General features: G+C 42.8%; 7 protein-coding genes across 9 annotated transcripts in view; 6 read left to right on the forward strand and 1 right to left on the reverse strand.

Moving 5' to 3' along the window:
* Positions 1–617: 617 nt before the first annotated feature.
* Positions 618–23,352, reverse strand: LOC134454713 (guanylate-binding protein 1-like). 3 transcript variants are annotated; one of them, XM_063205872.1, is made up of 13 exons: positions 23,143–23,347; positions 22,367–22,588; positions 21,477–21,554; positions 20,750–20,799; positions 18,252–18,361; positions 15,853–16,064; positions 14,490–14,732; positions 13,629–13,909; positions 12,295–12,507; positions 11,801–11,903; positions 4,121–4,245; positions 2,038–2,262; positions 618–941 (listed from the first exon to the last, which is right to left on the reverse strand). In XM_063205872.1, the coding sequence occupies exons 2-13, from the start codon at positions 22,557–22,559 to the stop codon at positions 774–776; spliced, it is 2,001 nt and encodes a 666-aa protein (XP_063061942.1). In that variant the 5' UTR covers positions 22,560–22,588; positions 23,143–23,347; the 3' UTR covers positions 618–773. The 3 variants fall into 3 exon arrangements, with proteins under 3 accessions (XP_063061942.1, XP_063061944.1, XP_063061949.1); XM_063205874.1 differs by lacking the exon at positions 23,143–23,347 and adding an exon at positions 23,014–23,123; XM_063205879.1 differs by lacking the exons at positions 618–941; positions 2,038–2,262; positions 4,121–4,245 and adding an exon at positions 6,802–8,008 and having other exon boundaries at positions 23,143–23,352.
* Positions 23,353–28,987: 5,635 nt separating this feature from the next.
* LOC134454896 (histone H1-like) lies at positions 28,988–29,761 on the forward strand. Its single transcript, XM_063206007.1, has one exon. The coding sequence runs from the start codon at positions 29,043–29,045 to the stop codon at positions 29,634–29,636; it is 594 nt and encodes a 197-aa protein (XP_063062077.1). The 5' UTR covers positions 28,988–29,042; the 3' UTR covers positions 29,637–29,761.
* Positions 29,762–31,268: 1,507 nt separating this feature from the next.
* Positions 31,269–31,725, forward strand: LOC134454977 (histone H2A-like). The gene has a single exon (XM_063206056.1). It carries the CDS (start codon positions 31,299–31,301, stop codon positions 31,674–31,676), a length of 378 nt encoding a protein of 125 aa, XP_063062126.1. The 5' UTR covers positions 31,269–31,298; the 3' UTR covers positions 31,677–31,725.
* Positions 31,726–34,293: 2,568 nt separating this feature from the next.
* Positions 34,294–35,206, forward strand: LOC134454935 (histone H3). The gene has a single exon (XM_063206024.1). It carries the CDS (start codon positions 34,673–34,675, stop codon positions 35,081–35,083), a length of 411 nt encoding a protein of 136 aa, XP_063062094.1. The 5' UTR covers positions 34,294–34,672; the 3' UTR covers positions 35,084–35,206.
* A 2,103-nt stretch (positions 35,207–37,309) lies between these two features.
* Positions 37,310–45,467, forward strand: LOC134454763 (zinc finger protein 883-like). Its single transcript, XM_063205925.1, has 7 exons — positions 37,310–37,772; positions 38,591–38,642; positions 39,391–39,560; positions 39,857–39,992; positions 40,377–40,586; positions 42,655–42,765; positions 43,280–45,467. The coding sequence occupies exons 2-7, from the start codon at positions 38,591–38,593 to the stop codon at positions 44,296–44,298; spliced, it is 1,698 nt and encodes a 565-aa protein (XP_063061995.1). The 5' UTR covers positions 37,310–37,772; the 3' UTR covers positions 44,299–45,467.
* A 1,945-nt stretch (positions 45,468–47,412) lies between these two features.
* LOC134454848 (zinc finger and SCAN domain-containing protein 2-like) lies at positions 47,413–57,999 on the forward strand. The gene is made up of 3 exons (XM_063206004.1): positions 47,413–47,932; positions 54,683–54,753; positions 56,210–57,999. The coding sequence occupies exons 1-3, from the start codon at positions 47,668–47,670 to the stop codon at positions 57,101–57,103; spliced, it is 1,230 nt and encodes a 409-aa protein (XP_063062074.1). The 5' UTR covers positions 47,413–47,667; the 3' UTR covers positions 57,104–57,999.
* A 9,865-nt stretch (positions 58,000–67,864) lies between these two features.
* Positions 67,865–71,271, forward strand: part of LOC134454814 (zinc finger protein 184-like) — a 13,196-nt gene continuing 9,789 nt past the window's right edge. Inside the window, exon 1 of the mRNA XM_063205975.1 lies at positions 67,865–68,393. Coding sequence (XP_063062045.1) covers positions 68,072–68,393 — 322 coding nt within the window. The 5' untranslated portion in view covers positions 67,865–68,071. The remainder of the gene's footprint in view (positions 68,394–71,271) is intronic.

A 71,271-nucleotide genomic window follows, 5' to 3' on the forward strand; every position in this document is an offset into this window, starting at 1 on the left:
ACGAGTATGAGTATAAAAAGTAAGTATCGGGGGCCGATACTGATACCAGTAACGATATCGGAGCATCCCTATCTTTTGCTGGTGTTGCTGGTGCTAAATAATTCAACAGGAACCGGGATTAGCAGACCGGACATTCTGTGAGTATGACAACACTGACTTTGACAATCAGATGTATTTGCGTGCATTTATTCATAGCCAGGCCGCACCCTCCTAGTGATGCAGCACCTTCAGTGTTGCTTCTAGTCAGGCCAGGAACTATACAAATGTTGTGTCTGAGCTCCCGAAAAATCGGGAACTCCTCCCACTTTGTCGGGAAGCAAAGCACCAGTAGCAAACCAAAAGAGGCGGGTCAACCATGCTGTTTGGGAAATGTTAATTGTTATGCTTTTGGTCAGATGATGTCAATGATAATCAGGCTAATTTATTCATGGAATGTACAGTGATGTACATTGATATGCAGTGTTCAGTGAATGTACAGTGCACCTGCAGTACAATCATTGGGTAAGTTTGACCCCAGTAAATGTACATCTGTAACATCCCCCACCCTCAACACACACACACGCACGCACGCACGCACGCACGCACGCACGCACGCACGCACGCACGCACGCACGCACACACACACACACACACACACACACACACACACACTGGAATGGAACAATGCATTGTTGGGTGTCTGGGCCTTCTAGACCACCGGGCTATCAGAAGCCAACACAAACTGCAAACTGTGGTTGTTGTGCCCTCTGCCCCCCGCCTCTCTATACAGAAAACTACACAGAGGAGCCTGTTGCAGCATTGGGTGGCCGTTGTGCTTGTTGAGCCTTCATCTTCTTGTTGTAGTAGGCGTACTTCTGCTTGCGGGCGTTGTGCTGCTCGGTGAGTCTGACCTCCTTCTGCTGCTTGTAGTCGTAATAGTGGCCCACCATGCTGTTCATCATCTGGGGAAAACACACACATATGCATACGGTACACACACGCCCACACACACACACACACACACACATGCATGCACGTACACACACATGTACGCACAATACACACACACACACACACACACACACACACACACACACACACACACACACACACACACACACACACACACACACACACACACACACATAGACATTGTTTGGTTACAACCAGGTCACAACGTCACAAAATGTCTCTGCAACATTTCTGAGACACATTAAACTTTTGCAACGTAAAGTAAACATAAAAGCTCTCTGTTCAATAGAAACGGGGGTGCTCAACATCCTGTTGTGTTCCCAAGCCGGGAGCGGACGATACTTTGTGCTTTTCTGTCAGAAAAAATGTTCTTGTATAATTGGTTGAACACATCTACCAAACGGTACAAACATACCTGGAAGTCTGATGCACTATTTGCTTTGTTGTGGCCAGAGCAATTTGTTAAAACTGGAAATCGAAGCAAAATGATGCAGCGATGGCAGAGAGAGTAGAGAGAGAGAGGTTCCATTGGCCCATTGTTTCCGGGTTCTATTATTGCAAGGGGGAGGGGGGGAATCCCCCTTTAGGCAGACCTAGGCAGACCTAAGGACTGTTCTATTCAATGCTAGGAGTATTATGACACGCCCCTTTAGGCAGACCGGAACCTGGTCATGTTAGGTGCCCATAGCAACCTATTACATTGGCATATCTCTATATACTTAAAGAATCTCTGGCAATGGTGTACCTGCCATGACAACCCTATTTCTCCACCAACAGCCTACCTGCATGGTCTCTATGACAGCAACACTTCTCTACCAATTGTGTTCTTGCATGGTCTCCATGACAACCCTATTTCTCCACCAATGACATACCAGCATGGTCTCCATGACAACAGCATTTCTTCTCCACCAGTGGCCAACCCACACGGTCTCTATGACAACGGCATTTCTCCAACAATGGCCAACCTGCATGGTACCTTCCCCACCAATGGCGTACCTGCAAGGTCTCCATGACAACAACACTTCTCCACCAATGGTGTACTTGCGTGGTCTCCATGACATCAACTCTTCCCTACGAATGGCGTACCTGCATGGTCTCCATGTTGCTCCTCCTCTGTTCCTCCTGCTGCATGCGCTGCGCCTCCCTGACGCGCTCCTCCTGCTCCCTCTTGAGCTGGTGTATCTCGGCCCGCATCACCTCCTCCTGGTCCTTGAAGCCCCGCTTCAGCAGCTGCTCCTGCTCTGCCAGCTTGCTCTCCAGCGCCCTCTGCTGCTCCGCCGCCAGCAGATCCATCTCCTCCTCACGCTTCTCCTAATGGGAGATAGGGGTATATTAACAATACACACACACAGCCCCGCCGACAGGGGGGGACAAAAGGGCTTTTTGTCCCGGGCCCTGGACTAGGGGGGCCCATAACTGGGCCCCCATGACGTTGGGATTAATTATTATATGGTCACTTCAAAAATGTGTTGATTTATGGGAAGAAAGGTGCTTTATTTGCATTCAAACAATGACGTGTAGATATTTGCCTTCATTGCCCTTGAAAAAAACGGCCAATAACCCCCTATCACCCCTATTCCAAAATGGTTTGGTCTTTCTAGAAAAAAAGACGACATCATTCGATAAGTGGTCAGTGCGCGAGCCAATTAGTCAACAACATGCACAACTCAACAGCACTGAAAAGGAAAGAAAGGCGAAAAAGAGATGAAGAAGCCAAAAGCCTGAGGGGTTCTCTACATAAATATTTCAGAAAAGACTCGGGTGATGCAGCAGGTACCAGTAAAAGCAGCTGTGCAGCAGATCCAGGTAAGACACGGGGCAACTTTTTCCAGTCCCGTCGTCAAGTAACTGACACAGGAGGCCGTGAGCAAGACACACGGAGATCAATCAGACAGAGAGGGGGCACTGAATAATTTGATTACAACGGCTTAAAATACTGTGTTGCTTACGCCTATATGTAATAGAATCTAATGAATATGCGCATTAGCCTACTCCACAAATATGTTTCCCAATCAAATGTTTCAGGCAGGGACGCGCACACGGATGAACACAATAGAAAACGGACATTGTATTAGGCCTATTTCCTAACCAGAACAGCAGCTTAATAACATTGTGCTTCAAATCTGACTGTCAGTTAAGAATAAAATGCATATGAGCCCACACAATCATACCAGAGATTCTAAGAGTATAGGCCTAGCCTATTATAATCTCTGGTTGTGTGGGATAATGCCTCGGGCGCACGTTTGCCAGGAGAAGGACAACCAACTTTTTAAACAGCGCTATGCAACGCTATTGCTAAATCTCCGCTTAGCACAGATGCTATCAAATTATCAACCTGTTAACTTTGTGAGGAGAAATACAGTGTAGATTCGTTGTGCATAGTTTTCTGTAAATTGACATATTCCTGTGTTAGGCTACTCCTGCTGTGGGAGGCTTTGATGAGAGAGGGAGCACAGCAGCACACTCTGTGTGTTCCTGTTCACTTGCTCTCTGTCACGTCACTTGAGGTCAGTTTAGCAAACGGTGACTCCTTCTCAGTCATAGTTTTGATGTGCAAGCCTTCAAATTGCCAAATTACACTCAGGCTACACTTCTGTTATTAATAGGAATGAGAATCCTATCTATGTTGTTTCTTTAAAAAAATGTAGGCTGGACTGCATGGATAGAACAATGTTATGTTTTCAGAATGGTAAAATTGTTTAGTTTTTTTTTTTTGCGCGGGGGGGGGGGGGGGGGGGGGGGGGGGGAAATGAAGGGTTGTCGCCGGTGTCGGTGGAAGGGGGGCCCAATCAGAGATTTTTGTCCCCGGCCCAGCCAAAGCTGTCAGCGGCCCTGCACACACACACACACAAAGTAAATACATAACATAAATACAACTACACACACCTTGTGACTCCTCCTCTTCTCTTTGGTTGCATTTGAGACAGCGCATTTCTGCGCCTTCTGCACAGCGCCCATTCGAACTCCGGCATTTCAATGCATACTGGTTAGATTCTAACCGTTAGAATCTTCTAACCAGAATGCATCGTAATTTTGCATTGCACATGCTCGCTGCGCAGAAGGCACAGTCATGTAACGCGACCTTTATCTCTTTAACTCTCCCTCGGTCTCTCTCTCTCGCCCTCGGTCTCACACTCACACTCACACTTATGCTTACGCGCGCGCACACCTGTAGTCGTCGGAGGTTGTCCTCGTGGCTTTTCCTCTCCTCCTCCATGAGTTTCTCCATCTGAAGACATGACTCCTCCGCTGCTTTGGTCTGCTGCTGCAATAGCTCCAACTGCTGGGCCTGCTCTGTGGAGAAAAACAACACCCTTGACCAATCACAGCTCTTCATTCAGGCCATTGCACAGCACACCTGACCAATTGCACCTCTTCACTAGGTCATCACATCATACCTGACCAATCATAGCTCATAACAACACGCTTGTCCACTTCTCAACACCTGATATTCTATGGCAGCAGTCAGGTACCTTGGATAATGGATATGTAACAGCAGAGATGTGGACTTGTGACTTGGACTTGACTCAGAATTGAGTCACAAGTTACTTGATTTGAGACTTGACTTGGCAATATTGGGAATGACTTGCGACTTGACCCAGACTCTTGGACTGCTCTTTAGTCCCACACTGTATTACTTTGACATTAAGAAGGTAGAAATCAACATTGTATCCAAGTATGATGTCGCTGAAACTATGTACAGCCTACTTGGATAGATGACATACAGTATCTGTCAGCCTTACGTCAAGTCAATAAGCCTACATAAAGTAATGCTAAGTGACAATGTCGAAAACTTAACTCCAACCATGCTCTGGGTAACACGGTTTGTAATGGAAACACAAACTGGGCTGGTTTAACAGTACCGTTCAGTTCGACATGGCATGACACATCCGGGTTGTATGTGGAAAAAAGCCAATAGAGACCTGTAATAATTTGGGCTGGGACTCGATTACAATTTTTAATCAAATTAACTATGGGCTTTGAAATTAATTAATCGTATCATATGAATGAATGCTAACATGAACGTCATTATAGCTATCGGACACTTGCATGTAGTCATGCACAAAGCTTCCAGAATAAAGTATTCAACAACACAACGTTCAGTATAGTATATGATACATTGGGTAAATTTCTGACAATATTTTTGGGCAACGATACGATAAGATTTTATTTGAACTGTTCATCATCACTTGACTTGAACATGGATGAGAAGTAGCCTAGACAATTTTTGCGAATCACTCTATAGTAGGAATGACAAACTGTCATCCACTCAAATGTGCATTACAGTTGGCCCACATAGTCTCTACACCATAAATGTATATAGTAACATGACTTAAACATAAAATGTGGTGCGTCATAGGAATATAAGAGGACTAAGGCCAATGTAACAAGCAACAGAATATGTTCAGGCACACTTAAGCTAACCATGTATGAATGTTTGTGAAATTTGTCTTTGAGTATTAACACATTCAATACCAGGCGTTTTTGGGATTTTAGCTGTAGACTCCCAGCCAATTTCATCAATTTTTGTCATTTTTCGAACAGCCACCGAATATTTTGTCTTAAACCTTCAGACACATGTCAGGCTTGTTCGAAAGCCCAAAATCCCAGGTTTCTGTATGTTTTTACGGTTTGTTCCTAGCCTATTCCATTCCGAAGTTATTCAACTCTAGGCGAGCATTGGTTTTAGGTAGAAATAGCGTTTTTCTCCATTCGAACTGAGAAAAAGGCTTTTTTGTCACGGATGTGCTCTTTGACTCTCTGAGTTTAAATTGAGGGTCTAAATGCATTTTCACGCCCGAAGAACAACTCCAGTAGCTTCAAAGTAAACTATTTCGATGCAAAAATCACCTGGTCAGTTTTGGGAGCCAACGCATGGGAGGCAAACACGTATTTTCATGTGACTTGGGAGTTAATGTGTTAAGTGTGTGCATGCACAATTTTAGTGTTTGCCCCCACGACTTCATCCCAGATTTGAATTTTGGCCCCCTGTGAATTTGAGTACGACACCCTTGGTCAGAAAATAAGAATCATGTTGTTGCCTAACAACACTGCTGAGAGAAATTGCCCAGGACCTCCACAGATTGACAGACAGATATGAGGGTTACGTTCATTTTATTGTCAAACCCCCTCATGCAGTATATTCAACACACAATAATAATTATCGCTTCATTGCTTGTCACAAGGCATGAATCCTGAGCTGGCAGAACACTAAAGGTAGAGCATGTTTTTTCAGTTGCTTATATTCAGCCAATTAATTCCGCCCTTTCACAAAATTGTGCAAGAGCGTGTGTGTGTGTTTGTCTTGTTGTAAGTACATTGTTTCCTTTGACCATGAGCCCACTTCCAACAGAAATTACAGCAATATACAAAATATATAAAATATGTATCTAATACCAATTCAAACACCTGGCCGAAAGAACATCATCATTTTATAGCACCTCACCTCAGGCCAAGGACTGAAGTACCTATGTAGACTTGATTAAAACATTGAATCTCATGAACTAGGCCCTTGGAATTAAAATAGAAATATATCACATTTAAATCGCATATAAATATCAGACCAGAGAGCAGTGAGAAGTCACTTATTGTGATCTCAAAGTGCTACATTTCTCATCGACTCCTACAGTAAGTGCACTGTTAGCCAAATGCTATCTGCTAACCTGTGTGTGCATGTGCACTCTCACGTGAACACCAGAGAATTGGCGCCCTCTTGGCAGCCTCCAGACATGTTCAAGATTCAAGATTCAAGATTCAAGATTCAAGATTAGTTTATTACGTCTAATTATAGGTTTGAAGCCTATAAAGAGTAAAAGTGCAAAGAAAATGCCTTGTTGTCTTCAGCATGAATTCAGTAATCTAACAACTTGGTGGAAGAAACTACTTTGGAATCTGGTAGTGTGAGACTTCAGGCTTCTGTACCGTTTCCCAGATGGTAATATAGTAAACAGTTCATGGTTGGGGTGACTAGGATCAGCCAAGATCTTTTTTGCCTTCCTGATGCTCCTTCCCTCGAATAGCTGTTGTGCGAATGTCATCATGCATATGTGTATTTGAAAGCACTTTGAGTCAACTGAATAGTTGTGATATTGAGCTATACAAATACATATTGCTGTACATGAAACTGATATGCAGGCCTCACGCTGTTGATCTTCTGGTCTTGTAACACCAAAACACTAAACTGCCCTTCTCGAAGAGGTGTTGATAAGTGCTCTATATTTTGCCGGGACCACAATGGTACAGCCCGGGCACCCCTATCGAGCATTATCTGTAAAGTTGTATAGACTTGGAGATTTCTTGTGTATGTGTGTTTGCATCTCTGTTTTGTGCCTCTTATTTCCAGGCGTGTTTTATCATTTTGTACTGCATGAAGGTAGAGAAGAGTTCTTTACCAATTTCCAGTAGCCTATGGGCTTGACGTAGGTTTGGAAGCCTTTGTGTGTGTGTGTGTGTATGTCTGCATCTCTGTTGTATGAGTTTCTATCGGTTTTGTGTCTCTGTTCAGGCGAATTTCATCCATTTCCTTCATCCATCCACATTTCATTACTTCCAGGCATATTTCATCATCCTGTATTGCATGAAGGTGGAGAAGATGTCTTTTCCGATCTCCAATGCCGGCTTGACGTAGGTCTCAAAGGCTCCGGGGTCATTGGCACTCTTTGCCACTTGCTCCTTCTCCCTTTTCAACTCCTTGATCTCCTCGTTCAACACCTCCTCGCGATCCTTGACGAGGAGTAAAAAGAAGAGAACAGATTTACAATCCCGAAACCAGAGGAGGTAAACTTGGAGGCAGAATTTGACAGGGGCAAATTCAACATGCCATGCTCTACCTTGAACCCTTTCTCGATCATCTGCCGCTGCTCCTCCAGCTTGCTGTCGAGCGCCCGCTGCAGTTCCTCCTGCTGCTGCCTCTTCTCCTTGGCGAACTTCTCCTCCATGCATCTCACACGCTCCTCCTGGGCGCGCTTCTCCTCCTCCAGGGCCTGCTGTAGCTCCTGCCGACGTTGCTCCTCCGCACGGATTCGCTGCTCCTGCACCGCAGCCTGCTCTCGCGCCTCTGCACGGGGTAGGGAGGGAGGAGGGAGAAACCATATAAGTGTTCAGGATAAACCAACAAGTGTTTATGACTGGGACAAAAATCGTCAAGGGGTGTTGATGAGGTAATCCAAGATGGTGCAATGGGGTACAGGGAGGTATTGTATGTAGGGGGAGTAAATTGGAAGGTGGGCAGACAGGTTTTTTCCGAGGCTCAGGAGAAACCATATGTTTGAGCAGGACTTTATGGATAAGTGGTAGAGTTATGGACAAAAAGGGGTGTTGAGGTCCCATGGTCGCTAGGTCGTTGCATGTTCCACATTATCCATCAGCCGATTTCATTTCACTTCTGACCGCGTGGCACCATTGCTGTTGTACAACAAATACGCAAGTACACAATCCGGTATGAACGAATCATTCACAGCTACGCTCTTTAGGCACTTTTCCACGTACAACCTGGCCATGTCGTGTCGAGCTGAGTGGTGGTGTTCGGTCAGCCTGGTTTATGTTTCCATTACAAACCGTGATACCCGCAGTATGGTAGCCTCGCGCACCATCCTACGTACTTCCGCCAAGAGACTTGGCTCCGCACTACGTCTGGTAACTGTTTTCTGTGGAGCAATGTTGAGCGGCAGGATTTGGACGATATTCTGACAAACGGTCCGACATTGTACTTTTATCCTATGGTAGGATGTTCTGTCAGATATGTCTGTTAAACGGTCCTACATTGCCAAAAATACACGTCAGAAATGTTTGTTCAACAACTTATCCTGATTTCCCCTAAAATTTCCTTCCCGCTTCCTGCAATCGCGTCAGATCAAACAACCTCCAGACCATGAATACGAAATGAAATGACAGTATTATGGGATGGTCATGACCAGACTAGCAGTATGGATGGAGTTACGTTTTTTTTTGCCGTTGTCACGTAGCATCAGTTTAGGTAGACTAGTTGACTAGCGTAAGGCTGCCAGATATCTAGCCCATCAAAGTAGGCTATAAATAGTTAGAGCGACATCATATTCGGATACTCCAATGTTGATTTTCAGCTTCAATTTTAACAACAAAGTCACAGTGTCAAACTACAGAGAAGTCCAAGTTATTTGATCTGGTGGCCGCCATGGTTGTTGACTCCCCGTTGCAGTGGAGCTGACGCACTCTGGGTAGTAGGCAGTGGCACATACACTCAGCTCGGTTCAGCCAGCCGAAAAAATGAGGGCTGGTGTTTGAGCCGAGCTGTGTCCTAATGTCCAATGTCTTGAGGGCCGTCTGCGGCCCTTGAGGCGTTTTATCCGGCCCTCAACATAATTCTAATGTTATGCAGATTCATATGAAACATGACATATTTTGTACAGGGATCTTAGAAATTACATTTGCAATACAGTTATATTCAGGGGACCTAGAGAAGGTGGGGTCTATTCTAAAGGTGTCTGCCTTGAATATAGGCCTAAAGTGCTGGGGTAAATCCTGGTTTGTGTTAGTACGGCCCTCTGAGAACTTTTTCTGCCCTTGGAGAAATTTGAAGTGACCCCTCGAATGACAAAGGTTCCCCACCCCTGACTTAACTAATAACTTTGTGTGTGTGTGTGTGTGTGTGTGTGTGTGTGTGTGTGTGTTTGAGTGTGTGTGTATGCGTGTGTCTATCACACCTTGAGGAAAGGGAATGCAGGCTCTTTTCAACGCAATGTCTAAGTCTGTAGTCTACTTTGAGAACAAAGTCAGTGAAGTATTTTTTATAATTAGCATTAAAAGAGCCAAAATTGACATTTGTGCCATTTTGAAGTGTAACCAAAGAGATACACCAGCGGCGACGCGATTCAAGCGACAGAGTGTAGCAGCAAGCGATACGAGAGATTGAGGAGACTAGAGTATGTCCGTACAGGCAGAAGGCAACGCATTCAAGCATTCCCATTGGCTGTGGTCACTGACCTCTATACAGTCATTGGCTGTTGCGGCTTGTCGCCGAACCGCGTCATAGAAAGTTGAAAAGATTTCAACTTCAAATTGTCGCGCTCGTCGCGCAAATCGCTCTAGTCTCCAGAATCGCTTTTGTCTCTCGACTCAATACAAAGTCAATTACTTCCGTCGCGCGACTCGCTCAGATCGCCGCTGGTGTATTTCCGCGGTAATGTATGCACTATACTATACATACCATCAGAGTGTGAAGAAAAATTCCTAACGTGAGTATTTTTTTGTTGTTGTTGCAGGGAACCATCATTGCCCATATAGAACCAGACCGCAGCTATTTTATTGATTCCTACTATGAAACCGTTACAGCTGTTTCAAACAGTTTGAAAATCAAAAAAGGGTGTACTGTTCCTTTCAAGGCGGCCATTTTGTACCTTTCTCCTTCATCTCTGCATCCGTGAGGTTCTTGTTGGTCATGACGTGAGGATGGTGATATTTATCCATGTTTGGTGAGAGTTATACGTATATAATACGTAATAATTTAGTGCTTTTTTAAACAATACCATCATTTTTCTGATGGTGATAATAATGGTGAGTAGGCCTCTTCATTTCTTTTTTTTTAAGTATTTTTTGGAGCTTTGCAAGCCTTTATTGGTGTTTTTATATGACAGGACAGTGAAGCAGAGACAGGAAGCGAGTTGGGAGAGAGAGACGGGGAAGGGCTGGCAAAGGACCCGGGCCGGGAATCGAACCCGGGTCGGCCAAGTAGTAGACGAGTGCCCTACCATTAAGCCACGGTAGGGCCAGGGCTCTTCATTTCTTAATTTCTTTCTTTTTTTCATCACCACCCAAAAAGGATAATAAATGTTAATCTTAAAGAGTAACTTCAGCCAATTTCAACATGCAGTTGTAATACTCACACTACCCTGGACTTGTCAGTACCTGAGTTTTTTTTTTTCCTTCAGCCTTTTCCAAGATCCTGGTCATTGTAATGGGGGCAGGTGTTTGTATACATAAAAAAAAAACATTTTTATTTATTCCCAAAAACATCCAAAAGGTTATGCAACATCAGCAGACAACTAGCAAACAGCGATACCTTTGGGGAAAATATTTGGAGTAGGCCTATGTTAATAAAAAAAAAAGGTGCACCCATTAGAATAGCTCATATCTCAGAAAGGGCTGAGCCAAAATATGCAGCATCAAGTCAAGGATAGTGTGAGCAATACAACAGCATATTGAAATTGGCAGGAGTGCTCCCTTAATAACCAAACACACACTCCCCAATGGATCAAAGTACCGTTAGCTAATAAGTTGGTATTTTTTACCAGCCAAACTCAAATGTCACAAGCATTTGGCCAGTTGGCTAGTGTTAATCTAAAGCCCTGATGATAATAGTAATCTATTTTTTCACCATAAGATTATTGTTTCTCTCTATATATGTTTTTTTACAATACCTTAAAGGGACAGTTTGGTCAATTTCAACATGCAGTTGTATTGCTCACGCTACCCTTGACTTGTCAGTACCTGGTGATGCCACATTTTTCGGCTCAGCCCTTTCCGAGATATGAGCAATTCTAATGGGGGCAGCGTTTGTTTACATTTTTAAAAAATGAAACATAGGCCAACTCCAAATATTTTCCCAAAAGGTACAGCTGTTTGCTAGTTGTCTGCTGATGTTTTATAACCTTTTGGATGTTTTTGGGAATAAATAAAAATGTTTTTTTGAAATGTAAACAAAGAGCTGCCCCCATTACAATGACCAGGATCTCGGAAACGGCTGAAGAAGAAGAAAAAAAAATCTCAGGCACTGACAAGTCCAGGGTAGTGTGAGCATTACAACTGCATGTTGAAATTGACCAAACTGTCCCTTTGAGGTGCTCTGATGGTGATGTAGTCAGTGCTGCTTTACCTTTCTCCTTCTTCTCGGCGTCTGTGAGGTTCGTGTCGGCCATGAGAATGGAGTTGGCCTCAGCACTCTTCTCCTGCAGGAACACCTCAAGCATCTCCTCTCCCTGACACACACACACACACACACACACACACACACACACACACACACACACACACACACACACACACACACACACACACACACACACACACACACACACACACACACACACACACACACACACACACAAAAAATATAACCATCATAATGTAGTCAAAGTAATATTAACAGACTTACACACAAACACACACACCTTTACATAGCCTATACCTGCATAGCATGAGACGCACTCACATTTGCACACACGCTCACACACACAAGTCTCCCATACATGAACCATTGTGACACAGCACCACAGAATGAACATCAAGCACCACAAATTACTTTGTAATTTTTCCCTTTTTTCCATCAAACATGTTCATAATCACGCACGCACGCACGCACGCACGCACCTTCATGCCCTTATTGGCATGTTGCCGGTACTGCGCCACCACTGCGTCTCGGTGGTCGCTGTAGACCTTGAACCCTCCTGACTTGGCGTAGGCGCCGTTTTTGATGTTGGCGGCGACCGTGGCGTACAGATCCGACAGAATCTTTCGACAGCGCTCCTCTGATGCTTGCATGTTCTCATCGGCCAGACGATCAAACAGCTGACCTATCTTCTCCTGTTGGCGGACAACAGAGGGGACAGACGAGTATTTATTTACAGTTATTTTAGTGGTACGCAGATATTTTTCGGTCTCGGTACGCAGATATGGCTGCCTCAAATTCTACACTGAAGAAACTTCTGGCACTTGGATGTTCTCATCAGCCAGATGGTCAAACAGCTCACGGATCTTCTGGTGTTGGAGGAGGTTGTTCTGGTTCTGATGTTGGACAGGGTTTTACACATAAATGTACAAGTAAACATTCAAGAACAGTTTCTAGACTAATTGACTCCTGGTGCCACAGTGTTTGCATTAAAAGAAGTAAAAGTTTGAAGTTTATTTATTCAACAAAGGGACAGCATATATTAATAGCATTTAAAACAAAATGCAAAATAAACAGCCAAAGTTTACAGCCATAAGGCTCATTTCAGTCTTTTGTCCCTTGACAGGTTTGATGTCAGGTTTGATGAGAAATTAAAAAAAAATATATTGCACATAACTGCAAGAGAAAAGAATTACACACATTTTAAAATAAATAATACAAAAATAAGTTAAGAACAACTGCCAGTACCAACTATGTACAACTATGTTGACAGTATTGATTATCCTGTATTTTATCTGTTTACTAAATGAATCTAATGTCAGCAAACCTCTAATTGTACTGGGAATTGTGTTCCAGGTTTGAGAGAACAAAATCAGGCAAGCGTGCTGTAAACGTTTTTCACCTTTTGAATAATGTAATGTAATGTAAACTATTTATTTACTGACCAGGTGTGATGATGATTGTTATGCCTGGGCAAGTGTACTTACTAGTAATTATAAGAAGGAAAGTCACTGTTTTGACAGGAAAAGACTCAATGTTTAAATGACTGACTCAGGAAGGTAATTCATTTAAAAATCCTGCCTACTAGTGTCCATTTGGGAAACTCCGCTCCCCACCTGCATATCCACGGGGACCCAGGTTCGAGTACGGCCTGGGTCATGTTCCAACCTTGCGCCCCATCTCTCTTTCCCACTTGTTTCCTGTTTCATCTCCATCCCCACTTTAATGTTCAAATAAAAGGCTAGTGAAGGCCTTCCCCAAAAATATTTGTTGCCAAAAGAAAAGAAAAGAAGCAGCTACGCCGTCCTCGACTCACCGTCAGCTGTGCCATGTATTTGCCTCCCTCGTCCTTGAAGGAACGCTTCAGGAACTCCTTCGTTGCCACGTCGGAGAGGCGACGGTGTTCCGCGGAGAGCTTGTCGAGATCCGTGGGGAACTGGGCCTTGAGGGGCTGCATGCCTAGCTCATACTGACGAAGGCCCTCCGTCATGGCTGACTGGTTCTCGATCTCCGCCATGGCAACCACAGCATTCTCCAGACACGGAACGTTGCCACTGCTGATGGTGTCCAGGTAGATCTTCACAAGATGGCTGAGACCTAATACGCCACCCAAGAAAGACGAATACACTATATTTCCAAAAGTATTCGCTAACCTGCCTTGACTCGCATATGAACTTAAAGTGATACAAGTGAAATAAGCTTATTTACACCTCTCCTTGAGTTAAATTATTGAGTTTTACCTTTCTCCTGTACTTTCAACCGTTCTCCGAGTATGGCAGTGCAAATTTTACCTCCAAGCTAGCATTGAGTCCTATGAGACCAACTGGAGGCTAACTGGTCTCATAGGACTCAATATTAACTGCTAGCTTAGAGGTAAAATTTGCGCTGCCATACTCAGAGAACAGTTAAAAGTACAGGAGAAAAGTAAAACTCAATAGTTTAACTCAATGAGAGATGTAAAATAAGCTTATTTCCAAAAATGGGACTGTATCACTTTAACTGCCATCCAAAACGCTTCAGGGTAATAAATCAGGGCACTGATCCGTCAGGATTGATCCTGCCCTCTGAGAACATGTAGTAAGTGAAAAGGCATCTGTCTATTATCTCTACGTCTCTATTGTATCTCTCCATCTATGTCACCATCCATCTATCCATCCATCCATCTATCTCTACTCACGGCTGCCAGTGACTTTGTGTCCTCCCTGCACAGTCTTGGTCCTGCTCTCGGAGAACACGTAGGTGCAGAAGCGATCGGCCACTTGGCGGAAGTCGGGCTCGAGCTGAGACTCCGGCATGGAGTCCAGACACTTCATCTTGTCGGAGGAGGTCGGGAATGGGAACGTGAAGCACTTCCGGGTCGGGAAGAAGCTGCGGATGCACTGCCGCGGGAGGTTGTATTCCAGAACCTTCTGGGTCAGTCCTGTCAATGCATGCATAAGGGAATTGTTTTTATTTCAATTTTGTTTTGTTTTGTTTCAAGACTGCAGCAGCAACAACAACAACAGCAACAACAGCAACAGCAACAACAACAACAACAACAACAACAACAACAACAACAGTTGTTATACTACTGTATGTAATATGAAAGTGAAAGCCCAACTGGGAAACTCCAACACTCATTGTCATTGTGACACAGCACTCCACAGCACACCACACGGCACTCAATGAAATTGCATTTATGCCTAGCCCGTGCAAGGGGGCCACCCCCAATGGTGCCTGAAAGGGAGCAGTGCGGCGGGGCAGAGCAGTACCATGCTCAGGGTACCTCAGTCATGGAGGAGGATGGGGGAGAGCACTGGTTATTTACTTCCCCACCAACCTGGCAGGTTGGTAGACAAACCGGCACCCTTTAGGCTACAAGTCTGATGCCCTAAGCACTTACCGACCGCCCTTGACCGGCACATAACAATATTATAAGCTATAATTATATATTTTTTTCTTTTTATATGGGGACGGGGCTGTGGTGGGGGCATAGTGGGGCAGTGTTTGAACCCCTGGGGACAATGGGGACCACTGTTCTAAACCACAGTCTCAGATGTACATAGAGTGACGGACACAAATTACAGGTGATGAGCTAGTGCGTGGCATGAGCGTGATATTGAGTTGTTGTTACAGTATGTTATTATTACCTCTGCCAAGGAGGTTATGTTTTCAGTCGCTTTCAGTCGCGTTGTTTTGTCTGTGTGTTTGTTTGTCTGTCTGTTTGTTTGTCTGTTTGTCAGCAGGATAACTCAAAGTCATGAACGAATTTTGAATTTTGAACAAGTTTTGCATTACTATTATTACATTTTGGTGGTGATCCAGATCACAATCCGGATGCAGGATTTTTAAAAAAAGATTCTTCACCATTGTGGGATAGGGCGAATTTTGACATTCCAGTTTCTAACTCCACAAAAACAAGGCAGAAAGACTTGAACAAACTTAGGATGCAACATAGTCAAATGTTCTATCAAAAGGCTTCCTTGGCAGTGGTCTGCAGTCTTCTCTGAGTGCATTTCTAGTTATAAGGTAAAACTTTGGCAACCCCTGTGCTAGGCTACCTTTCTTGAGCTGTAGTGCAAAGTGGTCCAGGTACTCGTCATCACTGACGTCACGTCCGTCAATCTTCTTGTCCAGGGTGAAGTCGCGCACGGCCCACACGAAGCCCGGGAAGTACTGCACGAACTGGGTGTCCTGGGGCACCTCCTCACCATCCTCGTCACGCGTGACCTCAGACTTGGTGCGAATCTGATTGGTCAGCTCCGTCACGTAGCTGTGATGCAATTGGCTGGCTGAGGAAAAAAGGATCCTGTGATGGACTGTGTAATGTGCGTGTGTGTGATGGACTATAATTCTACAGTGGTTGCTCAGGTGGTGGAGGAGGCCATTCGGCAACCCAAAGGTTGCAGGTTCGAGCCCCGCTCGGCCTGACTCCATCGTTGTGTCCTTGAGCAAGATACTTAACACCGAGTTGCTCCTGGTGGCAGGGTGGTACCCTGCGTGGCGTGGCAGTCACGGCCACCGGTGTGTGAATGTGAGTGTGAATGGGTGAATGTGAGGCATACAATGTAAAGCGCTTTGAGTGCTCCAAGGACTGGAAAGGCGCTATATAAATACAGTCAATTTACCATAGAACATATAGTATGTGTTTTGGTTTTGTGTGTGTGTGAGTTTATCCTAATACAGTGCCCTCCATAATTATTGGCACCCCTGGTTGAGATGTGTTTTTTAGCTTCCAATTATTTTATTTTTTTTCTAAATAATATGGGACCTTAATGGAAAAAAAGAGAAAAATCCAACCTTCAATACAAGTGCATTTATTCAGTGGGGAAAAAATCCCACATAAAGAAATAATTATTTGACATCAAATAATGTGTGTCACAATTATTAGCACCCCTGGTGTTAATATCTTGTACAACCCCCTTTTGCCAACAAAACAGCACCTAATCTTCTCCTATAATGTTTCACAAGATGGGAAAAGACAGAAAGAGGGATCTTCAGCCATTCCTCTTTGCAGAATCTCTCTAAATCATCCAGAGACCTGGGTCCTCTCCTCTGTACTCTCCTCTTCAGCTCACCCCACAGGTTCTCAATGGGGTTGAGGTCAGGGGACTGAGATGGCCATGGGAGGAGCTTGATTTTGTGTCTGGTGAACCATTTCTGTGTAGATTTGGCCATATGTTTAGGGTCATTGTCTTGCTGAAAGACCCAGTGACGACCCAGCTTCAGCTTTCGGGCAGAGGGCAACAGATTTTGATTTAAAATGTCCTGGTATTTCAAAGCATTCATGATGCCATGCACCCTAACAAGGTTCCCAGGGCCTTTGGAAGCGAAACAGCCCCACAGCATCACTGACCCACCCCCATACTTCACAGTGGGTATGAGGTGCTTTTCAGCATGCGCATCTTTCGTGGTACGCCAGACCCACTTAGAGTGTTTGTTGCCAAAAAGCTCAATCTTGGTCTCATCTGACCAAAGCACACGGTCCCAGTTGAAGCCCCAATACCGCTTGGCGAACTCCAGACGCTTGCGTTTATGATTGTGAGTGAGGAAAGGTTTTTTCCGTGCATGCCTCCCAAACAGCTTGTTGGCGTGTAGACAGCGCCTGATGGTTGATTTGGAGACTTTGTGACCCCAGGATGCTACCATTTGTTGTAATTTTGTAACAGTGAGCTTTAGAGATCTTTTGATTTCTCTTACCATCCTCCTCACTGTGCGTGGTGGCAAAATAAACTTGGGTCCTCGTCCAGGCTTGTTTACCACTGTTCCAGTTGTTTTGAACTTCTTAATTATTCCTCTCACAGTGGATATGGGCAGCTGCAGTTGAGTGGCAATCTTCTTGTAGCCTCTGCCTGACCTGTGAAGGTCGACGCACATCTGCCTCACTTGTATGCTGTGTTCCTTTGTCTTTCCCATGTTTAAGAGTGGATAAGAGAAATGGCCTCGGTGTCACGTCATATTTATACCCCAGGGAAACAGGAAGTGATGAATTACTAATTAAATGTTCCTACATACTCTGGTAAACTTTGTAAACTACTGTAGAAATGACAGAAATGCTTCAATTATATTTATTTCCTGGGAATTGTTAAGGGTGCCAATAATTGTGGAACAGGTGATTTAATGAAAAATAATTATTTTTTAGTCAGGGATTTTTTTATTTTCTTACAATTCATTTGAGTTGAAGGCTACATTTTCCTACAATTTTCAGTGTGACAGTATTCTTCTGCAATAAACACTGAATTTATTTTAAGGCTTTTAACACATCTCAACCAGGGGTGCCAATAATTATGGAGGGCACTGTATCTTCAGATGGATCTGTGTGTGTGTGTATGTGTGTGTGTGTACGTTGTGCACAGGCCTGCGTGTGTGGTGCATGCTTTAGTGTGTGTGTGTGTGTGTGTGTGTGTGTGTGTGTGTGTGTGTGTGTGTGTGTGTGTGTGTGTGTGTCATAAGAGGATACTGTAGTTTCTCCAGAGCCTGGTTGTCGATGGTGCCTCTGCTGTTGTAGACCAGGGTGCTACTGAGCAGCACACCCAGGCAGAAGATCCAGGCGTCATTCTTGGAGTCCCCCTGCACAACACAAAGAGGTCATATACACACTTCAGTTATATTACACACACAGCAGTCAGTCAGTCAGTCAGTCAGTCAGTCAGTCAGACAGACAGACAGACAGACAGACAGACAGACAGACAGACAGACAGACACACGCGCTGGCACAATCACTGACCGTAGTACATAATAATAATGCAAATGCTATTTTTCTATTGTGTTTTGTTTTGTGCTGTCCTCCTCAACTTGCCAAAAAAAGAAAAGAAAAACCACACATACACATTGTTGTGCTGTGGATAGTCATGGGTAAGGGTGTCATGCAGGTAGCCCAAAGGTTGCCAGTTTGATTTGCGACGTTGCGAGGTTGGTGAGGGGAGTAATTGTTCAGTGCTTTCCCAACATCCTCCATGACTGAGGCACCCTGAGCAATGACCACGGTACTGTCCCGCCGCACCACTGCCTTGGGGAGTTGTTTTGGGCTGGCCCCTTGCATAGGTGAGGCATAAAGTGACATTTTGTTGTGTGCATTGACCGCCATGTGCTGTGGAGTGCTGTGTCACAATGAGAATGGGAGTTCTACAGGTGGGCTTTACCTCACCTTGTCCAAAAGTGAATAACCAAAGAACCATCGCAATCAGTAGGCCTTGTTCTATGATGAGTCCCTTCTGAATTCAATATAGTACATTGCCATCACTGTAGGATTGTGCTCAGGGAACACTTGGGGACTTTGAGAAACTATGTGTACATTAGGGGTGTTCGTAAATAATAATCGATATGTATCGATGCATCAAGCCTAAGACTGACGATCGAATCAGATCGAATCGTATCATGGGACATTATTCGAAATACACATTGAAAATAATCGAATTGCTGGCCCTTGCCCAATGCCTTAGCTGTTAATTATGCAACATAATAGAAATGGAAAAGTAACTTTAGTTCGGAGGGTTTCAGGTTGAACCCCACCATCACCATTCCCTACCCTGCCCAGATAGCCACTATGTTTGGAACGGATCCGTTTTAAGCGGTCTGCCTCCGTTTCTAGCTCAGATGAGGTTTCTGATTGTGATGCGGACCCGTGTCAGAACCAGAACTCTGTCTTCAACATTCCAACCGAGTCTGCACCGTTTTCAAGAGGCTGCACTGACCTGGTACAGATCCGTTTGTTGCCACTAAAACAGATGTGTTTTCACTAGTCATTTACTGATATGGAGCAGATCCGTTTTGTTGCCACTGAAACAGATGTGTTTTTAAAAGTCAAACACTGATATGGTGCAGATCCGTAAGACAGATCTAAAGCGATGATGGAGATAAGTCGTTCCACCAGGTCCCATACGGATACGTGACACATCCGTAAAACACATTGCAGCCGAATGTAGCAACCGTTGGTCTTTGGAACCCTGACGTGCGTGGGAATCAATTCAAAGTGGGCTCGTCTGTGCCAACGTTTATTTTCTTTCGTCCTCACGTTTCATCTTGTATGGAGGGATAATCGCCACACACCCGTGGATAAAGTTACCCCAAGTAAGTGATACGGCTCTGGAACGGTGGTGATGCGTACTGTTGGCGACAGCGCTAAACGGAATCAAAACTGATTTGGCCCGCTGTGCGTTTGGACTCAGTTGCGAGTCCGTAGGACGGACCCATGCCAGCTTCAGCTCACACCGTACAGCGACTGCGTCCCCACTCCGTTACAGTGTCTGGTGGCTATCTGGGTGGCGACGCCATCCTATGTACTCCACCCAAATATTTTGGCTTCGCACATCGTCTGGCAAAAGCCTCGAGCTCGGTTCTCTCAGTGTTTAGCCAATCAGCAAACAGTTGAGAGTGGTGACGCAGAACTCACCCGCGAAGTTCGTTACTGATTGGTCAAGATAACTATTCACACTTTTGTTTTATTATTTGTATGCCTTTGCGACGCAATATCGTAACAGGCATGCTAATAAAGCATAATATGGGTTTTAATTTGAGTTCGGAACTCCAATGAATTTAAATGGCGGAGTAATATCAGTCCATCTCCCTCCCTCCACGGAGATGGATTCCTCATGGCTTTTGCCAGACTGTTTGACGGAGTCAACAGTCGCTTTCGCCCAGGCTAACCATTCCCCACCTGGGTCCATGCATTCAGTGCCCTTGAGCAAGACACCTGACCGACCCTGCATTGCTCCAGGGACGGTTACCAATACCGTGTACCAAGAATGGCTCTATGTTAGTCGAATTTAAGCGTCATGTAAGTGTAATGTCATGTAAACTGCGGACAAAACAGTTGAAACATCCCCCATGAAGAAAAAAATCCCCATAAAGAGTGTTATGTTGTGTGTTGCTGAGTGTTGTGCTCCTCCTCGTTTAAAGCGTCTAAGTGTAATGTAATGTAATGTGATGTAATGTGATGTAATGTGTCGTGTTCCTCACCTTGTCGACGTCCCCCAGTCCTTCAGTGTCCAGCAGCACCAGCGTGTGATCTGAAGCACAAAGGTCAAAGGTCAAAGGCCATCCACCGATCATAACATCACATTACACTACACTACTGCACACCAGTGGCCATAGAGACTGCATTACACTACATTACAATACACCATCCACACTTCATAACACCACATTACAATACACAATCCACACTTAATTACACCACATTACAATACACCATAGAGACTTCATTACACCACGTTACAATACACCATAGAGACTTCATTACACCACGTTACAATACACCAATTTACATGACATTACTCCACGCCAGTGGGTCCCAAACTTTAGCTGCTGGGACCCCCTTTTTTCAATCTAAGACAAATTTTGCAAAGTAGAAGTAGAGGTACGTACTAATTAATACAATACTGCCTAGTTGCAAACATATAGGCCTAACACCATACTACTAGTGTTGTAATTACATCTGTAAGAGTAGCTCTACTTTGTAAATCTTTGCTTAGCACACATTTTTATGCATAGCGACTCAAAGAAGTTATTAATTATTAAATCATAGATTGTCATTAATCATATAATGTCACATACAACCTTATAGTCATAAATAGTCATTAAAAATGGCTTCTCACTTCTATGAATGGCATTCATATGCTTTATTTAGTCATTGATGTTACCTGATTTATAGCAGCTACTAAACAAATTGGGAGTGCTGGCTCACCTGGTTTGGAGGGATGGGGGACACACCACATCCAGATGCCTTTGGTCTTGGACTCGATGGTGCTGCCCAGAGCAAAGCCTGCGACACACACACACACAAACACACGCACACCTTTTTTATAGTCTTGGACAGTGCTTGAAGTGGAAAAAAGAGGTGCAGAAACCCTAATCCTCCAAAAATACCAAGCAAAAAAAATTGCAGAAAGTCTGATTTTCCGACAGTCTCATCAGTACCAAATCATTACAAGTCACGTTTTTGTAGGTCTATTGCCTGCATGGATTTTAAAACACTGGTTTTAAATGCTTTCTACTGTTTTCAGCTGTTGTTGTGTTACAATATTTGTTGTTTGAATAGATTTGTTCTCACAATGACACTGGGATATTAATTTTGAATAAAGTAGTCAGTCATGGGTAAGCGGTTAGGACGTCAGACTTGTAGCCAAAAGTTGCCAGTTCGACTCCAGGTTGGTGGGGGGAGTAATTAACCAGTGCTCTCTCCCAACCTCCTCCATGACTGAGGTATACCCTGAGCATGGTACCGTTCCACCGCACTGCTCCCTTGGGGCGCCATTGAGGGCTGCCCCCTTGCATGGGTGAGGCATTTACTTGTGTGCTGTGGAGTGCTGTGTCAGAATGACAATGGGAGTTGGAGTTTCGCAATGGGCTTTCACTTCACTTTTCACTTCTGTAGAGTAGACCTATCTTGTAGGCCTATTTAACAGAATAGTGTGTGGACAGCTTTGAGTAAAAAACAAATGAACTAAGAACCACAACAACTGTCAAGTGATGATGAAAATTATGAGGAAGGGGAGCTGGGTTCCCCTGAGGTGTGTGGTGTTCCTCATGAGGTGTGTGTGTGTGTGTGTGTGTCTGTGTGTACATCAACATTACCTGACTGCTGTCCGGCCAGGCGGTTCATGAGGTAGGACTTGCCGGTGCGGTACAGCCCCACCACAGCCACCACCACCACAGGCTGCTGGATGTCCCGGAGCAGCTTCAGGGACGAGTCCACCGCCTGCAGCCCGCGATCAGTGTTCTCGATCAGGCACACGGGCGCCGACATGGAGGGAGGACCACCAGACATGGCTGCTGATATGGCAGGAATACGTGGATCTGTGCAAGACAAGATTAAAGTGTTAACATCAGTTCTGGCCAGGCCATGGTAGTCAAGAAGCTTGCCGCCTTCCCCTTCATTCATCCATAACTAGCCCAATTGATCCAGGCGTAGGCCTATCCCCTCAGCTGTTACAGTTCAAAAATACTATATTTCAAAGTGGGTAAGCCCTAACCCCTGCCCTAATGGACGCAATGACATCTGACATAAAGCTGCTGATAAGACAACTTTATGAGGAGGGCTGCAGAACTAGCCTGCGCGCGCACGCAAGCATGCACACACCCCAACACACACACACACTGGATAATACAATGCACAGACTCGCGGAAGAAAACGCAATGTTACAGATGGGCTGACAGATGGGCGGTGACCCCAAATGCCTACCTTCAAGTCTATTCACTCAGAAAGTCAATCGAATACTTACAAATGGTGAAAATCGGAAATAGGCAGCCCGCAGTAGCTCCGTTTGCAACAATGTTTCCACGAACGAAAACAGGAGGGCAAACGACGTTGCGAGGACGACTGCCTTGTAGTGGCTTTACAATTCACCTACCTTTGAAAAGAAACTCCAATCAAGAGTGCTGCACGGTTGATGAAAGAAAACGACACAGACGCACCGTGCAATAGCCTACTTTATAGCCTGGTGGCTGAAAGCGAAACCGAAAGGGTTGCTGGCTGGCTCTATAAATGTGTTGTCATGGTGGGGTGGGGAGGTGAACTGTCGGCGTTCAAACTCAAGTTTCTGGAACTCGCTGGTTTCCCGGAAAGGCTCGACGCCGCGCCTCGCTTTGGGAATCGCGTGCATGCGCGCACGCCCAGCAGGCGCAACTTTGAGTTGTCAGGGCAGACCATAGAGGTAGAAAATAACACTAGAGAGGACACAGCAATTTGCGACAGCACTGGGAAATGGCAGCTGGAGCTTCCCAACTTCCGTAGGTAGTGTAGTAGGTACTTTCAGGCAATGCAAGTCAATGGAGAACACGCCCACCCCTGTCAAGAAATTAACTAAAACTGTGTAAATATGAAGTAACACTTTAATCAAAGACCAGATTTGAAATGTCAGGCTAAATATCTACTTAAATCATATGAGTCGATAAAATACATTTAAAAATCAAATAATGTCTTTTATGAACATATAGCAACACTTCAACTATTGTCCTTGTATAGTGTGTTGATGGACATTTTCACATGATTAAGCCATTTTTGACAGAGGTGAGCCTCGTTCTCCGTTAATTTCCATTTCTCTGATCTACCTACAGATAATGGCTGCTACAGATTGCCGTAAAAAGGGGGGCGGAGTCCTCTCTAGTGTTATTTTCTACCTCTATGGGGCAGACACAGCTCTTTTTCTGGAGTAGGACTATTATAGCCGCTAGTCGGACGGATATTATCACCGATTGACGACTGCCAGTAGGCCTATGATTTGAATAATAAAAATAGGCCTAATGTGTTCTTAGCCATAATAAAATGGCTAAACATTTCTAAGCCCAATTTACGCCTGCGTAGGCTACTGCTATTTGCCGTTTTATTGTTATCCATTATGCTACAAATATCTGGCTTTCGTCAGGTAAATATTTCATACATGCATAGGCCTTTTTTTTTTTTAGACCAGTACTTGAAAAGCAAGTGTTTGACGGAACCGGGACATGCTGTCCTGTCCTCATAGTCTGTTCCGCACATTGACCAGTAGATGACGACAGAGACCACAATAACGCCTGGCGTCATGGTCGGAAATCATGGGATGAACTCTGTTCACCAAATGTCTCTGCTCATTCTCAAGTAACGTGTGAATAAAGTCTATGTAGGCTTGTCATAATACATTTCTCACTCATTTAAAATGTGTTAATTTTTTGTGATTTTAAAGGCAGTATATCATATTTTGATAATAATTATTACAGTAGGCTATTTTTCATGACATTTTGTGCTGCTAATAACTAAAAAGGGCTAGGCTAAATAATAATAATAATAGAATACTAGCCTAATAATAATAACAACAACAACAAGAATAATACAAATAACAATAATAATAATAAATAAATAATAAATGAGTAACTACTGACTAGATAAATAAATAAATTATGCAAATTAAAACATTTAAACCGATTATATTAGGTGGTTTAGACTGTAAAGAAACAGTAAGTCATTATTCGTTTACATAGGCCTATTTAATAGATTTAAACGAAAAGTCAAAACATTTTAGCACACACACTCAGAAACGCGCACGCACATAATACACACTCAAAGACACAGACACAGACACAGACACACACACACACACACACACACACACACACACACACACACACACACACACACACACACACACACACACACACACACACAACAGCAACAGGCCTACAACTAATTTTATTTAATCTCATTTGCACCCCTTGCCTCTAGAGCTTGAAAGTGACGTCACTTCCCCAGATTTCATGGGACCTCCACTGCGTTTTTAGCTGAAAATCGCAGCATGTAGTCCAATGGCGGTATTAAAATTATATTTCGATCCCCTTTGAATTGTGCCACGAGCTCCACATATGTTATTTCTGATATTTTTGTTTAATTTTTCATACAAAACTCCAAACAATTTAGAAACATTTTTCATGAAGATGGCCTTGGAACAAAATATTGATACTTCTGCATTTATAATCTAGGCTATAGCATATTTGTAGCCCAGCGCATACAATGACTGAAATCAGAAGATTTTTACTCGCTACCATGTTGTTAGATGGTCAGCTTAGGTCCCGTGACTAAGGGGCAGGACTTTCGCTGTATGGGTGTGCTGCCTGTGCCATTCACATGGCATGACAGTGGTAGTTGCAAAGATAGAACAGCAGTAGTAGTAGAGTAGAGTGCTTTCTTGTCACTAGATAGGCTAAGTTGTTGTTTGAAGCAGCTCACAGATGCCCACAAAAGTAAAGATAACAGTATGTAATAAAATAAATAGCTATAAATTAGGCCTATAAAATAATATAATATAGGCCTACAATCAACTAATGGTTCAGTGCAAGTGCATGGATGACAGAGAGAGAGAGAGAGAGAGAGAGAGAGAGAGAGAGAGAGAAATGTTGCATACCCCACCCCCCACTCCGCTTCCTTGGTGCTTGGTGGCTGACTCAACCCAACCCAGTGTGCATACCTCACATGACATGACACAACTGGGACTTTGTGGCAATGAGGTGAACAGATAAAACATTCTGGACAGTGTGTGTGTGTATGTGCGTCGGTTGCAGTAGCCTACATGCCTACTACATTATACATTATACAGTAGCATAATATACATTATAGCCTAAGTTATACATTATATGTCAACTGTTGCACAGCTTTGCCGGTTTTGAGGCTTGCAAAAATGTCACATGGTTTACAGCATGTCCGGCCTAGACTCAAGTCAACTGAACTCCCGTTCCTACCCATAGGGTTCAATATGATATCAGTCCACATTTACCTTTATTTTTCAGGACATTGCACATTAACATACAGTACATACACATATGTAAATATGCCAGATTAAACACAAGGGCTATTTTCCATCCTATTGTCCAAGATAGGCAGACTGTATACAGGCAAAGCAAGTAAAAGCACAGACATACATTTTATTTTTTAGAGTAGACTTTTTCCAACAGCGCATTGGTAAGGTCACACAATAATGTTGGTTGAGAAGGCCTGGCTCTCAGTCTTCGCTCTTATTCATCCCAAAGGTGTTCTATTGGATTCAGGTTAGGACTCTAGTTAGGGCTAAATTTCATCCATACAAAACTGTGTCATCCAAGTCTTTATGGAAATTCCGCAATGTTTTGGTATCCTGAAGCGGATACTAAAGTCATAGGATACCAAACGTCAGGGAAGAAGTGGCGACCTTTGACCTCTGCCTATCATGGGGCGCGGCCGTCCATGATAGAATGCATTGGAATGGCAAGTGCGCATGAGCATTGCACAGCAAAAGCAGCAATGCGCCATCACAAACTCTGCCATGCTCAGGGCCAGTGTTGACAGATGTAGAATAATTATCGCATTTGTAAAAAAAAAATACTGGTTACACGAATGTGGATATTTTTAAATGTGGATATTTTTGTCCGTGTACGGGTAAACACTACATGTGGATATAAATAACAATTCCATTGTGACAGGTGCGTTTTAGCCCTAGACTGTACTGCGCAGCTGCACAGATCTCCAAGCATATGCTTCAGTGTCATGATGTTCATATACAAGACAATGGCACATTGCAGAATTCTATCGACAGCTCCTCCATACAAAAGTCAATTACTTCCGTTGCCATTGTCGCTCTATAGGTGCTTTGCTTCCAGCCTGCCACCCACTGGTTGAATGAAACCGGTGTTCTGTCAGTATGGGCTGCTTTGTCGACATGAGCTGTACCTGAAATGTCAAACTTAAATTCTCAATGGGCAAAAATCCAAATCTGTGTCTAAGCCACGGCCCAAATTCAATTACCGGTATGTACCAAAAAATGGACCGAAATTGTGCATGCACGCACCCACCCACCCACATGCTGGTAGAAAAATCCATCTAATACTGCTTATTCCTTTTTTTCTTTAAAAAAAAAAATATAGGCCTAGTTAGGGTATTCATTTTAATGAGGGTATTTATCATTTTAGCTTCAGCTTCTCAGCAGGACATTGATTTTTACAGAGGGTACGCTTTGTAATTGGGGCAGGTTGATGGAAATGAAAATTTAATTGAGGGATCTTGCATATTAATGGGGCAATTGTTCATTTGAAAATACATAAATAAATGTGCCCATATTAGCTCAATGGCTAATTTCCATCCATAACACAAAACCCTCATACAAAATAAAGTGAAATAACATAGTTATTGCTTGAAGACAAATTTCACAGACACCCATCAAATAGTTGTTCAATGTGCCTTACATATTTTGTTACACAGTAGGCTTATACATGAATGGAAGATACAGTATGAAGTTAAACATGGCACTGGCCTGTTTCCTCTCATGTGTGGCACACATTTTGTTTTAATGGTGTATGCATGCAAACTGAAATACACATTTGATATGATCTTGCGGACCAAGTAAAATGAAACTGTGGGACGGATTAGGGTCCAGAGGCTTGAGTTTCATACAGTACGCCTATGAGCTGTAGCCTACCAATACGCTTCTCACATGACCTAAACTAATGGTTTTCCTATCCATAATCCAACAATACACGCTACAGTACAATACAGTATTGCAGTGCATTGTAATGGCTTTGTGCTGCTGGATGGGTAGCTAACATTGACATGACACTGATAGGCTAACTCCTGGGTCAACAAACTGTGTGTTTGACAGGATTTAAAGTTGTTTAAAAAAAAGATAATTTTTTTTTTTTTTTTAAATGTCTGTAATATGTCTGCAGTTGAATTATGATGGCTAATGTGAGAATACTAAAGCTTTAGCTGGATTGTGGACTATTTGGAAAGTTTCGGTCGTAAATGATCAGGGCCACTGACATCTTTAACCCAGAGACAAAATCATCTGAAATCTCAGATCATTATCAAAAGGCTTAAACAGTATAACTAGCCTATATGGCCTATTATACAAAAAGTTTACAATTATAAAAATATATACTACTTATACATTGTACAAGATGATTCTAAATACATCTAGTCAAAGAACAAGATAGCCTACCGCTAATTTTCCCCAAGATTATTTAGCCTACTGACTGTCTTCAGGGGTTTTCAGGTCTGGTGAAAACATCACGCCATGACATGAGAGAGATTCCAAAGAAAGGGTTTATGCAGGGTTTTTATGGTTTAAAACCCCATATTACCTCAAGATAATACCATATGCGGTTAAAAAAATCCAACCAAACAAATCAACAAAACACAAATAAACAAAGAAAATACATTTTGTGGCGTTTGAAAGAGCAGAAGAGAATCGTACACACTCACTGAACGTCGACCGAGTTTGTGTTTTGCATATCTAAATAAGGACAGTTTTAAAACACGTTTTCTCGACAGAGAGGGGCATAATCACCTTAATATAGTTTTAAAGGCTTCCTTTTTTCTTTTGAATAGTTTATATTGTACTCAGCACATTATTTTGATACGGCTATGTACAAAATAGTTGGGCAGAACGAAGATCATTGGTCAGAAAAACATACCGATTCCTGTGTTTGCTATAATGTTGTAAATACGATATCTCCAAATATTACGCATAATTATATATAATCAGTTCTTAAGACTATCTTCTTCGTGACAGATGTCCTTTCAGGTGTTAATTATATGCCGTTGTTATTATTTTTGTTGAAAACGCAAGAGGAGAAAACACAAATGATTGTAACACAAGCGAGTGCACGGCAAGCTGCTGTGGTTGAGTCCACCCGGCTCTCATCGCAAGTTTAATAACAGCTAACCATGCGGTGATAGCACTATCCAAGAAGATTAACACCTCACTCAGTGATCGTGTAGAAGACTGACAGAAAGTAAAACTCAACATCGACGATGGTAGAAGTAGCACCAAGTTCCCTCGCCGCTCCGGCCAGGGCCCCGGCGAAGAGGTCCGCCAAGCCCAAGAAAGCTGGCCCGAGTGTCGGCGCTCTTGTGGTGAAAGCCGTGACAGCCTCCAAGGACAAGAAGGGTGTCTCCCTCCCGGCTCTGAAGAAGGCGCTGGCGGCTGGCGGGTACGACGTGGAGAAGAACAACGCTCGTGTCAAGGTGGCCGTCAAGAGTCTGGTCAGCAAGGGGACGTTAGTGCAGACCAAAGGCATCGGCGCATCTGGCTCTTTCAAGCTGGCCAAGAAGCCGGTCGTGGCCAAGAAGAAGCCCGTGAAGAAGGCCAAGAAGCCCGCGGCGAAGGCAGCCAAGAAGCCGGCAGCCAAGAGACCAGCAGCAGCCAAGAAGCCCAAGAAGACCGCAGCAAAGAAGAAGCCGGCCACGGCCAAGAAATCGCCGAAGAAGGCGGCAGCCAAGAAGCGCGTCGCGCCGAAAAAGGCCACCAAAAGCCCCAAGAAGGCGAAGAAGCCCGCCAAGGCCAAGGCTCCCAAGAAGGCCAAGCCGGCAAAGGCGCCCAAGAAGGCTGCTCCCAAGAAGAAGTAAAGCAGTGGAGGAATGAATGAAGTAAACCCAAAGGCTCTTTTCAGAGCCGCCCAATTGCACTTTCAAAGCGCACTATTCTCAATACTGCTATACTGGTTAAAAAAAAACCCCATCTAATACGTCTTATTCATATTCGGGCTACCGTATTCATTTTAAATGATGGTATTTATCATTTTAGCTTCAGCTTCTCAGCAGGACATTCATATGTACAGTACACTTATGGGGCAGGGTGTACTACCCACATTACTTCAATAGCTAATTTCTATCGATAGTCCATTACACAAAACCCTGATAACAAAATAAAGTTAAGTAACATAACCAAAAACAAAATGTTAATAAATAATACATACAATTTACATTTAATGGGACAGTGACTGGCCCTGTTTTTATTGTAGCCACTACTGTAAAGGTTTTTGTATGTAGTTGGGCTATCTCGTATTTTTTTCCGACATTTTTTTTCCAGATTTAAACAATTTGTCATAGGTCAAGTGTTCCATAATTTACACCCCATTATGCGACTATTTCCAAACACAGTATATATTTTGTTTATCTTGATATTATTTTATTGTTCTGCCCAAACGAGGTAGCCTACATCTGCTATCATGTCTTGCAGAAGCCCGTTTGACTACCTCCACTTTCAAAGCCTTTGGAAATAACATGCAGTGAGGAGGCCTCGGGTAGTTCCAAAGTTCTATTGGACATTATTATTACACTACATTATTACATCACATTACACATTATATTACACAGTATTACATTACATTTTCACACGCGTTTTCACCGTCTCCGTTAGCACTTTCAAAGTTCCCTTTGTCATAGAGGTCCTGGAAAACTCATTGAAAGTACAGTAATATACCATCAAATCGGGAAATTTTGCCTGTTGTTTAACATTAAATTAGCTTCTACTAAATTTCAAGCCATTAAAAATATTCCCAAATACATGCCAGTAAAAGCAGTACACAGCACTGACAGTATTTTGAACAGTTAAAACAAATAAAGTACCCATACTATATAGGGTAAGTAGATTGGAAAGGGTCAAAGTATCACATTTACTTTCAACAGTTAAAACAAAGTACCCATACTCTAGGGTAAGTAGATTGGAAAGGGTAAAGTATCACATTTAGCCCTAAACGTATGCACAATTCTACAAACGTACCGTGCCGTCATGGAAAATGCACTTTGGGTCATGAAAAAGTCATGGAGAAGATTTGACATTCTGTCAGTGAAAAAGAGTGGTATGGGGACTTTTAACAAAACAACTACGGTACTTGAATCACGGGGTTACATTACTATCATCAATCAATTTATCAATCAATTTATCATTTATAGAGCTGACTTGACTTGATCTTCTTTGCTTGAATGCCGAATACACAAAAGCATGAATATTGGTATTTGTTTTTACTGAACTGTATGTTCAAAAAGTGATATGGCGATTGTCTGGAACATACGGCATTGGTTTGGAAAATACAACTGTGTGTGGAGCGGGAAAGGCGGAAGAAAACAAAGACAACACAAGAATGGCTTGATGCGCTCTGATTGGCTCTTCACGTTCTGAAGCCAGCGAATGAGCGGCGCGATCACAAATATATATAAACTGCCAGTGACTACTACTTTTCATTCTGATCATTTTCAGCTTCTGTAACATACTGACAGGAAATCAACATGAGTGGACGTGGTAAAACCGGCGGGAAGGCGAGAGCTAAGGCCAAGACTCGTTCATCCAGGGCTGGACTCCAGTTCCCCGTAGGCCGTGTACACAGGCTGCTCCGCAAGGGCAACTACGGCGAGCGTGTTGGAGCCGGTGCTCCCGTGTACTTGGCTGCCGTGCTGGAGTATCTCACCGCTGAGATCCTGGAGTTGGCCGGCAACGCTGCCCGCGACAACAAGAAGACTCGCATCATCCCCCGCCATCTGCAGCTGGCTGTCCGCAACGACGAGGAGCTGAACAAACTGCTCGGCGGAGTGACCATCGCCCAGGGAGGCGTGCTGCCCAACATCCAGGCTGTGCTGCTGCCCAAGAAGACCGAGAAGGCCAAATAAACGCCCTGGTTTACACGACTACAAACGGCTCTTTTAAGAGCCACCCAAATCTTAATTGAAAGCTTATTCCCTCCCAACGTTCTGCTTCAATTTAGCCGACTATGGTCTCTAACAATGGTCGGTTAACAAACACTGGTATTACAGAATGCTGATTGTCAATGTAATTTAAATGCTCTTGGCGTGTATATCTATGAGCGGCCGGAATACTCAGACAAGATCATGATCAGATTGTATATTAGAAAATACAAAATACACAACCAATGCCACGTATGACTGCTAAAGCTGTATAGACCGTAGTCTTTCTTGATCTAAAACAGCTTTGACTTTTCTATGGATTTAAATACTATGATGCGTGTATTCGATAGACGAGGCTTCATATTAATATCTGTGTGTATGGGTACACTAACTAAAACTCCCAATTGAGTATCATATACACTCGAAATGAGCCTTAATCAGGATATAATATATTCCTATATACTGCCGTACAAAGGCTAAACGCAGTAACTACATATTTTGTCGAAATTGAGTTTATACTGAAAATGGCCTTAATAACACCTTATTTATTTTGTGGCAAAGTTTTGTGGTCCAAATGTGTCCCGTTTTAGAGATATTAATGTTTCAATTTCGCAGTAACTACAAAAGTCAACCTAAAACCAAGGCTAACCGCAGTAAGTGGTAGTTACTGCGGTCGCCTTTGTTCAACTGGTTCGAACATTCTAAAAAAACTAAAGCTAAACGCAGTACGTGTAGTTGCTGCGGTCTTCCTTTGTTCGCCTGGCTCGCAACACAGTAGAACGCCAAGGCTAAACGCAGTAGGTTGTGAAGTCATGCGTTCAGTTAACTCGGCTGCTCAGTAGATGCAGTCTGTCATCCGAGTAATGCAAATATCAAGTAACTAGACAACATTCACAAACACCCTCAGATTTCAAGCACAGACTGCATAAGTTGAGCAATCAACCAGCCGTTCCAACAAGAGTAAACTACTGTTTTTATTTCTCTGGTTCATTGTTCTGTCATTTGTCACCCGCATTTGCCATAACTTGTACCTAGAACTAGCGTTGTAACGAGTGCCTACCAGCATGTTTCAGTGTTTCATTTCCACCGCGTTTCAAAACGTGCATTTCGTAGCGTCATTCATTTATCAACTTCCATCTGTTTAGCGATCTCTAATGAGTAACAAACATAACTTGCAAACTGGCTATTTGAAGTCATAGACGTTTATTTGGTTAGAAATACTGTAAAACATTTCTGTAACATTTAACTGACCAGGTCACCGGCATGCTATCACTTCCTCATTCAGCAACAAAATGTTCCAATCAGAGTAAAATAGAGGGGGTGTCTGCAGTTTGATGGACCAAACCATTTTGGACAGGGGTGTTTTCAATGGGATTCTTTGCAATGTAGGCCCATGTTATAATATGAAAATAAGGGGGTTTGGTTTAAGGAAATGGTTTTAGTTGTCTATGTATTTTGTTTGCATTTCTTTGGTTTGTTATTTTGTTTTGTTATTGTTATTTAGTTGATTGATTTATTTAGTGAAATGGGCTTAGTCCAAAGGCCCTAGTAAATCAAGTAAAGTATACAGGTGAAAAAATAGGCCTAAATATTTACACCCATTATAATCTTGGGGTCATCCCCAACATTTTCCTAATTTACAGTCAAGTTCTATGTTATTGTACCACTGTCAAGCCACCTTTGAATGTGTCATGTATTCCTTTTAAGGTCGATATAATACTGTGTAGGCTACAGACACTTGAAAAACTAGTTCCTCAGTGTGCTTTGTACATGACAGTTATTTTCCTGTTATTCACGTTATGGTGTGATGAAAAGGTGATGGTATAGGATTTTTTTTTACTGATACTGATTTTTGTCATTTTTATCGGCCCTGAATATCGGCTTCTCCGTATCGGGCATCGGCCAAGGGTGATGTTTAAGTTTTAATAGGCAGAGGGCACCTTTTCCCAAAAAGGGCATAGGCTAAAATGGGTTAAAGTTGACACCCAAATGGTTGTGTGTATTTGTGTTCTGCATGTCCAGTGATATCAATGCCATTAGAAAACCAAATATAACAAAGAACACCATCCCAAATGCTTAAAAGTGTGTATTGTAATTGTAAAGTAATTTATTTGTATAGGCTTTCATGTCATATTTCACATGAAACTGTGCAATATGACATTTAAAAAAAAAAAAAAAAAAAAGATTACTGAAGCTAATGTGCAATTTAAATACATCACCCAATTATAAACTGACATAAACAAACCACAAACCAATAAAAATAAAATAAAAATGCTTAAGTAATTCAAAAATGTTATGTTCAGAACATAGCTAAATTGTAGATACTGCACTTAGCCTTTGGAATAGTGTTCTAATTAGTCACGTTATACAAAGGCTAAGTGCAGTATCTACGATTTTTCTACTTTTTTGAGGTCAAAGGTCATATTTTTTAAACTTTTCTTTTTCTTTAAAAAATTCCTTCCTATAAATGCAATATTTAAAAGCATCACCACTGTTGTACCAGAAACCTGCTGGGCTGGCCAGTACGAAAACTTTAAGGTCATTTTTCTCAGTTTCAATGGCGGCGTAGTTACTGCGCTTAGCCTTTGTAGGGCAGTATATTAGAATAAAATATATCATTTTAGTTGCCAGCCACTGGAGATATTTTGACGCCATGATTAAACCACAACACAGCCTACACAGTGTATCGTTCGTTCCTGAATTTGATTAATTGGGGGGTTCAACTGTCACTGGGATTATTCCAAGAGACTAGTATCATGTTTTTGCTAGTTGGTGTGTATTCTGATGAGATTCCACTCTAGCGCGCATCGTTTGGCGGAATTTGGGCGCGGTCTGGAAATGGAACGCCAACCTCCAATCAGCAACAAGCATGAGGATGACGTAATCGAAGGCGGCTCCTACGCTGGCCCATAAATACCGGGTATTGGTCCACAATTTTGCATTCGTTTTCATCTTAGAGAAAAAGAAGCAATTATACAACAATGGCAAGAACCAAGCAAACTGCCCGCAAGTCCACTGGCGGCAAAGCCCCAAGGAAGCAGCTGGCTACCAAGGCTGCCCGCAAGAGCGCCCCGGCTACGGGCGGCGTGAAGAAGCCCCATCGCTACAGGCCCGGTACCGTGGCCTTGAGGGAGATCCGTCGTTATCAGAAGTCCACCGAGCTCCTGATCCGCAAGCTTCCTTTCCAGCGTCTAGTCAGGGAAATCGCCCAGGACTTCAAGACCGACCTGCGCTTCCAGAGTTCTGCAGTCATGGCTCTTCAGGAGGCCAGCGAGGCTTACCTGGTCGGCCTGTTCGAGGACACTAACCTGTGCGCCATTCACGCCAAGAGGGTTACCATCATGCCCAAGGACATCCAGCTGGCTCGCCGCATCCGTGGGGAGCGTGCTTAAATTATTAATTGATAAACAAAAGGCTCTTTTAAGAGCCACCAACTATGCACTTTAAACTGCAAATTCCACGTTGAATATTGTATCGCGGGACCTCATAGTTTGTGCTAGCCCTACAAGGAGAAGCGTGAGGAAATGACTACTTCTAAAATAAAGTATCAAAAATGTAAAGTATTGGGTGGACTGACTAATGGTGCATTCCCCAGGGTTGGGAGATGGGATGTTTCTGACCTCCTACTTGCTGAAATGCATTGGAACGCCTGTTGAAGCGGAATGTTCAAGTCGCGAGCTGGGGCAAAAGCGAAGCAAACCGACTTCGCCCCATTGACTATCGTGATGTCATCACAGCAATGGCAGCGCACAGTGTTAAACCAGGCTCAAACTACACGACTAGCGATTGTGTGTCCGATTTTGGCGTCGGGGTGCACCGCACACTAGAAGAGAATCGCAACTGTCAATCTTGTCGCTGCTCGCAGCCACCGAGACAATGCCCGACGTTCTATTTCCAGTCGCAAATATCAAACACTGTTTGATTTCTACGATTTGCGATCGGCGACTCTTTGAGCTGCCAAAGTTCTATCTTAGAACGTCACTCACGACGAGGAAATCTTTCCCGACAATCGCTTGCGATGGTCCTGGGGGGTAACGTTCCAGCGATTGTCGTAAGGGGGGTTTTCAGCCGAGAATCGGCGCGATAGTCGTGTAGTTTGAGCCAGGCTTTAGGAATAGTTTATGTTGCACATCACCATTCTATGGACAAATAAAGTTGATTCAGACAGGTTAACGGTTGCAAAACAGCCTGTTAACTTTTCTTAGGTGTAGTTATATTGACATTTCGTCTTTCAAAGATGAAATGCGGCTAAATGAAAATAACACATGATGTTGTTTACATTGCTGACATCTTTGAGAAATGGATATGTAGTTTTTGTCCCTCCATGTTTGTAGTTTGTTTGACTTGCTGATTGGAACGCTTTCAAGTGGGAGGTAGCTGCCTTCTTGTTGCCTACTAGGAAGCTCCTACCTCTGGGGAATGCAGCATAAATATAGACTAGGAATACACGAGCGGACCTGGGTGAAATCCTCAATTCTCTGGCACTTGGCGCAGGAGTGACGTGGTTTCTAAGCGCGGTGACTTTATATTTATTTCTATTATCAAATATTCTTTGGTACCTCCCTTTCCCAATTATCGCAATTGTTGCTGATTAAGCCGAGCTGTATTTTAACCGCGGTTGGCGTATCGCTACAGGTTACAAACACCCCACTGTTGTACCGACCTCGCCCTGCAAGTAGGCCTACTTCTGTTTTTGAACTGCCATAGAAGGCGCAATCCCAATCTGACTGACCTGGTGAGCACCACCCGATTAACAATGAATTATCATGTCATGTGTTATACCATGGACGCTATATTCAAATAGGACGGTTTACATGATCAGTTGGGGTTCCTACATTTGGTTTGGGTTATTTCAGACATTGATAGTAAGCGTGTTTTTAGTTGGTAAGTAAAGTCGTTTTTTACACGAATCACGACAATCACAAACACCGTGTTTTGCTCATGGCTAAATCGAAGCATATCACAATGATGATTATGTTGCTCTCCTTCCTTCTTTCTTGATTTTTGAATACTGCACTTACACTTGCTCAAAGCTTTCAGGCGTCCACTTCGAACATAAACATAACATGGAGGACCAAGTTGGTATTCCAAGTAGATAAAATTGGTAGAAAACTTTGGGTATGAAGCCTACCTCCAGAAAATGGGCAAACCTGGTAATCTATCCCTAGCATGCATCCTTGAGTTAAGAAAATGAGGACCCGATGGCTTTTAGCTGATTTAACATCACTGTAACCATTTATTTTGGGACCCCCCCCCCCCTTTTTTTTACAGACTGTTCAAGGATCTAACCATTTGAGCCCATTTAAAGTACAGAGCAGGGATGGGCAACATTTATGATTAGGAGGGCCACAGACCTGAATGCAAATCAGAGTTTGAGTTTGAGAGATTGATACCCCCAGCCACATATCATCTTCATAAATCACACACTGTGTGGGCCCCCTGGCCTAAACACACAACGTGGCTCACTGGCGGCCCATGTTGTTTGGAAGGAATAGACATGTACTGTGTTGGTGGCCAACGGTATAATTACAACAGATTGATTCAGAAGCCGTTTACGAAAATATATTGTCATTCATTTTTAAATGAGGCCTACTGTTTTATCGGGAGCGTACCTACGGTATGTTCCCTGGTCTTTGTATGGGACAGGGGAGCTTAGGACCCTTTTTCTAAAAATCCTATCAATGGGTCCTATGTTACCCACTTTGTATCTGACAAGGGGATAAGGCCCAGGATGCTTGAGCATGCATATTTCTTGCAGGAACGTTTGCCATTCGTAATCCATGTCAAGTTTGTGCACAGTGACAGCCTAACCACAACCCGTACTCGCCATGCACGGCAGCAGTCTACTTGAAAGGAGCGGGCTAGGGCTAGGCCTACGGGGCACATTTAGTGAGGAGGCGGGACGCATGTGGCCCCTGGACCTCCTGTTGCCCATCCCTGGTGTAGGGTATATCATTATGGAAACTCTCACATATGTGCACCCCCCTCTATTCCCATGTAGGCTTGATGCACTCCTGTTCAGAGAGGAATATTCTGCTGAAAGACCTTCAACGCCGGTGATTATAGCTCTAGATTGCAGAGGTGAGGAAAAAAATGGGTGCCGATCAGAAAGTAAAATCCTGACACATTTGTTTTCCTCCTGGCAGCCAATTCAACAAATCAGCTGATCCTAATTCCCCCTAAGTCAGGTTAATGAGCTAATAATGAATGAAATCACCTGTGCTGTGTTGAGAGTGCAGACAGAGCTAATTACGGAAATCAATTCACTTGTGTTGAGAGCACAGGTAGAAGGAAAACCTATGCAGACCTGCTTTTACTCTGCCAGTCCAGGGTTTTCCATCTCTGCTGCAATGTAGATTGTGTATCCCAAGGTGTTTGTTGTAGTTTACTATAATTACATTACCTGAGCACTTACTTTACTTAATAGGCCTACATTAAATACTGTTTTATTGGATCAAAACATTATCGCCTAAACACAACAAATGCACCTAATTGATATTCTTCATTCACTATAGAATGAGATTATTATTAGTGAGATTTTTGGAGATTATTGCATACAGGAACGAGTGATTGGCTGGATTAGCACCTTAACCCACATGCTATTGTGTGTGATTTAAAAAAAAAAAATGTGTACAAATGTCAAGTTTCTGAAAAGGAGTAGGTGGTTGTTTTTGGCATGCCACTGGGCGCATTTGATATTTTTAATTCCAAATTAATAATTCAAATTTTAAAATAGTTCTGTCGTTTACATTGCATCTTTATTTATTTTTCAAATTACACGAGGTAAAAAGTGAAAGTAAGTTTTATTGGGAATTAAATTGAGATGGTTCGGGATTAAATGTCCCAAGTAACCGAGGCCACTGTCAGTAAAGTTGATTGTCTGGTTAATGTCTTTGCAGATGCCGAAACTGAAAGGCCATAGAATGTGCCGGAAGATGCTGGAAAACAAAGGTGCGGGCAATGATGGAATTGCAAACACAGCTGAAGTTTGACTTATGTCTCATTCCCCGGCGGTAGGAGCTTCCCAATATGCAACCAGGAGGCAGCTCCACTTGAACGCGTCAACCAGCAAGTCAAACTTGAACTATTTCTATCACTGTGCACCCATGCTGTGCACTGTCATTGTTGTGTTGACGTCATGATTTCGAAGTTGGGGTACTTCGATTTGGCCCCAGCTCGCGACTTGAACATTCCGCTTTAACAGGCGTTCCAATGCATTTCAGTAAGTAGGAGGTCAGAAATATCCCATCTCCCACCCTCTGGGAATGCACCATTAGTGCATAGGCGTAGCCAGGGGTGGGCCTGGGTGGGCCTGGGCCCGCCCAGACATCCAAGCCCACCCCATTCACACTTGACAGTCAACTGTTGCCTCATTGAACTATAATTAATGGCATAGCACTGAGCGATAATTAATCATTTTGTCAAAAGTCTGGTTCATCTTCTGTGATTTCTATGATTTCAATTTCAAAGTATCATTTTTGAGCACGATATTATAATATCTACTGTATCTATACGCTTTCGGGTTGGGCCCGTCCGATTTTTTCTGGGCCCATCTGTTTTATTATTTCTGCCTACGCCCCTGCATTAGTGACCAAGTTCTTCGACATCTTCCCTCTATGAATATGCTTGTGTGACTAGTTACACAAAATGAAACTTGGCGATATTTTTACATACATAAAATCACACATCTTTTGTGCAGCACTGCCCCTGACCCCGGCTGATGGACCAATCATCATTGAGGTGAGAGGTCATGTAACAGCCGACGCACCAATCATCCTCCAGCCACACACTGTCGGGGCCGACGCTCATGAGCTCACCTGGAAACCGCTACACAACGACGCACACCCACCTGTCACAGAGTACAGGAAGGTACACACATACACACTCTCTCAAGATACTCACACAAGTTACACGGAAAGGTACACTCTATACACACTAAAGTACACTTTGTACACACACACACACACACACACACACACACACACACACACACACACACACACACACACACACACCATACAGTACACGCACATACATCATACAGTACACACACAGAGGAAATCACTCACAAAGAAACAGTTGTGTATTATGCTTCCTCTTTGTGTGTGTGTGCATCATGTCTTCCTCTTTGTGTGTGTTCATGTGTGTTCCATCCTGTGTGTCAGGTGGGTGACCCTGGCGAGTGGATGGTGAGCAGTGTGTCTGGCTCGACCTTCAGTGTGACCTTGACCCCGCTGCAGCCCAATAGCCAGTACCAGGTGGAGGTCAAAGGCCACAACACGTCCTTCAACACCAGTAGAGGTCAGGGACACACACACACACACACACACACACACACACACACACACACACACACACACACACACACACACACACACTATAATGTTCATACATACTGTTCAGATGCACACTGTATAGGCCTACATACCTTCTGCACTGTCAAAGGTCATGGACACACACACACATGCACGCACACTACACACATTTAACACCGGCAGAGCTAAAACTAAAAACATGTATTTGTGTCGTGAGGTAGTACTGTTACTAATTTAGAGAGTTATGTTAACTATTAACCTGTATCCATTTTTTATAAAACGTCCATTCTGTCTGCGACCCTTCACTGTGTAAACCTACCAGTTTCTGTGCCTGTGACAGCATACTATATTTCATATGTTTGGGTTGTAGAGTTGAACTGGAATGTGAAAAAAGAAGAAGATGAAGAAGAAGGAGGGCCTAATGTTCTAGAACACGGAGAAGGAGAGCCTAATGTTCTGGAACATTGTGAAGAGTCTGGTATTCTAGAACGTGGTGATGGAATGCACCCCTCCTACTGGGCCACACCTGTGAAGATCATCAAACAAGAAGAGCCAGATGTTTCCCTCATGGATTCTACAGGTACAGAAAATCACATCTTAAGCCTATTTGGGGCAGCCATGGCCTAGTGGTGAAGGAGATGGACTTTAGATCAGAGGGTTGCCTGTTCGAATACCACCCTTCCACTGCCTACCTCACTTCATGGCTGAGGTGCCCTTGAGCAAGGCACCTAACCCCACACTGCTCCAGGGACTGTAAACCAATACCCTGAACTTAAAATAACTGTGAGTGTCTTTGGATAAAAAGCATCAGCTAAGTGTATAATGATGTAATTTTTCATGTACGGCCAAGATCTGACTTGATTGGACTGATGTTACATTTTATTATTCTTATGTGCATTTAGTATTATTATTTATGTGCGTTTATTATTATTTGTATTATTGATATTACTATTATTATTACTATTATTACTATTATTATTATTATTATCATCATTAAAATGTTCTTGCAGGTCATTGGGAAGGTTTGTATTTAGGAAGCAGTGGTGTCCCACAGGTGCCGCACTACTTTAACCCCACTGGGATAGCACAGTGTTACATCCTGACTGTATGTATCACACTAGCCGCTGTGATGTTACATTACATTTCGCTGATGCTTTTATCCTTTTATCCCAATCTTCTTAAAGGGACACTGTGCAGGAAATGGTCAAAAAAGATACTGCAACTGTGCTGCTCATTGAAACTGGGCAGCCTATTGCCAAATTTGATCTTTTCATGAAAGTTTACTAAGTAATAAACTAATATTTTCTATTATGGCCCAAGTACAGTCATTTTTACAGCTAAAAATGGCTATTTCTGGAAATTCAAAATGGCGGACAATGGAGAAGATCCCCCTTTTCATGTATGAAAAGTGCAATTCTTCCAGTCATATTGAATACCGGTACTTAGAATTTGATGGTGGTGGTAAGTATTCATGAAAAAGGTAACATTAGTGAATGGGTAGCATGAATTCTGAATTAAGCCCTATTCGGACGGGACGAGTTTTTTTTTAATGCACATGGGGAAATGTGATTTTATCTCTGGACGTTGGCAATAGAAATGGCAGATTCGGACTGGATTACAATACCTCAGTAAACGAACAGAAAGTGGAAGGGGTAAATTCTCACACACTGTTGTGACAGTCTTGTCGTGCTATTGATTTTTGAGCATATTATTGCAAATCCATGGAGGCATTTGGTCTCCTCATGGAACAATTTTAAAATTGCCTGCTGGTTTACTAACCCATCAGAATCCATTCTAATGTGTCCGTATGCGTGTCCTTCCATTTGGAGAATGCTGCCTGATTTCGACAGCTAACACATGTTGGAACAACTCCCTAACAACACTGACTGCTTACTGTGGTTGTAATGTTTACAAGCCCTGAGAGATTAGATATTATGTGTGTTTCTTGCACTTAACCAGACATCTTTACGGATTGCATTCGGAAGGGATTAGTATTACAAAGGAACATTTGTCCAGACCGTTTCACAGGTGGTAAAACTCTCGGTGAAGTTTACCGACATACTCTGCTACCTTTACTGACATGGCGCTTTCGGATCTCCCCATTAAACTAGTCCCATCTAAATATGGCTTTAGACATTTAGGTACAGGGTATTGGTTAAAGTCCCTGGAGCAATGTGAGGTTAGGTGCACTTCAGCCATGGGGGACGGTGCTGGTAAGGGTGGGATTTGAACCTGAAACCCTCTGATCTAAAGGCCTGCACTCTAACCATTAACCCATTTTAGCCCAAGTCACCTTCAGAAAGCGCCTGCTGAATGCCTCAGCCCTATTTGGGAAAAGGTGCCCTCTGCCTATTAAAACCTAAATAGCTCAGCCTCCAAAGCACATAAAAACATGAATGAAATAATGCATCTTGCATTAGAATGTGTTCGTTCAGCTGTAACATACCCACATTTCAATTAGAAAGCTAAAATCTGAATGCAGCCTACATGTCACTCCAGGCGCCAAAGGTCAAACAACGTATACACAGCTTAAGGCTAAAATGGGTTAAGCTATGGCATTCAGCAGCTGAACAACTGTACTGAAGTTTACCGGTTACTCTGACCTGTGTTTGTGAAAGAGTTTGGACTGGATCTGTTTCCTACTGCAGGAGGGCTCTCCGTCATGGTGAAGCAGGAGCATGGTGGAGTGTGTACCTCAGAGGATGCTATAGACGGCTGCCATTTGGGACTTACCCACAATGATACTACTAATACATTGAGTAAGTTTGAAATATCTTGCAAAGAAACTGATGAACTGTTCCTCAGTCTGCCACTGTTTTTGCTAGGCTTCTGGGAAGGTCAGTGCTGCTGACAAAGGTTTTGGACCTACTTTTTATTTCAGCGTCATCACATACTGTAGTGGTTCTTAACCTTTTTGGTTAAAGCCCCCCTTAACTGTGTCTGAGACAAGTAACGCCCCCCCTGCCCCCAAGCCAATATTCTTCTACTTTTACGTACTAAAAATTACAATGCCTTTTACTCGAGACACCCATGACTTGTTTTAATTTTGTTTTGATTTTGGTTAACCTTTTGGATGTGTTGTTGTGACCCCTGGGGCGACGGGACATCAGGATAAGAACTAGTGGCCGTGTTTGTGATGGTACATTGCTGTGCAGCGTGCATGCATGCTTCACCATTTCAGTGTTTTTTTTCTAACCAGAATGAAAGACATGCTGGAGAATCATACTGTATGAAGCAATGATTTTTGTCTTGTGCTTTTTTCTTTGCGGACAGAAAAGGAACCGCTTTCATCTGCAAATCCTGAGTCCATGATGATGGCACCATCAACGTCCCCGACCCAGGCATTAAATAAACCCTGCTTTTCTATTTGCTGTGAGGCCTTCAATAACAAGACAACCTTGAAAGCACACACACAGAAGACCACAGAGCACCACCACCACTGTGAGCATTGTGGGAAACGGTTCACTACAGCAAACGGTCTAAGGAGACACCGTCGCGTTCACACAAGCGAGAAGCCTCATCGCTGTGCAGACTGTGGGACAAGTTTTTCACAGAAAGATTCTCTCAGGAGACACCAACGTATTCACACCAGAGAGAGACCTTATCACTGTGGACAGTGTGGGAAGAGCTTTGCGCAGGCAGGAGCTCTCCAACTACACCAGCGAATTCACACAGGAGAGAGGCCCTACCAATGTGGACAGTGCGGCAAGAGCTTTTCACGAGCAACAACTCTGAGAGAACACCAGAAAATTCACACAGGGCAGAAGTCCCACCACTGTGCAGAGTGCGGGAAATGTTTTTCAAGAGAGGATCACTTGCGAATACACCAGCGCATTCACACAGCAGCGAAACCCTACCAGTGTCTTGAGTGTGGCAAAGGTTTTTCACAGCTGGTGTCTCTGACGGCACACCAGCACATCCACACAGGAGAGAAGCCATATCACTGTGGACAATGTGGGGAAGGTTTTTCGACGGCTGGCAATCTCCTAGTACACCAACGCATTCACACTGGAGACAAAATCTACAACTGCCATCAGTGTGGTAAAAGTTTCTCAACTGCTGGAAATCTCAGAGTACACCAGCGTATTCACACAGGCGACAAACCCTTCAACTGCCAACATTGTTGGAAGGGTTTTTCGACGGCTGGAAACCTCTCAGTGCACCAACGTGTTCACACTGGAGAAAAACCTTACCTCTGTGCACAGTGTGGGAAGACTTTTTCGACAGCTGGAAATCTCAGAAAGCACCAACAGATTCACACATCAGACAAGCTCCACCTGGGCAAGGGATGATTTTTTTTTTTTTACCGGGTGATGCTGTTGAGGGTAACGTCGCCCAGCAGTCTTAGAGCAGTTGTTGAGCACTCAGGAAGACACAAAGCAGTTGTTTTCAGATGATGCGCTATTTATTTCTCTGAACCCAAATTAGGGCCATGAGGCGGAAAGCAAACAAAAGGGTAAACAATAATTAAATTGAAACAACGGATTCATATAGGCGACAAACCCCACCTGGGCAAGGGATGATTTTTTTCCCCCCCTGGGGGATACTCATTAAAAAAATAGTAGGGGATCGAATTAGGTATTGCAATGACCCACCCTGTCTGTTTGCCTGTGTGTTTGCCCTTGTTTTGGGTCGTCTGCGCCAAAAGCATATCATAACATGCACCTAGCATTAGGCTCACTAGCCTGGGGTCCGTTTCTCGATTCTTGTCGTTGCTAACCGTCTTAAGACCGTCTTAAGACCGTCTTACCATTCCCTTGGATTTAGTGGTGAGCGTCGCTGTCGAGAGAGACTTGAGTCACTCTTACGAAGGACGTTGCTACCGTCATTAGCAAAGACGCTTTCGAAATACGGACCCCTGGGCAGCACCCAAGCGCACCTTGCCATTTTAATCTAGCCATAATTATCTAACCACCAGTATGTATCATAATTTTGCATTGGGCATGCATGCTGCGCTGACTGTGCTGACTGCGCAGCAATGAGCCATCACAAAGGAGCCCATTGTCTTGACGGGGTGGAGGGGGATGATGATGTTTCATGATGATGATGATGATGATGATGATGATTATGATGTCCAGTCAGAAATTGACTGGATTACTGTAGTTTAGTGTTGCTCAAGAAGGCTCTACAGCCTCCCAGGGGGTGATGGGTAGACCTAGGGTGGTGCTCAGATGGAGGCAGCGGTAAAAGTGATGGGTGGGGTTATGCTAAATCGCAAATGGGAGGGGCATTAGTGTACTTTCATTTGATTTTGACAGCTTGTGGGTGTGTGCCACTGGTTGGTGTTATGACGCTGGGAATAAAGAGGGTTTTCAAAACAACAATGTTCCCCAATAACTCCATTAGGTGATCACCATCTAGATTCTAGATTAACAAATGTTACCAGGACTGGACACAGACCGTAAAACAGGCCAGGCATTTTTAACAGTTTATTTTTTTTTAAAGATATTTTTCTGGTCTTTTTATGGCTTTATTTGATACTGGACAATTGAGATAGACAGGGAATGATTAGGGAGAGAGAGAGAGAGAGAGACAGGGAGGATCAGCAAATGACACGGGCTGGAGTTAAATCCAGGTCTGCGGCCAAGCAGCCCAGTGCCTTACAACGGTAGGGCCGGGCCAGGCCAGGCATTCTTGACGTTGACCAGCCCCTCTCACAGCCCCTTCTCGTATTCGACAGTAGTATGATTAGTCAGTTCACGGTCTATGTTAAAAACCGGTCTCTAAGGAAAACGAACAACAATCACAACAACAACAACAAAAACAACAGCATCGGTTCTCAAGGACTGTTTGCCCTCCGGGAAAATGCCCTGTATGCCAGGTGGCCAGTCAAGCCTTGAATGTTATTGTGGACCATTACGTTTTTTTTTTGTTTTTTTTTTGTCTCGTATTGAGTTAATTTGAGTCTCATGATCCCCTCATAAGGATTGTCTTCTATACCTTACGTGTGCACTTAATATCTGTTATATCTTATGCTGTCATATGCCTATTGTTGTGTCATTTTTATTGATTGATTCAGAGGGTCTGCACAAGGATTTGAATGTGTAGATGGTTTATGCACAAATGACAAATAAAGCACTTTTTTGACCTAGAGAAGGGCTGTTTAAAAAAAAACTATTTTGTATACACAACTTGTTTCGCCACCATACTTGTGTGTTTTTATGGCTGTCTTTTTTTTATCAGGTTCTTTCCAGATTTTGTGCTTCTTGGGTATCTTATGCACGTCTGCCATTTTGAATTTCATTTTCAGAAATGGACATTTTTAGCCCGAAAACATACCGAACTTTAGTCATATTTGTCATTCATGAAAAAAAAATGGCAGACAACACAGTTTCAATGAGCTGCATAGTTGCAGTACCTTCTCTCTCCACCATTCTACACAGTGCACCTGTAATACTTAGCAGATGCGTTTTATCCAAAGCAGATAATAGTTATTTTAGTTACAGGATTTTGATTACATCAATGTGGGGTCAGGTACCAAGGACACTTCAGCCATGGATGAAGGACCTGGTTGTGATTTGAACCTGCAACTCTCTGATCTAAAGGCCAGCACTCTATCCATTGAGTCATTGCCAGTCAATTTAATGTAACATTTAGTTAAGATATGGTGCATCACAAATTGCACACGTGGAAAATAAGACATGTCAACAAATGCACAATTTTTCATTCTTCCAAATTTGGCCCCGGGCCTGAGTTTGACATCCCTGGGTTATGGTGTCAGACTTGTAGTGCAGAGGTTGCCGGTTCGACTTCCGACCTGCCAGGTTGGTGGGGGTAGTAATTAACCAGTGGTCTATCCTCCTCCATGAGGTACTGTACTGTACCGTCCCGCCACACGCCATTGGGGGTTGGCCTTGCATGGGTGAGGCATAAATGCAAATTTGTTGTGTGCTGTGTCACAATGCATAGGAGTTGGAGTTTCCCAGTTGGGCACTTGCTTTCACTGCTATTTGGTTATTGAATCCAGTGCCTGTTTAAAGTGGAGAGTGGGTCATATTAGCCAGGCTAGTGACTTGCCGACAATCAGGCTAAGTCATAATAGGGCTTTTTCAAGATAAAGACATGCATGTGATTCTTAAAATCTATTATCTATCTGCTATATAAAACAGACATTTCTGATAAATAATATACAATGGCCCCGTCTCTGGCTTTGGGAACTGAAGGGTTGGTATAGGGCCTTGCACTCTTCGTCCAGTAGATGGCAATACTACTGTGTTATGCAGAGCCGTAGGCTATATAAAGATCTTTTTTTATTTCTTTATACGGCTCTGGTGTTATGTGTGGTGTGACCATAATATGCAATGGATATTACCAGATACACTTTAAAGGGAACTCCGAATATCGTTGATATCATTCCCCGTGTATGACTTGTCTTGCAATCAACTTCCGCCTACTACACAATTGTGTTAAAATCGTTCTAGTTGTTGGCATTAAATCACAAGTTTATTCGGGCCGGGGCGCTGTTGTTTCTGATACCCTCACGTTGGCACACGTGTCATCATAGCCAATTTTTCCGCGGTGAGCTCTTTTCGGTGTTATTTTATCAATTTCCCCTCAGAGCTTCGTTGCTGCAGAACTCGTTGTGTTTTAGTTGTAGCAGGCTCTAGAAGTAGAACTAGGCTACGTCTACTGAATGCAACGTGTTTCCCGTCAAACTTAACATGGAGGGCGAGACGGCGTTTCCAAAGCTGGTAATCAAGGAAGAGGAATGTGGCTGTGCAGTTTCCTCGGATTGCAATGTTATAATGGACTTAAGTTTGCCAGCATCAACAATTGCTACATCGAGAGAGTCGTTTCAGATAATAGAGGTACAAGTACTGAAAGAAGAGATTCCAGAGTCGTCAATCCAGTCAGATTTGTACTTCAGAGAGGCAACACCCGAGGCTAACGCCAAGACAGATTTGGGAGACGGCAGTAGTCCACGAAGTGAGTACCTAACCTGCTATCCCACTGGATGTTGGTTTAGTAACACGTAATTAAAACGCTGACAAGAGAAAGGCAAACCCCAACCCCATCTCATTCTGACCTAGATGCTAGAGCCAGTGATGGCTCCATTGATAGGCCATCATATGAGCTAGGTTATAGCAATATTTATAAATTACCTTTAATCCAACTGTAACCGAATAATTTGGAAAACGTCTTTGCTGTAACTTTGGAGATTATGGATCTACATTTGATATTTCATGTTATAAAATACTGGAGTAAGGCAATTACACTTGTGGAGTCAATGTGAGCCAGGTGGAGCAGAGCTCTATCTAGCGCGTGGCCGTCTCGCAGCGGGAACAGCAGTCCAATGTGGCTGATCAGCCCAGTTGATGTAATCTGCCGTACTACGTGATATTTGTTTTGCATATCAATTCCCCCATTTATGAACGTAATTTAAGACTATACACATCATGTGTCCTGAAATTAGGTGGAAAATGTGGGTCCACATTGGCACAGGCCAGGTGTTCACATTTCCTTTATACAAATATGGCCGCCAGAAGAGCCTCTTTTTTGTTGACAAGTAGAATCTCAGTTCGGACTAATTATGGGTGCAGGCAGAAAGTAAAGAAAAATAAAGAGAGCAGCAACTCTTTATGATAAAGGTGTGAACACCTTGTTATATCCGTTCAGGCTAGTTCGACTGTGCTGTCAGCATTGTGTTATGCCTGTATTATTATATGGTTGTGACGTCATCTGTCGAATGCTCCATTCATTTCAACGGGGCTCCCCAACGTTCGGACGTCTGTTATTTTTCGATAACGGACGGGTTGGTCTATAACAGACCGCTGTCAATGGCAACATAGACTAGAAGCATTTCCAGAAAAAGGCCCTTTATAAGGGTGTTAGAAGCATTTTTTAGTAAAAGTTGGGAACCTAGTTTTCTAAGATAATTAAAGTACCCCGAATTCAGCTAGCCTGGTTCCCAAGCTGAATTTTGAGTTTTTGACCATGAAATGAGCAAAAAACAAAATGGCCGCCGAAATTCTTGATTTTGGGCAGAATGCGTTAGAAAGTACCACTTCTCCATGGAAATAAATGTGCAATGCTCACATGTTTGCATTCAACATGTATTCCTACACTTACACAAAGGCAAAATGTCATGGCAACAAGATAAAAATAACTATAATTATGCCTTTTTAATAATGTGATATCCTCGTAAACTGGCATTCAATAGCAATAGTCTCTGTAAAAGCACATCATCATACACATTTGTCATTCAATAAGATTTGGAAAGAAGAAGAGAGAGAAAGAAGATAGTATTATCTAAATTAAAGACTAAATATTAGGACATGAATGTCCATCTCTATGGGAGCACACTCTCAGCTGTACGATTAGCTGAAGACCTTTGCAATCACGCCAAAGGTCCAATCAACTGTGTCGTGGGCGGGATGTCCACTTTGTCAAAACCGAACGGTTGCGTGTGAATAAGCCACTTTGATGCCAAACCTCTCTTCGAATCACGTTTGCTGCTTTTCACGCTTCTGCCGCCTCCTCTCCCATACAAAGTCAGTTACTTCTGCATCTTTCCACACGTTGAACGCCGGCGCTGTGTTCGCACGGTAAGGGGTCTTACACACCAGGGCGGTAAAGTGTCGCAGAACGGACACGTTTTTTACCGGCTTTAGCTGTGGGGGAGGTGGGGGAGGGGGGGTTAACAGGACTGGCCGCGCACGCCGACGCTGTCAGTGTGAAAGGCAGAGAAAAACACACCGGCCAAAACTAAGCAGAAAGACTGCGTTCGTCCCGCGACCGTTCCGTTCCGCCTTGGTATGTTTTGGCCCTAAGGATAGCATTCCATCACCCTACAGACAATCAGTGGTCCTGCCCAGAACCCTATGTTCCCCTGGCAACGTGGTCACATCTAGCCGGTAGAGCCGGACAAAGGTGGCGGGGTTGGCCCATCCAGACGCTCTGCACACCTCTGAAACTGCTGCACCCTTGAAGAGAGGACAAGATGTAGAGACTGCGTTGGTAAAGTAAGCCCTAATCTGAGCCGGGGGTTAGTGACCCTTGGACTCGTATGCCAGGGCAATGGTTTGAACCAACTATTTGGAGACCTCTATTTCAAAACTCTGAGCCCTGTAGAGGGCTTGATGAAGCACACAAACAGCTGCTCAGTGTTCCTAAAAGAGTGAGTCCTGTTCATGTAGATGCGTAAAGCGTGCACAGGGCACAAGTTGTGTTGTCACCTCTCTTCCACGGATCTGAAAGGTGGTGTGCAAAAGCAGTTTGGAGGGGCGCCTCTTGGAGGGGCTCAAAAGGGGCCCCACACATAGCCTCCTGTACTAGAGAGATATCCCAGGGGGTAATCGTCTGACGTAGCACGGGGCGCAAGTATCTAGTGGATGGGCACTCAGAGTGTTGGAAGTCTTGTAGAAAGGACAACAGCGTCGGTACTGAACACTGAAAAGTTGTCTTGTCGCGTTGGTCACACTAGCATTCGAAGACAGACCACTTCAGTTTCATACAGTGTCCCAGTAGATTAGGCCCTCGCCCCTTGAATTGTCCTGATAACGTTATCCAGAAAACCGGTTAGGTTCAAATGTTCCCTTGCCAGACCCATAGGGGCAGGTGGCCCCTGGGCTGGGGCATGTCCTCCTCCTGGTCCGGATCCAGACTCAAACCTACGGGCGAGGGGAAAGTAGCAGGAGGGGGCGAAGCCCCTACGCTCTCAGCTGAGGCCCCTGAGCCCCGTGGGCTAAGGGGGGACAAACCCTGAGAAATCTCGCCTCCTTGCAGGAGGGGAAGAAGGGAGGCGTCAGGCGAAGGCGCTCGTGGTGTATTATGCAGGACTTTTGGAGTCTACTTTCATGCAAAGTGCAGTGGCCTGCGGTTGCCCAAGGGGCTCCGAGGCAGCTGCTCGAGCTGGGGAAGCCACATCAGCCACTAGGGTGGTGGTCAGTCCCTGCTGTATGAGATTCTCTGTGGTGGCAGGGAGTTGGGATAAAGAGTCCGTAGGCGGAAGATCGGAGCGCTTTGCCAGAGGGGAGTCAGAGTCTGACTCCACTGAAATGCGTTGCCAGCAGTCGACCATAGTCAAGAGAACAAAGGGACAGAGCGGGCTAGAACTAGTCCTAGAACTAGAAGCTCTCGTAACTCGTGTCGTTCAGGGTACTCGTGAACTCAGTCAGGAGACGTGAGTCCAAGGAACCGGGTACGCACAAATGTGTGTAAAGAACTTTTACTTCGTATCGTCTCTAATCTGCCGTGAGTAGATTCTGTCATTGTGAAGTTTCTTGCTGCCATGGAGGACACTGTACATTCCAAATGTTTGATCTGCAATGTGTGATCTCAGGTTAAAACAGAATGTCCACCTACACAAAGCTGAGGCTGCCTTGGTGATCACAATGATGCTCTTTTATTGCCTGTGACATTAACCCCCTTCATAGCCTGGTCAGAATCCACCTGGCTAAACTTGTGAGCTGATCTCTTGACCACAAAGTGGCCTTTTTGGAATTCAGACCCCATTGTGCATAATTAAGATGGTCATACCGCTTAAAGTAGGGCAACATCAGGCTGAAAGAGTGAAAATGAAGATCCCAGGTAGCTTCACATTGTGCTCTTGTGTATTGCAGCAGAACAGTAACCATATCCATATACTGCCACCAGTTCACATCATCAGATTGACTCTCAACAATATCATGCAGAAGACTTTTGTCCTTTTCCTGGTCATGGAATGAAATCAGTTCACTAATTGTCTGAGGATCATCACCATTAGCCATCCTAGAAAGACAGGTATAGAAGACTTGGCATGAGAATACCCTAAATGGATTGCAGAGTCAACTTGTGTGCCATGGCTTTGTTATATGCCTTTCCTCCCAGAACAAGTTCAACAGGGCCTTATCCAAGCAATCCACCATCCATACATTGGTCAGTCCAGAACCAATCATATGTTCTCCTATGGCCTTAGGACAGTTCATTGACATGTGATGTCCTCCTAGGCAAGGTATTCATTTGTTGTTCTAAGTCTGCAGTACAATGCTTGGTCAACTGTGATAACGCTATGTTCCTGTCCAAAATGTGAAGATATAACAATGCATCTGTATTCAAAGTATCAAAATCCTGTTTAGTAGCGAGGACTATTGGCAAATACCCCGCAGCAGTCTGTTGTTCCTTTGATGACAGTGACTGATTGAACACTGACCAAGAAGTCTTCATGTCTAAGTTTTGACGGTGGAAGAAGAAAGCTAGACCCGTAGCCTTTGCTTGTCTAGCATACGTGTGCTCCTTTCCAGATTTGCCAAAGCATGATTCAGCAATGGGTGCTGAAAAAGTTGGTTTGAATGTCCTAGGAGTAATCCTAGCTCCATCAGGGCATTTGGCACATTTAATGTATGTCTAGTGGACACCTCTATATATTTAACAGAATCATCAATTGGTTGGCCTCTTGTCCATGCTGCTATTTGTGTTGCATGGGAAGTATTCTTCCCATCAAGTGTTTTATCCAAGATATCAATGTTATCTGATGTGTAGTGGATGAATTTATCTGCCGCAATGTTTGTTGGAATAATGGCACCACTGTCTTGGTTCAGTGTTTTTAGAGTGCTCTCAGCTAAGGAGGTCCTGGACTTGGAGGACCTGGTCGTAACTCAGACAATGACCTGCCTGGTTGAATAGTCGTATTAGGTCTTTTACCCAATAGCTTGATAAGGAGTCCATTTTTTTGCCATCACTGACACAATAAACAAGGGCTTTAGCCTCACTCAGAACTCTGCTTTGAGCAAGTTTTTCCTTGCCACCAATTCCATCATCTTCAAGAGATGTCTGGCCACTAACAACCAGGCTGAGGAGCATGTATAGACTATCTGGAATGTCTGCAATAGCATCTGATAGAATATTTAATTTATGTCTAAACACTTTTCAAAATGGCACAAAATAATTACTTATGGTATAGGCTATGTAACATCATGGTGTCATCTAGCGTTTTCTGGACAGTTTTCAAAGTGCCAATAGCAAGTTTCAGTGATTTTTTGGAAACACTAAATACTTAACATTATGCTAAGTATTTTTAAAATACTTACATCAATTTTCTTTATATAAACTTTATATAAATTTTCATATAAACACACATAGGCTACAAATATCTTATTAGAAAAGCTAAATATTTGAAACGTTTAGGCTAACACCTACAATATTAGCATTATTAGCATTCTAGAAGCTATTTGATACTTTTTAAAATAGACACATTCATCAAGAAACATTAATGGGACACAAAATGTTAGAAAAGAGCATTTATTTCCAAGTACAGCAATACTTGGTAAAAATGCTCTGTCAAAAATCGCATATTTTGGCAGCCATTTTGTTTTTCAAATTTAACTGTCAAAACCTCAAAATCCAGCTTGGGAACCAGTCTAGTTGAATTCAGCACACTTAAATTATGTTAAGTACATAGGTTCCCAACTTTTACTAAAAAATGCTTCTAACATTCACAAATATGAAAAATGTGTCTAGACTAACAAGACTTTTCACTGCTAAAGCGACTTTTCAACAAGACTCTAATCAGCTGCTGTGATAGACAGCACCCGTTGTCCTGGCTACCGCTGTCAATGGCAACAAGACGTTCACTGCTAAAGCCACTGGCTTGTATACAAGTCAGTGGCTAAAGCGAATGTTTCACATCACTCCGCAGGGGGTCCGGTCTTTTGTCACTCTAATCAGCTGCTGTGATAGACAACACCTGTTGTCCTGGCTAGCCTACCTAGCTGTTGCCTAGCGGTGTTCCACAACGGCACTGTTTTGTTTTGCGCAGCAACAATCTTAACATTAAATAGGTCTAAAGAAATGTCCCCGCGTGTGTGAATCATTTAGCCTAAGTATATCCATATAATAAGCGGGTTAACTTTCGGCGAGTCGGTCGCTTTGTGGAATAGCAGCACTTCAGAGAGAACAAGACCCCTCTAAAGATTCTCTCTGTCGTGCTGCTATTCCACGGTAGCGACCTTCTCGCCGAACGTTAACCCTTACTTATGTTGTGTTCTATTGCTTGGGTCTTGCCCGGGGTTCGGGGAGTTTGAGCGAGATAAACACGATGAGTTAACGTCACAATCCGTGTGTCAGTGTGCTTCATTTACTACACGTTTACAAACGTAACACACCTGACCTGTGCCAAGATACAAATATGGCCGCCAGAAGAGCCTCTTTTTTGTTGACTAGTAGAATCTGAGTTCGGACTAATTATGGCATGTATGGTGATTGGGTGCAGGCAGAAAGTAAAGAAAAATAAAGAGAGCACTTCTTTCCTCTCTGGTGCAAGGAAGCCGGCAGGGGGGGGCAAAAGGGGTCTGTTGTCCCGGGCCCAGGGAAGGAGGAGGGCCAGAATTGGGTCTTCATTACATTGTATTAGATGGGAGGCCCTCCAGATAACTTTGTCCCGGGCTAGGTACGGTGGTCAGCGCCGCTGATAGTGTGACCAGTCATGGGTAAGCGGTTAGGGTGTCAGACTTGTAGCCCATAGGTTGTCGATTCGATTCTCCATTCGACAGGTTGGTGCGGGGAATGATAAACCAGTGGTCTCCCCCATCCTCTTCCATGACTGACGTACCCTTTTGAGATAGATTGAATGGAATCGTGAATCAAGTTTTTTTATGGGGGAAAAAATGTGGTTAATCGGCCAGCCCTAATCTAGTCTTATACAGATCTGTGGTTTCACCATCAACTCTTTGCCGTTGTTGTTTGTGTTTCTTCCTGTAGGGGGAGCTGTGCCCAGTGCAGAGCAGACCAATTCCTCCTCATCTGAATACATTGAAGCTGAACTGGAGCAGGTACAATGGTGCTTCATTCAGTGACACTCTTCTCCAAAAGCATAACACACACACACACACACACACACACACACACACACACACACACACACACACACACACACACACACACACAGCAGACCTCCTCCTCATTTGTAGTCATCGAAACTGAAGTTTAGCAGATACAGTGATTCAGGCACTGTCATTCAGGGTCGCCCTTCTTAACACATTGACTCCCATGTCACGTAAAAACTTGTTTTTACTCCCTATGCGTTTCTTTCCTTCTTTCTTCCTTTTTGTTAATGAATTTCGAAGATTGACATGGTAACCTGGTTCGCAACCATCTGGAACATTGTCAATCGCTTAGCTCTGGAAGGGCGTGGGTGTGTTCAAAACAGCTCGAACCTGATTGGAGAATATACTGCACATGGCTTTTTTTAACTCACATACTACTTCAACCACTGACTTGTATATACCCCGCCCCACGATTCTGATTGGACAGGCTATGATATTTCTGATTCCGTTCAGGCTCGTCTAAGATTTCCCGACCCTCGTGCGAGCTCACAAAGTTGAGCAGGAAAGCACGAAGGGTCTGCGTGAGAGCCAGGCTAAGACATGGGGCATGAAAATACATTTAGATCCTCAATTTGAACTCGGAGAGTCAAAGAGCACATGCGTAACAAAAAGAAGAAAATACACAATTTTTAGCTAAACTAACCCTTGCTTAAAGTGGGCTAACTTAGAAATAGAAGAAGCTAGGTATATGCCATTTTCATGTATATAAACTTTTAAACAAGCACTGTAATGTATCTGTAGGTCTAACACAAAATATTCACTGGCTGTTCAAAAAAGGTTGAAAATTGCTGGCACTGGCCAGCACTCAATTGATAACATTTGATGGCAGGAGGGGTTGAGGCGGCCTCAGTCATCTCACGCTAGGCAGCGAAAACAGAGTTAGACAGGATAATTTTGAAAAGATAAACTACACACAATGAAATTGCATTTATGGCTCACCCATTCAAGGAGGCAGCCCCAAATGGCGGTCTAAAGGAGCAGTGCTTTGGGACGGTACCATGCTCAGGGTACCTCAGTCATGGAGGAGGATGGTGGAGAGCACTGGATGATAATTACTACCCCAACCAACCTGGCGGGTCGGTAATCAAACTGGCAAGCTTTGGGCTACAAGTCTTAAGGGCCGCACACACACATTGCAGCTAGTTACTTGCTCAGCGAATGAACTCAATAGAATGCCAATGTGTTCCAGCGAGACGAGTAGGCGAGCAAGCGAGAAGCTAGTAATGTGTGTGTACGCCGCTTTACGGCCTTAACGCTTACCCAGTCAGCGGATGCTTAAATGAGTCATTAGTAAATAAACAGTGCCCATGCAAACTCACAGAAACAGCAAAGTGGCGACTTTAATTGTCTCATTTTGCAATTGTGATGTTGATGGTTTCTTTCATCTCTTCATGGGTTTCAGGAACAGGATGGAGACTCTGGCGTGGCTCCAGTCCTGAGCTCCTCTGAGACGAGCCATTCCCCTCCAGGTCTCGAGTCTCCGGTCCAGGAGGGAAGCAGATCAGTGGGTCTGGTCGACTGCTGCACTAGCAAGCCAGGCCAAGAAGTAACGAATGACAAGGAGAACAAGTGTGGAGAAGACCCTCATTTGGTTTGTGGTGAGAACTTAAATGCAGAGACACGCCTGCAAGTACACCAGCCCGTTCACACAAAAGAGAAGACGTACCCCTGCCTACAGTGTCGGAGAGGTTTTAGACGGGCAGCAAATCTCCGACGACACCAGCTTACTCACACAGGAGAGAACCCATATGGTTGTCGACAGTGTGGGAAGAGTTTTTCAGGGGCAGCCGATCTCACGGTGCACCAGCGCGTTCACACTGGAGAGAAACGCTACGAATGTGGACAGTGCGGGAAACGTTTCACACAGGCAGGGACTCTCAAAGAGCACCGCAACGTCCACACGGGAGTGAGGCCGTTCCACTGCCAGCCATGCGGGAAGAGTTTCACCTGGGCAGGAAACCTCAGGACACACAGACGCCGCGTTCACACAGGGGAGAAACCCTACCGCGGTCAACCGGGCGGTGAGCAAGGTGTTCCACAAGCAACAGATGTCGGAGAGAATCGACACATTCAAGCGGGACACAAGCCCTTCGACTGCCGACAGTCTAGGTCAGATTTTGCACAGGAAAAGGGTCTGGAAATACACAGGAGCGTCCAGGCGTCCAACCAATGGCAACAGCGTGAGAAAAGTGTTTCTGGGGCCGGAAGGCTTAGACTTCACGAATACGTTCCCGAAGGAGAGAAGGCCTACTGCGTGGAAGGGGTGGCACAGCTTGGCTTCTTTCCAATATCTTAACTCCCGCCCTCCCTATAGTGACTGTGGCCTTGTGATGCCACTGGCGGCAAAAGTGTTGTTCTCTGTCGGGCAAAAGCACAATTCAAAGGTAATGTTCTCATTTGCAATCGGGGTGTTGAGTGGGGGAAAGTCCCCCAAAATTGCTGTGGGCAAGGAGAGGCTGAGGGCGGGGGAAACTCATTTGTTTTCTCCACAACGGCGGGGCGTCAGCAAATCACGAGGCCACAAGCACAGATGGAGGACATGAGTTAGGATAATGGAGAGATCCCATTGTGCATGCTTTACATGTTACCTATTCGTCATGAAAAGGACAACACTCCTGGCCACTATTTCTGAAACTCCTGGCCACTAGTTGAAGTCTGTAGAGTTGAGCGTGTTTACACAGTAAGTTTATGTATTTTGTTCAGCATGTGTTCATAATGAAACCTGACTGTCTAATAATAATAATAATAATGATACATATTTTTTTATTGTTATTACGACCATTGTTATTAACTGTCATTGCTATTATTGTTGTAATTACTTTTCGCTGTGAACAGTCACTTCCAATGATAAAATGCAAAAGTTAAAAAAAATGCATTTAAATGCAACTAAATTGTTCAAATATATATTAGTTTGTAGAGCTGAGCACATGATGTAAAGTTTTTGTATTCATAATGACTTGTCACTGTTGGGGAATGTCTCAATGTACTCATTGTAATTATTATTTTTGTTTATGACATACACACACACTCCACTCCACTGAAGGATATTTTGGACTTTTATGAGCACTCATTAACCCTTGATCCTCTGACATTCACTGTGATGGCAACTTGACATTGCCACATTTCAATTTCAATATGTAATATGGTACCTGTACTGTACCATTACCACATTAAATTACTGTTGTATTATCACTTTCGTCTCACCAAAAAGAACGGGAAATGTGGATTTGGTCATCCTACCTACTGGGTCATTACACATGAATTACAAAATAGGCAGTGATATTTTAACATACAGTGCCCTCCATAATTATTGGCACCCCTGGTTGAGATGTGTTAAAAGTCTTAAAATAAATTCAGTGTTTATTGCAGAAGAATACTGTCACACTGAAAATTGTAGGAAAATGTAGCCTTCAACTCACATGAATTGTAAGAAAATAAAAAAATCCCTGACTAAAAAAGAATCATTTTTCATTAAATCACCTGTTCCACAATTATTGGCACCCTTAACAATTCCCAGGAAATAAATATAATTGAAGCATTTCTGTCATTTCTACAGTAGTTTACAAAGTTTACCAGAGTATGTAGGAACATTTAATTAGTAATTCATCACTTCCTGTTTCCCTGGGGTATAAATATGACGTGACACCGAGGCCATTTCTCTTATCCACTCTTAAACATGGGAAAGACAAAGGAACACAAGCATACAAGTGAGGCAGATGTGCGTCGACCTTCACAGGTCAGGCAGAGGCTACAAGAAGATTGCCACTCAACTGCAGCTGCCCATATCCACTGTGAGAGGAATAATTAAGAAGTTCAAAACAACTGGAACAGTGGTAAACAAGCCTGGACGAGGACCCAAGTTTATTTTGCCACCACGCACAGTGAGGAGGATGGTAAGAGAAATCAAAAGATCTCCAAAGCTCACTGTTACAGAATTACACCAAATGGTAGCATCCTGGGGTCACAAAGTCTCCAAATCAACCATCAGGCGCTGTCTACACGCCAACAAGCTGTTTGGGAGGCATGCACGGAGAAAACCTTTCCTCACTCACAATCATAAACGCAAGCGTCTGGAGTTCGCCAAGCGGTATTGGGGCTTCAACTGGGACCGTGTGCTTTGGTCAGATGAGACCAAGATTGAGCTTTTTGGCAACAAACACTCTAAGTGGGTCTGGCGTACCACGAAAGATGCGCATGCTGAAAAGCACCTCATACCCACTGTGAAGTATGGGGGTGGGTCAGTGATGCTGTGGGGCTGTTTCGCTTCCAAAGGCCCTGGGAACCTTGTTAGGGTGCATGGCATCATGAATGCTTTGAAATACCAGGACATTTTAAATCAAAATCTGTTGCCCTCTGCCCGAAAGCTGAAGCTGGGTCGTCACTGGGTCTTTCAGCAAGACAATGACCCTAAACATATGGCCAAATCTACACAGAAATGGTTCACCAGACACAAAATCAAGCTCCTCCCATGGCCATCTCAGTCCCCTGACCTCAACCCCATTGAGAACCTGTGGGGTGAGCTGAAGAGGAGAGTACAGAGAAGAGGACCCAGGTCTCTGGATGATTTAGAGAGATTCTGCAAAGAGGAATGGCTGAAGATCCCTCTTTCTGTCTTTTCCCATCTTGTGAAACATTATAGGAGAAGATTAGGTGCTGTTTTGTTGGCAAAAGGGGGTTGTACAAAATATTAACACCAGGGGTGCTAATAATTGTGACACACATTATTTGATGTCAAATAATTATTTCTTTATGTGGGATTTTTTTCCCCACTGAATAAATGCACTTGTATTGAAGGTTGGATTTTTCTCTTTTTTTCCATTAAGGTCCCATATTATTTAGAAAAAAAAAAAATAATTGGAAGCTAAAAAACACATCTCAACCAGGGGTGCCAATAATTATGGAGGGCACTGTATATAAAAATTAGCTCATTGCCTACATATAGCCTAATTATTTATCTCCGGTCCAGGTTTTTAAATTAGCTGATTAAGTTTCAAATCTGTAAGTTTAAAAATGTACCATATTCACCTGCGTTGTCTCGCCTTAACAGGCTTTTGGGGGATACCTCCACCCCCAAAGAAATGGCCCCACCCCCACCCATGCCTACAGCTCAGAACCAGGATTTACACACATTATGGCATATCAACAAACAGAAAAGTTAGTATGCAAGAGGGCATTTGGTGAACGTAACATGAAGGCGGTAAAAACCTTGTGGGCTATGCCCCGCCCCCAAATATACACGGCCCCACCCCCACTGACCATACTTCACCACCAGTTCTTATACACATTTTACCATGTAAACTAACAATAAATATGGTACAGGGTATTTAGTGAACATAGCATTAAGTAGGGCAGAAAAGCCCTGCAGCATATCCAATATAAAGGCTTAATATCTGGAAATGTTCAAGGGATATCACCGAGCACCCTCTGGTGTCTCAATGGATACACCTTGGGCAACAGCAAAAAACAAACAAAAAACAATGAAGCCAGATTCGGCTGATATTTGGCTTTTGACTCCCAACCATTTGTCTCTCAAAGTTGGAATAACAACTTTTGGGTCAATGCCCCACCCCCAAACACTGATGACCATACCTCACCACCAGTTCTTGTAAACATCAAAAACACAAAAATAGGTATGGTATAGGGCAGTGGTTCTTAACCTTTTTTCCTAACGCACCCCCTTACCTGTGCCGAAGAGAAGTCGCGCACCCCCAACCCAAACTTCTACATGTGTATACATACTAAAAATGATTTTAAGTGATTAATTGCAATAATTCTTGCTTGGGACATTAATCAATACCTTGATGACTTTAAATGGGGACCAAGCATGTTTTAATTTAGTCTTAAATTGGACTAAATATAATGTTCCCAACCAAAATTTTGGTCGCAACCTCAACATAATCAAAATCCTGCGCACCCCCTGAAATCTCAGGAGCACCCCCAGGGGGTGCCCGCACCCCGGGTTAAGAACCACTGGTATAGGGTATTTGGTCAGTATTAAGAGGGGCAGAAACCTGTTGTAACCTGTGGCTGCAGCACATCCAACATAAAAGGCTCAAAATCTGGAAATGCTCAAGGGATATCAACGGGCATAGTCTGGAATCTTGAAAACCTACCTGAAAGATAAAGCAAAAAAAAAAAAAAAAAAATCAACTTTATCAAAAAATTCTGGGTTCAACCCCACGGCTCCCGGATTATAGCCTGGCTCTGCTGTGGGCAATTTGCTGTGATCCTCCCTCTTTTAATACAGTTAAACTAGCAGTCAATGAATGCATTTCTAAAATGCTAACATTTCTCTTTACACAGGATAACCACAGCAACAAAACGTATTTATCGTTTATGGTTAATTTTCAAATGCTTACACACAGTGTGTCAAAATTGGAAATACAACATCCAAATCCTTATTTCAGTAAAAATGCCTTTGAATGACATAACGAAGAGTATAGTAAACAGATTATTGATAAAAGTATAATAAATCCCTCCAATTTCAGTTGTTTGGTTAAAAAAAAAATGTCTCACAATCACAGACTGAAAATGCTTGTGTAGCAGCTGGAAAGAACCGTTTATTTAAGGGAAGAATGTTTATAGGCCGAACAAAATCTTCAATTCATGTTCATGAGTGATTATACGTTTCGAGTGCGCTTTTGGCAAACGCAAAATGTCAATTATCAGTATTTTTTTCAGCTAAATGACCTAGATGCTTCCATCGTGTATACATTTAAGTTTTCAAACAAACTAATTGCCATAATCTTAAATCATTTGTATATTCTTATGAAAGCGAACATTTGCTTGATTATTTTGTCAACAGTGTTATGGACAAATACGATGTCATTTAAAACCAGGGCTTTGAACCGGTTCAAGGAACGAAAACTGAAAACGGGAACGAACGGAATTTTAGGCAATTTTATGAGGAGCAGAAACAGAAACGAAATGGTCTTCAACTGTTCCTGAACAGAAACGTTATTCTGAAATCCACAAAACCGGTTAATAACGGTTTATTTTGTTCTCTATATATTTCATAAAATTTCACAAAAGCATACCCTGAAGCATACATTGAAGTGTTTGCACTGTAGAGTTAAACAGGAAATTTGAGATATTTGTCAGCAACAGACCAGCTACACCATATCTACACCATGCAGGGTTAGGAATTATAGCGCAAGATCTCCATATGGATAAAACTTACAGCCAGTTTGAGTTTAGCACGTATCCAGAATGTGAGAGGGATAGCCTATCTGAATGTTTTTGGATGCCGCCTGTGATTTAGCCTATTATTTTTGGGGATAGAGTAGCTACTGTGTAAATCAAGGGCAAATACTAATGGGTACGCCTATTCTAGGTATAAGGTACAGTCCATAAAAATAGACTTGATGGGCCCGCAAAACACTTCCGGGAACGATAAGAACGAACAATATTTTGCGTTCTGAACCGGTTCAGGAACTAAATTTTGGTGGCGGAACGAATTCAGGAACGAAAACGTTAAAGAAAGGCCTTCCAGAACCGTTCGGAACGGAACGATTGAAAAATAATTTCGTTTTCAAGCCCTGTCATTAATCTGTGCAACTGAGAACATGTGATTGTTGAGCTTCATGAATAGGATTTTATGACTGTGATAGGCCTACAGACTGACACTTTTTCATTAGAAATCCCTGTAACGTCTGCTTTGAATTTAATCGTCCTCCTTACACAAGACTTGCCTCTCCAGAGATAATCCCTAGTAGGCCTATCTGTTAGGATTTTTTCAACACTAATAGCACAGAAACACTTTCAAAACAGTCAACTGTGTTACTCAACTGTGTTACGGTCAACAGCGTAGGGGAACAAGTCGGCGCTTTTTTAGGAGAAAAACAGAAAAGACAAACCCATCTCCCTAAAACAGAAATTATTTAGTTTGTTTGTCCATCAATATGGAGATAAATTGGCAAAACATACTCCGCCTCAACTGTGGGATTTTCAAGCTTTTTCCTCCCAAGACATTTGGCGCCCTAGGCAACTGCCTTGGTTGTGGTTTTATGAGTATTTGTTTCATGATATTTTGTTCACTGTAAGTACGTAATATTGCAAAACTTTGTATGCTCTATCATAACCAGTATTTCTACTGTAGGCTACCTCCTCAACAGTAAAACTTACTTCTTGCTGGAATCATCTTGAACGTCATCAACACATGAGGTCACAATCCTGTTGCCTTTGGAAATTTAGCGCAAATGATTTGAATGCATGCAGGCTACCTGTAAACTGAAGCATTAGAGTCTATGCAACCTCTGTAATGTTGACAATAGCCAGTGTTTTGAAGTGTTGTGTAATATGATTGACTCATGCCGTATTTCATTTTGAGCCATATTTCTAGTGTTTTGCTAAAGTGTGTACAGAAAACGATGTGTTCCATTTTGAAACGTGTTCTTTGTGTATATTTACCAGTGATTTTGAGAAGAAAATGAACCGTTTGGCCAATTGTGTTTGGTAGTCTGTGTTAAGAGTTTCGAAAAAGTATCCAAAGTATGGGTAAGCGCTTGTTAGCAATTGAAAACAAACTGTAGGAAACCCCCAAGGTTTTTTTCGTCCTTATTTCGCTAGCGTGCCTATTCTGAATGAGCCATTTTGATATATTATTGTAGATTAATTTCATAATTACAGTGAGATTAATCTAGATTAAAAAAAACTATGCCCACCTATATTTGTAATATATTATATTATATTAGCCTATATTGTATTTTGATAATATAATATCATATTGATAGAAATGATGAATAAATAGGCTAAGTAGGGTAGAATGCCCTAAAGTGGGACGATGCCTAATGTGGGACACCTTAAGGTTTAAGGGGTGTAGCTTTGCCCCAAGTTGGTAAATGTTTACAAAACTATAACCAAATAAAAGCCCTATCATCCTGTTATCATAATATCATGATTTAATAAATGTATAGTAATACTCCAGGGAGAGGTTACAATTAAAAAGAAGGACCCTGTGTGAAGTCCGTCAAATGGCAAATTACATAGCATTTGGCCAAATTTGTCTTTAGGGTATAAATCAATTCCAATCAAAACAACATTGTCAATTTTTTGATAAATAGGCCTATGTTGGGTAGGTATATGTTCATCAGAAAATAATGTGTGGTGTATATAAAATAATGTCATATTTTATTTTTAAACCATATTATTAGTGTCCCACTTTAGGATAGGTGCGTCCTAAAGTGGGACACAAGATTTTCCTAATGTGGGACAGTTGTAAAAGTAGTAATTTAATAAGTCAAACAATTACTATGAAGTCAAACACCATGTCCACATAGGAAAATGGATATTTAAATCTATATCAAAGGTGTATTTCAGTCTTTCTGGCCTAATCTACTGGAGCACAGCTATCAACACAACATTTGGGTCCAAAAACCGGAAGTTCTTTCCTCAAATAGAGCTGCCATGTTGAAGTGACCAATTGTGTGCAATGGGTTCAAACAGTCTCAGTCATATTTACCAGTAAAAGAAAGTAAAAATAATTCATAAAACATGCTCTAACTGTGTAGCTGATATGTCTTAAAGAGTGGCAGATCACATTTTGAATTAATATTTTACACAAACATGTTTAGAGACCTTTTAATATACACTGTCCCACATTAGGAAACCGATTGTCCCACTTTAGGGATAACCATGGTTTTTGACCAACTTACATTAATATCCAAATTATTCAAATTAGAAACACATAACATGTTTTTAAAGGTTTTATTTGATTAGAGCACAACTAGAGGATGAAAAGGGTGTAATTTGTTTGTATTGAAATGTTGTCATTAAATTTTAATAAACCACCAAAGTTGAAGTGACAAAAATTGTCCCACATTAGGACATTCTACCCTATTTTTTTTTCCACAAGATACAACGTGAATAGGGTACAATTTTTAACATGACATATTCATTTGAATCTTTCACAGTTGGTGACTCACATTCAGGCAAGCAATTGTTGTATTGCAAGTTTTCTGAAATTTGATGATGAAATATGGAAATGAGGTCATATGTTCTGGAATATGATAAAAATCTGTGGTAACAGACCAAAGCATAAAACAAATAACAATAGTAATGGTTCATTATATTGATCCTTCAACCCCTCTGCATCACATAAAAATCTACTTTCATCAATTCAGTGGAACATACTTTTCCCAAGGTCAAAAGTATCCAATTTTACCCACTGAATGGCAAAATGCATCGGAAATCTGATACTTCTGACCTTCAAAAAAGTATGTTCCATGAAAGTGATGAAGGTAGATTTTTCAAATGTGATGTAGGATTATTAGGCCTATCAATAAAAATTGTGAATCATTAGCCTGCTTTTGCAATTTGTTTTATGTTTTGCCCGTTATTGCATAATTTTTCACTATTAGATGTGATCTCATTTGCAGCCTGTTTAATCATCGTATTTCAGACAACTTGCAATACAAAAAAATCTTTGTTTTTGCTTGAGTAGCCTAAATTACTGTGAAAGTTTCAAATTGACATCTTATTGTTTAAAATGTTAGCATATTCCCCAAGTATCTCCTATATTGACTCCCTATGGCGACCTACAGAGAGGAGGTGGAGCAGCTGGCACATTGGAGCCAAGACAACAACCTGCCCCTGAACTCCAAGAAAACGAAGGGGCCTTAAGGAGGTGATCTTGGACTTCGTGGCCAGGGCAACCACTACCACCAACCCATCAACATCGGAGGGGAGCCAGTGGAGGTAGTACAGAGCTTCAGATTCCTGGGTGTGGAAACAAAGAAGGTTGGCGTCTGCGCCAAAGAAGTCAACGGAAAATATCTGGAGCTACAAACGTTTCGGACTTAGTCCATTATCAATGTCTCCAGAGGATTCCTGGGTGTGAACATCAGGACTTGTCATGAAGCGCCAACACCTCTGCAATAGCTAACAAGGGATCCAAAGGGCTATATTTCCTGCGGACTCTAAAGAAGGCCTGGCTACCACGAGATCTGCTCACTAATTTCTACAGGTGTACGATTGAATCAGTGATTACATACAGCATTACATCTTGGTACACCAGCTGCACACGCGACAAGATGAAGATGTTACAGCACATTATTAAGACATGCAGAGAGAATCATTGGTTGCCCACTACCCACACTTGAGGAGATCCACCATACACGCTGCACAAACAGAGCATTAAACATCCTTAAAGATCACACATACCCGGTCACAGGCTCTTCACCATGCTACCACCTGGCAGGCGCTTTAGGACTCAACGTGCCCGCACTACTGGAATGAAGGACAGTTTCTATCCTATTTCCTTTTGAACTCAATACGTCGTCACCTACCCCCCTCAATACTTCAGGACTCTCTATACAGGGGTACTCAATTAAAAGTCTCCAAGGGCCAATTTTTTTCCAAATTCCTCCCAATAAAGGGCCAACACGAGCCGAACACGAAATTGTCAAGTTGCTCATAACTTTGTTTGAAGTCTTAAGAACTATAGAACTAGGCCTACAGCTCCAGGCCTTTTTATTAGAATAGCTTGAAAAAGTTGATTTATTTCCATAATTCCATCAATAATGTTAAACTGTCATGGATTGTAGATTCATGGCCCAGTTTTTTTAACTATTCTAACCATTATTTTTTTTCTTTTTATATACGTTTGCCTTCCAGCTCTCAAAAAACCCATGAATTGGGGAATTCGCAGCATTAGAATATCGTTATAAAATCACATTTTTCTTCTTCAAAATTCGGGTCACATTAAATCAGTTGAAATTTGGTACTTTGTACATAACATGCAATGGTCAATACTTGGTTAGGTCACTCTCTGTCTTCATAATGGCCATGATGCGTTTAACATTGAAGTCAATGGCAAAAACAGTGCATGGGAGTTATGGAAGCCCAGATATCCTTGATGCTTTGCTGTCAGCTGTTCTTGTTTGTTGACCTGGTGCCCCACACTTCACTCTTCAATATACCCTGTAGATTTCCATGCCACGTTTTGGTGTTAACTCACCAGTTTAATTCTAACTCAACAGAAATAAAACCCCATTCATTTTCAATTGGGGTTAATTTCTGGTAATTTAGAATTAAACTGGTAAAACCGCCAACCGGTTTCAACCCTCACTGGGTCTTAATCATGGTGTAACAACCACAAATTTGCCTTCATTTGTTTTAGCAACTAGCTAAAGATACTGCTAAACCAATTCGAAGTCCTAACACACTGTTTGCAATCAAATGTGGGCCATTACTTTAAAAAAGAGGCATAAAGAACTTTGTAAATAATTTATTTTCAGGCTCTGATACCGTCCTTCCCTTGTAGTCTACCTCACAACGGTTACATACCGCCATTGACTTTTTATTGCAAAAAAAACATTTTTCCGGCTTGCAGGAACTGTTTTACCTGTAAAGGCATTTGGACCGTGACAAAATGAGACACTAAATTATACACTAAACCTATAATTGTGCTATCACTCGCTCCACTTCCGCTCATGTAGCAACTTGTTGCAAATGTCAATTAAGTTAGAACATTGTTCACACGCCTTTACCTACTGGCAACAATGTTCAAATGACTCGAAATGGCTCGGAATGACAATCAAATGGCAGTAGGCTATGTCGGAATGGCCGGTTGCCTCCACAAATGGCCCGCGGGCAGCTAATTGAGTATGGGGACTCTATATTGTGAAATGTATATGCACTTTCATATATTATATATTATACTGTTAATTTCTTTTTAACTTTTATCTCACTGTATTTATATAGTGACAATAAAAGCACTAGGCTACTCTCTACTATAGGACAATTAATGGGATCTCCAACTTTGACCTTGAAAAATAGTGTGTTCCACACTGAAGCTGTAGATTTTTAGTATGTCATTTAGATATACCAATTAGATAAAAAAATGAATGATTACTATTGCAATTTGTCGCAGGTCAAACGCTAGATTGACTGGGCAGCCCAGTCTGGGCTACAGTCAGGTAGGATATGCGTTCTTTGGTCTGCTTTGGTTTTAGTGCTGGACAGTAAAAGTTACATTCCAATGCAGACGGGGGCGCTGTTGCAGAGATGTCTGGCGCGTCTCCAGGAAGTTGGCCGCATGAGAAGAAGCTAACGCGGCGAAGCGAGCACCCTTGCAAAGACCCGTGTTTGTATTTTGTGGTATTTTGGTAATCTGTTACAATCTCTGTGATTAGTCTGTTTTAAATACAATGCATTTGCACAGACGCGTTTAGTTGCCTGCAGCATGCGCTACAGGTCACACCAATCCCACGGTAAGAAGTAAGTCTCAACTACTACAGCGACGGCGTGTGTTTCTCCCTGAACCATGGCCAAAGTTTTTCACATCGTCTCCGACACGGATGGCGAGAGACTGGTCATAAAACACCATGTAAACAAGGGAGAGGAGGACCGTGACCATACGACGGAAACACACACGGACCCAACGCGTTTCTCAGAGCCGCTGTTTACCTATTCTAACGAAGCATGTCAGATTGTAGAGGTACAGATATTGACAGAAGAGATTTGTGAATGGCCAATTCAGCCGGATCCTTCATCGATGTCGGCTGGATATGTCGTCGAAGAGGGAACACTGGAGGCGATGGTGAAGACGGAAGACTTCGGAGAAGGCTCTGGCTGTGCTATACCAAGTGAGTATACTATTGGGTTATCAATGTCTGTTATTTAAAGTGAAGTAAAAGTCATTCCTCTCTCTATACAGTGATGTGAAATAACCCCGTCCCTGAGCCAAACTCAGAGTACAAATGCCCACTTTCACATTTCTTTGTTTGTTTGTAGTTTTAACAAGACGAGTTGTGGTGTTGCTACAGTTCATGGCGACATAATAGGCTACTAATGATTTTCTAGGCAATCGAAGGATTAAGTATTTTATATAGCCAATACTTATTATTTTATTATTATTGTTACTTTTAAATCCGTGTATAGCTAAATACTGGTAAAACATTTAAAATTAAAACCTACCAACAGTGTAGCCTATATTTTGTGGAGCATACTTGTACATGGTTGTCGTAGCAGATTTCCCCATCCATTTTTCATTGCAATAGCAAATGGTTTCCAGTTGTTACTACATTTAGTGGAGCATGATGAGGTCAAGGGTCAATGTGTGATACCTAGTTGCAGAGGTACCTCTGCTAGTTGGGTCATTTCACGTGAAATCAGACACTTTGGGACCCGACCGACACAGATTTCAATCATACTTGCTGTGCCTGTTTAGTAGCAAGGTAGCACCCCAGAAATGCATTTGTGTGAATCTGACACCAATATTAAGGGAACAGACTAGCGAAGGTTTGCATATGAGAGTAGGACACTATGCATTCAGCCTTGATTATATCAGTCAGTGTAAGTCACAAAAAGATGTCAGTGGTGTTATTTGATAGTTCTTTTCTGGCTCTACAAATTACACAAACAGCATGGAATATAACAACCCTCGGAATATGAATAATCATAAATTGAAAAATTCAAAATTTCATATAAAAAACTTCTCTGGTGTTTGGTTCATTATTCATTTCAGAGACAATGGGATTCAAAAATGTGGCATCATGCAAAGCACCAAGTAATCATATGGCAATACCATTGTAATATCACATACAGTATATCACGAAAGTGAGTACACCCCTCACAGTTTTTGTAGATTTGTGAGTATATCTTTTCATAGGAAAGCATTACAGAAATGTCACTGACACAATGATTAGTGACCTTTTAACAACATATTTAACCGCTTAAATGTCTTGTTCACTCAGAAAAAAACAAAATACAGCCATTAATGTTTGAACATGCACTAACAAAAGTGAGTACACCCCAGATTAAAATCCGGTAGAGAAGGGGCTGTGTTGTCTCGAATTGTCTCGAAATGAAAAGGGATTAAAAGGGAGGTCATAAGTGTACATTTCAACCTGTCTTTGCATTGAACTTTTACATTTTGAGTGTGCACCTGGCTTAAATAGATTGGTGTGAGATTTTAATGCAATCCTATGATGAATATCATGATCTGCTTCAGTAGTTACAGTGCATGTTGACATGCATGTTTCTTTTAGGTGTGCCGTATTGGCCCGAATATAAGACGTGGTTTTTGTTCTAAAAATAGTACTCTAAAAGGGGGGGTCGTCTTATTTCCGCGCGCTAGACTAAAAACTTTTTTTTTTTCTTTTTTTTTTTACTTTACCTGAATGCGGCCATATGCTTCACAACAATGACACAAAACTCAATAGCCTTATGGATAGGGCGAGATATTGTTTTGTCCATATCAAATGTGCATATGCTAACTGCGTTTCGTGATGAGTGTTGCACCGCCCGTCTATCAACTGTCAATGTCAACGCGATGCGGGCCGACAATGCGAGGGGGGAAAACACAACGCGTTGCTGTTTTTATTTGTGTTCGGTTTTACAGTCTCATCAGGAAAGCTTTGGTTGTTCTCTCTGGTCACCAGTACAACTTGAAACTAAAGAAATGAAGGGTGATTTGATGAACAACCTGTAGGCTAAGCTTTGGGTGCTGTCATCAGCCAAAGAATGGTCATTCATGTGCGCGAGAGAGCGGCGCCTTGACAGGTGGTACCTATTTGACGATATCCCTCACAACAATACAGCGACAGAGAGTAGGCCTAATGGTTAGGGCAAGAGATGGTCTTGTTCATATAAAATCACCAAGTGTTTTACTCTTAGCACGAAATGAATGCCAATCGGACTTCTAATGTCAACGGTGCTGATAGGCAGCGCATGGGTTTCAAATGCAATGCGTCAATCTGCTTTTGGTTTTCTCGATTTGGCGAGACGGCTGCTGGTTAGATATTGCTGTCAACAAAGCATTTTGCCAAAATCTGTGCATTGCACAATAGATAGTCTATCTCTACTGGACTGGTTGCCTGGCTGGTGCAGACTGATGCTCTGCGAGTGTAGTATGGAATGTTGTGTCGCACTTAGAACAGTCACACCCAGGCGCCTGTACAGTAGGTGCCTACTGGCGCTTGTCAGGTAACCACTGAAGTGAGCAAAGAAAGGAAAAGTGTATGAGTAGCTATCTTTAGTTTTTATCTGAAAATTACATTGTGAAATTTGTTCTATGTAAAAAGCCTAAGCTTTTCCAACAAATTAAAAATTGCATTTTGAAAGAAGTTTCCAATGTGAAACTAAATTTAGTCTTCAAAAAACTTTTTTTCCCCAAAACATGAACCTGAAAAGGGGGGTCGTCTTATATTCAGGATCGTCTTATATTCGGGCTAATACGGTATTTCAGATTGCCAATGTTGACAGCATCCATGCATCCCCAAACCATGTCAGTCCCTCTACCATGCTTGGCTATTGAGAGGATACACTTTGTTTTGTAAAACTCACTTGTTTACCACCATACATGCTTGACACCATCTAAAGTAAATGTGTTAATCTTGGTCTCTTCAGATCACACGACATGGTTCCAGTGATCCATATCCTTGGTCTGTTCATCTCTCTTGAGACCAAGATAAACAAATTTGCTTTAGATGGTGTCAAGCATGTGTGGTGGTAAACAAGTGA

Source organism: Engraulis encrasicolus, chromosome 1 (genome assembly GCF_034702125.1).
Source record: "Engraulis encrasicolus isolate BLACKSEA-1 chromosome 1, IST_EnEncr_1.0, whole genome shotgun sequence".
Taxonomy (NCBI): Eukaryota; Metazoa; Chordata; class Actinopteri; order Clupeiformes; family Engraulidae; genus Engraulis; species Engraulis encrasicolus.

Coding starts and splice junctions, on each gene's coding strand:
- LOC134454977 (XM_063206056.1), top strand. CDS start 31,299: ATGAGTGGACGTGGTAAAACCGGCGGGAAGGCGAGAGCTAAGGCCAAG.
- LOC134454935 (XM_063206024.1), top strand. CDS start 34,673: ATGGCAAGAACCAAGCAAACTGCCCGCAAGTCCACTGGCGGCAAAGCC.
- LOC134454896 (XM_063206007.1), top strand. CDS start 29,043: ATGGTAGAAGTAGCACCAAGTTCCCTCGCCGCTCCGGCCAGGGCCCCG.
- LOC134454763 (XM_063205925.1), top strand. CDS start 38,591: ATGCCGAAACTGAAAGGCCATAGAATGTGCCGGAAGATGCTGGAAAAC. Junction 38,643..39,390: donor GAAGATGCTGGAAAACAAAG/GTGCGGGCAATG, acceptor TCTTTTGTGCAG/CACTGCCCCTGACCCCGGCT. Junction 39,993..40,376: donor GTCCTTCAACACCAGTAGAG/GTCAGGGACACA, acceptor TTTGGGTTGTAG/AGTTGAACTGGAATGTGAAA.
- LOC134454713 (XM_063205872.1), bottom strand. CDS start 22,559: ATGTCTGGTGGTCCTCCCTCCATGTCGGCGCCCGTGTGCCTGATCGAG. Junction 21,555..22,366: donor CCTGGCCGGACAGCAGTCAG/GTAATGTTGATG, acceptor TGTGTGTCGCAG/GCTTTGCTCTGGGCAGCACC. Junction 18,362..20,749: donor GACTGGGGGACGTCGACAAG/GTGAGGAACACG, acceptor TGTGTTGTGCAG/GGGGACTCCAAGAATGACGC.
- LOC134454848 (XM_063206004.1), top strand. CDS start 47,668: ATGGAGGGCGAGACGGCGTTTCCAAAGCTGGTAATCAAGGAAGAGGAA. Junction 47,933..54,682: donor AGACGGCAGTAGTCCACGAA/GTGAGTACCTAA, acceptor TTCTTCCTGTAG/GGGGAGCTGTGCCCAGTGCA. Junction 54,754..56,209: donor TTGAAGCTGAACTGGAGCAG/GTACAATGGTGC, acceptor CATGGGTTTCAG/GAACAGGATGGAGACTCTGG.